Source organism: Lygodium microphyllum, chromosome 30 (assembly GCF_053477565.2).
Source record: "Lygodium microphyllum isolate KBCC chromosome 30, Lygodium_microphyllum_v1.1.10, whole genome shotgun sequence".
NCBI lineage: Eukaryota > Viridiplantae > Streptophyta > Polypodiopsida > Schizaeales > Lygodiaceae > Lygodium > Lygodium microphyllum.
In genome coordinates this window covers 37,105,150-37,177,238 of record NC_141164.1, presented here as the reverse complement: position 1 = coordinate 37,177,238, position 72,089 = coordinate 37,105,150, and the positions used below count along the sequence as shown (strand labels likewise).

The following is a 72,089-nucleotide window of genomic DNA, read 5'->3' as shown; positions in this document are numbered from 1 at the left end:
GACAAGCAGCTCATTTGTGAGAGTGGCAATGTCGAGCTGTGATGACTAAATGTGGGGGAGGGTCATTGATCAATTCATTGTGGCTAAGATGGTGGCCTTATTAACCGAATGGGTAACGTGGTGGCCTTATTAACCAATTGTCCATCAGGTGGCGACCAAATGTAGGATAGCATGTGAGTGTACTCAAGCATCCAACTCTATGATGGTGGCCAAATCCGTAGGCCACGCATGTGGCATGGTTTGGATCATTCGATTGGCCCCACAAAGGGTATGTTCACAATCTTTTGTGGGATATCATGTTAGTAGTGTTCTTGCTAGTAGCCTACGTCCTTAAGCAATGCTGCCAAAGTCAATAGCAGTTGGCAATAGCCCCCCAGACAACCACCTGATAGGTGAGAGAACTACAACCAACGTCCTAATGGAGGGTGATATGGTATGAATTCGCACGAGGCCTTATGGCCTTCAAAAGGCTATTTTAAGCAATCCACTTATCATTATTTTTCTTTTCTTTTTTTAATACTCATGGTCTACTAACCAAGGGCCACCAAAGTCATTCAACTATGTAATAGGTCAATATGCTCTCAGCCCCCATCGAGGGAATATGACTCTTAGCCTAGTAAGAGGGACTTTGAGGCCTTAGGGAATGGAGAGGACAATGTTCAAGGGCTGAAGGCATGAAGGGATGAAGGGATGAAGGCCTTATGATCATGTGTAGCCATGAGCCACAACGAAGGAGCATCAAGGCTTATGGATCAAGGTGGATAAGGACAAGGCTTTATACAACTATGGTTGAGGCCTTATGGCCTTGCAATGAGGTTGAGGCCTATGGCCTAAATAAGAGGCCAATTGCCTAAAAATAGTGGTCAAGAGGGTTGAGAGGGATGTCCAAGAGGTGGCTAAGAATAATTGGAGTTGGCCCAGAGTGGGGGCCTAGATGGTGTAAGATTGAGACTTAGTCAAGGTCAAGAAGTGTGGCCTAGGAGAGTGGCAAGAGGGGCAACAAGCCAAGGATGTGCCACCATGGAGTCTCGATCTCACTTTCACTTGAGCTGGTGGACCACACTACCTTCTCCTATGGGAGTGTTCTCTCTTCAAGATCACTCCTTCTAGCCATGCTTCTTCTAGAGTGCACTAAAAAGGAAAAGCTCACACAAAAGAAAACAAAGCCATAGATTATCATAAATCTACAGTAAAGTCAACTAATGCTCCTTCTTCCCAACTAAGGCCCTTGCTTGCTTCTACACTCCCATAGGATATTCAACAAAGACCTATCCATCCATCCTAACCTATCTCACACCCATTCTAAAGCCACTCCTAATCCATTTCAAATAACACGCTCCTATTCCATTTTGGAGTTGCGCTTCTATTCTGATGTATGATAAACAAAATGCATGCCATCATGGATGATTCCTTTAGGTCCTAACACAATGGAACCAAAATTTCAAAGCTTTCACAAGCTCAACCACAAGACTTGATGGATTTCTTATTATTTTCAAGTGCTTCATCTGATTTGGCAACGACTACCTCTCACATAGCCTATAGATCCTCCAAAGTCATCAATCTATCCACTCTTCTCCCAAACACCATAAAAGCAAGATTTAAAGAATCGATGAGGGTGTAGTGAACTCCTCACCTTACCTTCTCCTCAATGCTACAATACAAAGGCTCAATGGTGGCTCCGAGATCCATGCAGTAGCACTCAATCTATTGCCTCTACTCCACGGCTCCTAATCTAATTTGCTAGTGCCCGATCCAGGAGAGGAAATGTGAAGAAGAAGAGAGTCCACCCAATCCCTCCTCCAATTTGTATTGTTAACCCTCAGATGAACAAGGTGAAAAATCTAGAAAATCTAAAAGCAGAATACAAGGCCAAGGCAAAAGTGAAACGAAAGACAGCATGCTAAGAAAAATATGGAAACACAAGAAGTGCAAAAAAGTCATAAATCAAGGAGAAAGGCGCACAAGAAAAGCACCAGTCAATACTTTTGTAAAAGAGCACAAGGCGCACCATGATTATTTTAAGAGTGCCCTCTCACCCGTGCAAATTGTAAAGGTAGATGGGTGGTAGGAATGAAGCTAGAAAGATAGAAGGACAATGGGAAAAAGGGCCTATAGGCCATGGTCGGCCATGTAAAAAAGGGGATAAGGGGATGACCACCCAAAAGGGATTTAGGGGTTTGTATATAAAGTTGAAAAGTGAATGAGAAGCTCATTCTTGTGTGTGGTCAAAAGTAGCTTTCTTCTTCTTCTTCTTCTTCTTCTTCTTGCTTGCTTGCTTGAGCTTGTGCTTGAGAGAGGGAGTGTGAGAGTGTGAGGGAGTGAGTGTGTGAGGGTGAGGGACTGTGGTGGAGAAGCTCTCCATCTTCTCCTCTCTTCTACTCTTCTCTTCTATTCTCTTCTCTTGCTCGTGACAATGGAGCTTGGAGCATGGATCTTGAGAATCGAGCTTGCTTAAAGCTTGCACTTGGATCATAGAGCTACCAGAGTACTCGGGAGAGAAGGCAAGTCAATCGGGCATGGAGGTAAGCTCACTACACTCATAAAGAGATAGTGCGTCAACTATGTGAGAGGTAGCCACTAGTGCTCGGCTTGAAACGCTTGAAAAATTAGTGGTCCGTGGATCTTGGTAGTTAAGTGTGCACTCCAAACATTTTGATTCCGTTGCCGAGACCAATAAAGTCAATCTTTGAGTGCTTGCGTGCTTCAGATCAAGCATAGAAGTAGGGTTTTCCCTGAACCAGTGCTTGAGCTAGATAGGTAGGAAATGCGAGAGTTTGAAGAGGTATTCGATCTCCTTAGCAAGTAATTTTTTGGTTTTTTGGATTTGGAAAGGTAGATTGGAGTAGTGTATGTGTTTGCTTTGTGATTTGGATGCATTAGGGTAGGAAAAAACAAAGAAAAAAAAAGGAAAATAAACATTAGGATTTCTACTATCATAATAGGGCAAGAGGATTTGATTTGTTTGTTGATTTGTATTTTGGAGTTTAGTTGCTATTCCAGGTATACATAATCCTTCATTAGGGTCTATTCTTACATTCTAGAAGTTTTTGTGACCCCTCATAACAAAAATCGTTAAAATCGAGTCGATTTTCGTCATCCCTGGAAACTCGTCCATAGGAATCAGACATTGTTACCAGAGTTCGATTCCCAAAATCAGACTCGAATGGCTAGAATCGAACAGTCCGATTTTTAGACTCAGACCAACCCATCCTGTCTGATCGAACATACCTTGTCCGATTTCAAAAATCGAACATCCCATAATTGGACATGAATATCGAACCATCCAGAATCGGACACTCCAAAATCAAAGATCCCATATTTTAACACGAAAATCGGGCCATCCAGAATCGCACACTCCAAAATCGGACATTTGTCAAATTGAACGTCCAAAATTGGACACTTGTCAAATCAAACGTCCGATTCCCAGAATCACACACGTGAAAATCAAACCAACCCATAATTGGACCACGTGAATCGAACCAACCAAAATCGGGGACCACTCAGAGCCAAACCGTCCGATCAGAGCAACCCAAAGTCAGACATCCAATTCTGATAATTGGACTTCTGAGAATCGAACCTCTGAGAATCGAACAGAAAACTATCAAAATCAGGCAGGTGAATAGAATACAAATTTGACACATCTAACCCCTGAAACTAACCTAGAGCTGAAAACACATCATAGATATATCACTAGGCTAAAATCTAGAGCAAGTAGTTCAAAACTTGGCTACGAATGGTCCTTCAAGTCACGCATGGTATTTAGTGTAACGGCCCTGTGGGCTAGGGGAAACTATCCCCCCCCCCCCCCCAAAACCTTCGCAGAGGGGGCTCTACCTCCTCCGCACCTCCCCCAAGTAGGCTGGAGGAAAAATGTGCACCATGACAGGTCCTCCAAATTAGATCCTAGTGTAGTAATGGCTCTATACAAGCATAGATTCTCACCTGTAGAACAACAACCGAGAGCCAGTACCCAAACAAAGACAACCAGAGACCCTAGAACCTCAATGGGCCAATCTAGCCAACAAGGGAAAAAAGGCCACAACACAAAAACATGTATATGTTGCATTCGAACTACATCTAGTCAAAGTGCAATAATGCGACAACATTAAGCTACAACTGCTAGGATGACTAGGCATGACAATCCTGACAATAGATGCATCTTGAACAGCACTGCATAGATGACCCAAGACATCAGTGGAGAATCCACATCTGGTTGTGTAGTTGGGCACTCAAAGGCATGTATCAGAAGGCTTGAATTTATAAGCCAAGACCTGGATGATGAAGACATAGTACCGCTTGTTTATCTTAGGGTCAAACTCACCACAAAAAGAGAGCATAGTGTCAATGCTCTCATAAGGTGCAGATTTATAGCTTGACCTATGAAGCATGGACCCTACTAGGCCAACCAAAGCTTGCACCAACTAATGCAACTCTTAATCCTAATGGGGGACACCCACAAGCACTCATAGGGAAGTGCATGATCCTTATAACTATTGAAACTAAAAGCTGGCCTATCCTATTCATGTTTCTCCAAATAGTGCTAATTGTGGAAAGGAAACCCTCCTAGGAAGACCCTTCAAAAGGGCGACAAAGTGTGAGGTTGATTATATAGCATAGAGGATACACTTGACACTATCAAGTATGAGGATAATCACAACCTTTAGTAAGAATGACCCCATCAAACCTCGAGGGAAAGACAAGGAGCATTCTGACATACCAAGCAAGCCTAGTAACGAGAGCAAGGACTTGTTGAAAGAGTTGATACAAGCGCATGTTGAATAGAGAGAACTACTGACTTACAGTTTCAGATATTAAGCAACTCAGAGAAATGAATAATTAGAGCAATTTAGACATAGCAATCCACTTTATAGCTTATTGATGAGGGTCCCGGGCAACACTCCCTCTAATCGACAGCTTTTCATTGGTTCCTTATCATTGCATCATTCACAATCTTAAGCTTTCGATTTCATCAGCACGAGTGCTACTCGTTTTGTCTTCGTCGTCTCTTCTTCTGTCATCCTCTATAGTAGCGATTGCACTTCTGAGCTCTTTAGTGTCAGCAGCATCGATTCTTTACTACCTTCGTCCCAAGCTCATCGAAGTCCACCATCATCGCAAGTTTCATCAGCACTTCAGCTTTACGTTGACTCATGTCGTCTATCATGATGATCCTCGTCCTGTCACAGCCGATAGTCGCGTTGTCCCTCTCTCTTGTCTAAACACAATCATCTTCTATTGTCGTCCTCCCTTCCTTGTTGAGGAGTAACCAGGTGTCTCTTTCTTTGAAGACTTTGCCGACGATTCAACGCACTAAGTTGGCTTCTTTTTCTCTCAAATACGTTGTTCGAGGACCACCTTCAAGCTTTCTTCCCTTTAGCTTTGTCACAATCTTCTGGCTTCTCTTCATCTTAGCAGTGTCTTTGCTTCTTGGCATAGGTGGTTGTCGTTCCATCACCTCCATCGTTCATCTTTAGCCAACATGATCCGATCTCCCCGTACTCTGGTCATTTTATACTAGTATTTCCGTGCCTAAAAACACATAGTATTAAAAAAAACTCTTAGCTTTTTCCTTAGTGAAAAGCTTAAGGAAAGCTTTTAGCATTTTTATCATGCTTCGCTGCTCTGACATCATTGAATATGTTAGAACTACCTCTCCAATTTGACTAGCAACGTCAATGAGTTTAAGCTTTCTACTTTTTCAACCTCTTCTTACTTGTTCCAACCAAGCTATTAACTTGTTTTTGAGATAAACTATCATTCAAGATTGTCATACTAAAGGTTGATAGTTTTTTGCAAGACACTTTCATAGGTCAATCAACCAGAAAATTTAACACCTTCCCATTGCAAAAAGTGTTCTTCATTTTGCAATTATCACCAAAAGAGACCTTTGTCCAAACCCAATAGGTTTTGTAAAAAAAACTGAGTATATCTTTTTCAATGCGACAAGTAGTTCTCGTGTTACCAATGCTCATATTGTCACTTAGGGAAATACCAATCTCCTTTCAAGATTTCTTATATCTATAAACAGAATATGTAACAGTGTTCACAACATAACAAGTCTCCACCATTTTCACAAAGATTAAGAGTATAGAATGTAGCGAATCTCCACTTGAATGTCCTCAATATGAATGGATAACTTTAAGCTTCCATAGTCTGCTAAATGTTGATCCAATTTTGCTTATAAAGAGACATTTCATTTGCACTGTCTTCATTTGAATTTCATCAAGTCCTCGAGTCTTCTTCATGAATTGTGCCCTATCAAGATTATGCTTTAGAAAAGATCTTCATGCCCAGTCATTCATACAATTTGCAAATCTGAGACCATACTTTGCAATCAATCAAGTGATGCTCCACAAAAAAATATGAATGCATTAAGGAATTTGTGCCTAGCCTAACTACATGTGCTTGTGCGTCATGCAAACACAAAAGAAACACACACAAAAAATAGACTCATAAAGATGCTAACTTAAGAGTTCAAAATCTTGGCAGAAAGCTCCGCCCTTAAGTTTGTAGTGGTAGGCGTGCAGCGTCACGACAACATGTGTTTGTATTAATTTGTAGTCCAATGATTTTGCCAACCCAACTCCAACAAAGGGAGTATCCGAACATATAGGTGATCAACACCTCAATTCACATACACAAAGAGATCCCCCCAGTAGCAAAGTGCTATGACTCTTATGGCTCTCCTACACCTCGAGATGCATCGTCTCCAACATAAAACATAAGTATAACAGAGTCCTCTCATAATATGAACCTAACGATCTAGGAGACTATATATATTCCTCACTTAATCCATTTTCCAAGATATCACACTATCCTACAGCAAAGGGGAATCTTACACTCTCAATGTTGGTCATCACCTAGACATACAATTGCAATGCATCTAGGAATTTATCTTTTGATACCATATTTAGATTGCATATGCAATGTGTACGACACTCTGTGCTCAAACAACTTAACTAAAAACTAGCCCAAGGTGATGTGCAAAAACAAATCTTTTCATGATTTCTTTCATTAACGCCGTGCTATGTTGTTAAGGAGCAACATCGAGCTAACCTGTGCTACTGAAACCCTTAAAACTTATATAAAGCATGGAGTATATGCTAAGATATGCCAAATATCTTTCCATTTCAGTCCCACATCCCCTATTATTTACATTTTACTTACTTGCACAGATGTACAGAGATTTCATGACAATTTTCCATAGAAATAGGCTCTAAACATGCACTTTAACATACAAATGGAGATAAACTAAGGCAAACCCTTATGCTTTACCTTGATTACACAATCACAAACATTCTCCTAATTCTTTATACTTTTTAACACACAAAATTTATTTTTTCTTAATTTTTTATCTTTATTTGATCATTTTTCATGAATTTTTTCATTTATCTCAACATAAATTATTAATTTTTCCAAAGGTTTATTATGATTTGTATGACTTATGCACAGTGTGATCCATCAGCATATTCATTTTCATACCATGTGAACATCATTTATTCCCCAAAACCCAAGACCAACTCATTTTCCATTAAATCTTGTATTTTGGATTTTGCGATTTTATTATTTTTAATATGTGTAAATAAAAATGAATGAATTTCTAAAATTGTAGGATCAAAAAATATATTTAAACCATTTTCAATCATATGCACTAAATAATAATCATAAAAATTAGATAAAAGTCACTTACTCTAAAATCGACATACGTACACCTCATATTTTGAAAAATGGAGCCACTAACGCTATTTTCTAGCTCTACTGATGCATCCAAATCACCCGAACTATGTGCCATTATGCTTCCAAACCATTATCCATCCTTGATTCATCGAATTAGCTCTCTCTCTCTCTCTCTCTCTCTCTCTCTCTCTCTCTCTCTCTCTCTCTCTCTCTCTCTCTCTCTCTCTCATACACAACCATATGAACAAGGAACAAAGAGGAGAGAGAAATACTGAAATTGGATCTTCTCATTTACTACATTTTTTGCATGGTCTGAAGCACCAAAGAGCAAAGAAATTTGAGAACTCATGTCTCGGGGGGATGAAGAAGGATTGCTGTAGCCATAAAAAATCATATTTTAATGATAAGGAAGGGGTGTCAAAAAAAGCATGCCCCCCTTTAGTTTGATTTTTGAGAGCTTTGAGCTCTTTTAACCATGATTAAGCACTAAATACCAAACTATCTAGTTCAAATTTCCATGTTCACACTTATCCACAAGTGGTTCCTTCCTGGACAGAGGGCAAGTGGCCTTAGAATTGTGATCCGACTAGACGTGTAGCTTCCTGGCATCAAAATCTATTACTTTGGTCTCTATCATGTGCTTTCTAGCTTCCAGATCTAGTAGTTGCTTCATATACCACCAAACCTTGTAGCCATTAAATGAACAAACTCCGATTAATGAACAGACACTTAAGTTGGATTCCTGGCATCGAAATGCATCTAGGAAAACTCCAAGTCCTCAATCCATGATCATTGCATTTCTCCCCAATATCACCTCTTTTATGGATCTCAGGCCACTTTTACACTTTGAAGTTTGGCTTTAAACTTAGCTCTCATTGGCAACCACAGGATAGGGCGACTCAGCCCATCAAACCCACGAATCGATCTACACAAGCAGAAGCCATAAAGGGCAGCAAGCTACGACCAATAAGATACACACATAGCACAAACACAGCTCTTACCTTACAAGCATGAAGTCCATGATGAATAGGCCAAGCATAGTCTAACAAAGATTCGGAGCTCATTAGTAGCCAATGCTCACAGATTGGGTAAAAAGAACTATCGAAGGAGTCATCTAAGTGGTGGTCTAACCTGGCTATCTGACCTAGGATAACTGGACCAAGAACTCCGACTCCTATAGCCTGGTCTTCACATGTTTTTCTCTAATATTTTATAGTCAAGTAGGTAAAAAGGAGGGAGTTGAGTGTATTGTGGCCCAAGGAGAACATGGCATTGGCCTCAAGTCCTGTCTCGGTACCCGAGAACCTACCAAGCTCTCACAAGGCGACACTAAATTCTTTTCTTTTTTTGCTCACTTTTATTTTCGCTCCAACATCCTTATTTATTTTTTAGCTAAATGTTGCCCTCCAGAAGATAAAACCACCCCCAGGTGACTCGTCCTCAAGAACCTACTAGGCCTTCACAGGGCAATGATCATCTACTCTTGGAATTTTTCATTCTTTATTCTCTTATTTTAGGGGTTAGGAGCCCTTTTTATACACCTTTGTATTTTATATGTTTCAAATATATCCATTGATTCTTCTCTCTTTTATTTGGCAGGCTTCCCTATTTGCCTCACAGCTAATAGGGATTCCTAGAAACAACTGCCTAGCAAGCTAGTAGAACATGGTCATCATGACTACCCTCAAAAATAGCTCTTAAAGTGCTTAACAATGTCTTTATAGGAGACGGACAACTACTCAAACCTCCCCAAACACACCTAACCAAATCCTGGGATTTCGTGCCTTCAATGTTGTTCCCCAACAAAAGAAAAATACCCCGCATACATATACACATAAAGCATAAAGAGAAAGAACTCATAAAGAAAGGACATCACCTAGACCTGGCCATAAGAAGCTTCTACACAGCAAGAGGCTCCCTCCAGGTGCTCCATCAAATTTGTTTAGTGTACCACTAAAAAAAACCTATTAACCACACCCGCACCAAACAACAAATGGCGCTCTTAGCCTAACGAAATCAAACATTAAATCTAACAAGAACGGCCCTCTTGGCCTAACAAAATATAGCATTTGGATCTATCAAGTGCATGGTCTGTTTAGCATATATATTGCATGTTATCAGACTAACCAAGATAGACCAACAATGACATAGGATGTGAGGGCTAGCCTCATGGCCCTCCTAATCATTGGAGTTTAAACTTGGGCTTTTGTATATCCACAAGTCCAAGCCTTCCCATTGATATAACATCAATATGGGCTATCTCTTCTTGGGTAATATTAACTAAATGAATGATCTCATTGGGCTCATGTGTCCCATCTTGATTGTCTTTCAAATAGATTGATTGACTGAGCTTCCTCGAGACCCCTTCGATAGAGAGAATCATCGATTTATGACCCTTCAAACCGTCCCTATTTGGATTATTGCATATATCAGTGTTATAACCCAAACTAGGTAGGGTTTCAATCCTAGGCCCATCACATAGATGCATTCTAGATTGGTGCAAAGTGTTAGATATATCCTTATGGCCTCTAGTCTCATCCACTTGGGGATTGACCATGGTATGTCCATGTGGAATTATTGGCCTTTCATCCAATACACTAGGCACAATTTTAGAGATTTTGGGCCTCCAAACCCATCTCGTAGTCCTCTTTATATCCTTACACTACCTCAATTTGCCATATTGGTCTAATGGACTAAATGTGGACTTATTGCTATGATCGAATAGTCTCACACACTTATGACTTACATCCAACATAGGTGGACCTTTGGCATTCTAGATCTTCTTCATACGGGATGCCTTTACTTGCCTTTTTCCACACTGTGGCTTCTCACTCATAGGCATCATGCTCCTGCTAAGAGGACCAACATCTACCCAAAAGCATGATTCACTTATAGATGGCAAAGGTCTCTCAAGAGCCTTTCCAAAAGCAAAATGGGAACCACTCATAGGACGCTACACTTGTGGTCCCAATGGTCCTATCAATTTTGCCTTCACAACCACCTCTCATGGAAGTGTTGTAAGCCCTATTGGGACTTGCTTGGCTTAGACTCTTTCCACCAGGGGGCATGCTATCACTACACTTAGATTTCACATTTCCTACTTGGATATTTTGACTTCTAAGGTCCCCCACAAAGGTTGTCTTGGTATTAGCAAATGAATTATCTCCTTACAAAAAAGGTCGGATGCTTGGATGCACTTACAATGAGTGGGGAAAACTCCAAAAGTTTTTCCAACATCTCTGAATATACTACTCATAGTCAAATACTTGCATCTGAGCCTCATTTAATGACTTAGAATCTCACATCCTCACTTGGGTTTGTGTATTAATCACTAAGCCACTCATAAAGAGCTCACACAACATATCATTTGGCAACATAGTGGATCTTCTTGGCCAAAGCCTAAGAATGTCATCAAAGGCTCTAGAATATTCTTTAACGAAGGTATATGACTCTTGTCGAATCTGCATAAGTTGCCCTAAGACTTGAGTCATGAGAACCTTCTTTTCATACTCATTTAGGAATTTATTACATAGCTCCTCAAAGATTCTAATTGACCCTCTTGGGTGGCTGCAATACCATTTCCTAGTCTCCCCCTTTAGAGTACTCAAAAACACAAGCATCCAATGTATATTATCAAAACTACTCATAAGGCAAGTTAGGCCATAATCTTTTAACATTGGATCCTTATCTAACATCTTATAAAACACTAGGAGATCCCTATAAGGAGGAGGGCATTTAGTCTTCTTCAGGATCAACACTGAGTCCTCTAGATCTTTGTACTCACCTTGACCTAATCCCAATGTCTTAGGGTCTTTAATCACTTTTGTTTCCACCTTTACTAGTGTAAGATTATCAATATTTCCACTAACATCCCTCTCTCCAACTCATAGAGTGGTCTAGGGAGTCCTATGCTATGCAACATGGAATCTACCCCATCCCCTAAAGATGGTGCTTTAGCAAGTCTATTATCATTTACCATCGTTTTCCTAGATCCAAAGACATGTCCCAATAAAAACTTCCTCTCTAACAATTATTTTCCACATACATAGATATCATCCAACACTTTATGGATCTTAAAATGTGCACTTTGGTACCCAACTGCATCAAGCACTAGCATTGGATGTATCTTTCGATCATAATCATGTATTACTTCAACCACTGGTATCATAGTCTTTTCCTTTAAAAAGTTATCATTATCAAGGTTCGTAGATGATTGTGCCATCCTAGCATCACTTTTGGTTCCTAATCTTTCCTCTAAATCCCATGGATTATTGCTTACGAAGGTCACTCCATGGGTACTTCCCCATAGTGGCTCAAACTCGAGCATGGTGTCACTTTGAGGCAAAGGATAAAATAGTCAGCCACATGACAAACCAAAGATCCCATTAAACCATTTAGGATGGACAAAGTATCTTTCAGGTTATGGGGATTCCTTGGATTAATCGTCATGCTAATGACCAAGGTTTTAATTTGCCTAATTTAACATCCACCAAAGTTTTAATTAGCCTAGTTTAATTATCATGCTAAAAACAAAGGCTTTAATTAGCCTAATTTAACATCCACCAAGGTTTTAATTAGCCTAATTTAATCATCATGCTAATGACCAAGGTTTTAATTAGCCTAATTTAACATCCACCACTTCAAGGTGGCACTCAATTAGAAACTAGAAATTATAGGTCCCTTATAGCCAAGGTAAGAAAACCACCACTTATTTTAGCAACTCCCGACAAATGCACCGCTTGTTGGGGCCTAAAATGGGCCTGACACTGGCTCTAGGGCTCTAGCCACACCTCCTATGCTCACTAAACCACCGTCACGGCCTCGCGGCCAGGAGCATCTGGAGGCTGTACATTACTCTAAATAAATTGTGTATTTGTATCGATTTGTAGTCCAATGATTTTGTGCATCCCAACCCCAATAGAGGGAGTATCCGAACATATAAATAATCAACACCTCGATTCACATACAGAAAGAGCTCCCTCCGGGGCAAAGTGTTGTGGCTCCTACAACTCTCTTACACCCCGAGGATTGGCCCCAGAATGCACCATCTCCAAATAAAACACAAGCATAATAGAGTCTTCTCATAATATGAACCTAACAATCCATGAGATGGTATATATTCCTCACTTAATCCGTTTCCCAAGATATTGCACTATCCTACAACAAAGGAGAATCTTACACTCTCAATGTTGGTCATCACTTAAACATACAATTGCAATGCATCTAGGAATTTATCTTTTGATACCATATTTAGATTACATATACAAAGTGTATGACACTCTACACTCAAACAACTTACCTAAAAACCAATCAATGTGAAGTGCAAAAACCAATCTATTCGTGATTTCTTTCACTAGCGTCATGCTACGTTGCTAAGGAACAACATCAGGCTAACCCATGCTACTAAACCCCTTAAAACTTATATAAACCACGGCCTATATGCTAAGATACGCAAAGAAATCAGAAACTTAATCAAATATCTTTCCATTCCAGTCCCACATCCCCTATTGTTTACATTTTACTTGCTTACACATATGTAGAGAGATTTCACAATAATTTTTCATAGAAATAAGCTCTAAATATGCACTTTAACATACAAATGGAGGTAAACTGAGGCAAATCCTCATGCTTTACCTTCATTACACAATCACAAACATTCTCCTAATTCTTTGTAATTTGTAATGCACAAACCCATTTTTTCTTAATTTTTTCATTCGTTTGACCATTTTTCATAAAACTTTCCTTTCTTTTAACACAAATTATTTATTTTCCGGGGATTTTTGATTTGTATAACTTATGTGTAGTGTGATCCATTAGCATACTCGTTTTCATACCCTAGAAATATAATTTGTTCCCCCAAACCCAAGAACAACACCATTTTCTATTAAATCTCATGTTTCGGGTTTTGTAATTTTATTGTTTTTAATATGGGTGAAGGAAAACAAATGAATTTCTAAAATTGCAAACACCAACAAACATATTTCAACCATTTCCAATCATCTTTCCATCACATGCGCAAAAGATTCATGATAAAATTTAAATAAAAGTCACTTACTTTAAAATCCGCATATGTACGCCTCATATTTCAAAAAAGTGGAGCCACTAATGCTATTTTCCAACTGCTGATGCATCCAAATCACTTAAATATGTGCCATTATACTTTCAAACCATCATGCATCCCTAATTCATCAATTCATCCCTCCCTCTCTCTCTCTCTCTCATACGTAACTATATGAACAAGGAAGAAAGAGGAGAGAGAAAGAGACGAGAGAAAGACTGAAATTTGATATTTTCATTTACTATATCATTTCTCACATAGTCTGAAGCATTGGATAGCGAAGAAATTCGAGAACTCATGCCCCCAAAGATGGAGGAGGATTGCAACAGCCACAAAAAATCATTTTTTAATGAGAAGGAAGGGGCACCGAAAAAAACACCCCCCCCCCCCCCCCCCCCTCATGTGATTTTTGAGAGCTTTGAGCTCTTTTAACCATGATTCTACCAAGCCATTAGATTGAGTTTCAACTTAATCCTCTTACATCTTATATATTCATGTTAGTGTGGCTAGATTATTTTCCAATTATTTTTCTAAAATAGCTGTGTCTTTTCTACTTATTTATAAACAAATAAGGCAATTAAGGCATGAGCCTCTACATCTCTGCCATCCTAACGAGTCTATTTAGGAGTAAAAGTCCTTATTTCTACAACAAGTAATAGCTTCCAAGACACCACTAGGAAGTACTTCAATTCTATGAACAATGTTCTAAAGCCCTTTTACAACTAACATATGACATATATCTTATAAGCCTAGAGTGGATACTTAGTTCCATCTAAAGTGTCCTTTCAACAACCAATATATGAAATATATAATTATTTCCATCCATGGGGCCATTAATTGCAGCTAATGCAAAAGTTTCTTGTATAGAGGAAATTATGCCCAAAACTAACCTCTATATGTAGTATAGTGCAAACTTAACTATAAGGGATCCTATGTGCACAATTGACTATTGTAAAAAATGTTGCATAAGATGATAAAATAGCCTATGTAATACTTGCACTAATTCAAATACAAGTTGAAATAAGCCCGAATAAAAAATCTAATAGTGTTAAGTCCAACATGCTTTCCCATAGTATTTGTTGACCTATAAATGCTTAGAAATCTTTGACCTGCTCAAAGGAAATCAAGTAGAAATGTTGACAATTTTGCCAAAGTTAGGAAGTGCATCACTCTTCTTCCCACTTTAATTCAAGTTTTGAGATGTTTCAAAATATATTCTAGGTTGGAAGGTCTCTTAAAGGTTCAAGACTTTTCTTAAGTATAGCCAAAATAATATGTCCTAGATTCAATCCATTCTTCTTCATTGATTGGTGGCATTCATCTATTGCACTAACAAAAGGTACATGGATAATTTATGGTAGGGAAGCTTCCTTTTCGAAAAGAATAGAGAAAATGGAGGCAAGGAATTTAATAAACACAATTAAGGAAGCCAATGTGGGCTTGGCCCTATGTGTTAAGGGGTTTATGCCTCCCACATAGAAGCAAGGTATTCGTTGGTCCTTTAACACACGAGCAAACACCCCCCTCCCTATGTATAACCACCATTTGATAAATTTGTGTTACTTTCATGTTATGCGATCTAGTATAATCATACTTCAAGTGTGGAATTTGAAAGGAGATACCTAGAAAAGCATAGAGAACCTATATATTCTTGACAATAATAATGAATAGTACACTAAACATGCATACAATTTTGGAACCTCTTAAAATCCTACCAAATTAAAGAACAATAGAAAGCATGCCTAAGTATTACATAAAAAGTAGTGGTGAAAAAGTGTGTTTCCCTATTGAGCCTTACAACCTTTTTTTGGATAAAACTAAAAACTACATTGTAGCATTCGAAGAAAATGACAAAAGTAAGATTTGGTTCTTCTACACACAAATCAACTTTGCACGTGGAATCACAAAGGAATTTGAGAGAAACGAAAACACGCAATTTCAAATATTTAGCAAAACATCTTACATTTGTTTTGAATGTGTTTTGCATACTCACCTCATGTCATTGATTGAAGCACAATAAGATTTTTAATGGCAACAACTACCTTAAATATGTGTCAATCAAGGGTGCAAGGGTACCGAACATAGAGGAGGCTACACCAAAGAGAGATGAGGGAGATCCACCAGTGTCATGAGCAATATCTAACAGAGCTAAGGGATCAATCCAAATGCTACCCTTGCACTATCTCATTAGGGATGACCCTTGCACTATCCCATGAGGGATGTACAACATATTATACCCCTCAATCCTAATCATGTGGAGCTAGTCATCAATTTATCATTATTTTGCGAGATTAGTAGCTATGTATTGCCCCATACCCATACATCCACCCCATCCTCTTCTTGTTATATCCCAATATAGGCAACTCTGTGTGCGTGTGCGTGTGCGTGTGCGTGTGCGTGTGCGTGTGCGTGTGCGTGTGCGTGTGCGTGTGCGTGTGCGTGTGCGTGTGCGTGTGCGTGTGCGTGTGCGTGTGTGTGTGTGTGTGTGTGTGTGTGTGTGTGTGTGTGTGTGTGTGTGTGTGTGTGGAACTTCTTTTAAGTCTCATGTCTAGATGTGGAACTAGGCTTACATTTTTCCCACGTTTAGAAGTGTGCCAATTCTAGCATTGCACATTCATATAACTTAATCAAGTTAGGGCAAACCCATGTGATTTTAATAACCTTGTTTAAGTGCATTGACAAGTTCAAGCTTCTTCCCTCAATGGACATCCCTCATGTATAACATGGAGTGAACGTGAGTGATCTTTCTAAAGAGCAAGGAGAAATATTTAAATCCACCTTGCCCTTAAGCATATAAAGTTTAGTTATGTTGTGCACACCCACTAAAAATGGCCTAAATAACACAACTACTTAGTAAACTTGGTAAGACATTCTAAGTTAAACCACTATACTACTATCTTGCAAACTTCTTATCTCCATAGCTTTTGATGTGCAAGTGGTTTTTTTTTTCTTGGAGAAGACTTGAACTTTTAAAGATGCCTCAAGGATGAATCAAAGGTTTGAAATCACACACCCATGTACACACCCACATGCTCAACTATTAGGGTCCACAAACCTATTGGCACAAGCTAATTTTTCGGATAAGGATTTGATATCCTTGCAATAGATTAAGTGTGATTAGCCAACACCCAATGTATTAACTTTGAAAATAACCACTTTTGGTTGTTAGAAACGATCTCAATATACATAAGCATACTATTAAACAAGGGTTGTTCATCAACCTTTTTCATGCCCTTTGTTTTCTTTTTCTTGTAAATGGTGCCAACAGATTGTGTTATGGAAGGATTGTGTTTATTCTTACCCCTTGAAAACTAAGTGCTACCATACTCTTACCCCTTGAAAAGATCCACAATAAACTAAGTGCTACCATCCAACTCATGATGTTTTATGATTGAAAGTTGTCACACTTTCACTCAGCGACCTCACTAAGCACAAGCATACTAGGCTAGATTGTTCCAAGTATTTTCATATCCTTTGTTCTCTTCTTGTAAAGACTTTTACACTATCAACACATTCTGTTATGGAAAGTAGAACTCTAGCATTGTTCATTAGCTAGAATATGAAGTTTGCAATCCATTGTATTGTTACTTTCATCTTTTCAACTGTAGCAAAAGCATTGATTGGCCAAACGAGTCATGAAAGCTTTCATTCGAAAGGCCCATTTGTATCCATCATAGCAACACACTTAGACCTACATTAATTCTTATTTCTTATGCTTGTAGATTCCATATATCTAAACATGATTTATGTTGTATCTTTTTTTGTCTATGCAAAATGTCATATCAAAGCATCTCCTTCAACTATATATGCTAATGGAATGCTTAAATGTGAGCAAAAGGCACATGATATGACATTAGACATGTTTTTTATGCACAACATAGTGGTTTGAGTGCTAGTGCGCTTCCATTTTTCTTGGATTTTGATTATACCTATTGTAAAGAGAAACACATCCTTAATTAACAAATTAAAGATATTCAACCTAAGCCCCTGTTTAGTGGAAATTAAACAATTTTTTTAAAAGCTTGATTAAATACATTTCTTGTTGTCCAAATCCAAATTTATCATTGAAACAAGATGCCTCTACTTGTTCTTTCTTGTTGATAAGGAAGCATAATATTCGATTGTGAGCTAGCATGTATACATGATAATTGCATAGTAACAATGCTATTGTTGTTATATAAATAATAATCTAAGACCCTTATAATATGATGGGACTTTATATGTAGTAAAGTCTAGTTTTATGGATTGTTTTCTAATTAACATATACATTAAAATGTGGTGTCCATTTGTTTTGAATTCATCCAGACTCTCACTCTATCCCATTGTTGCACAACTCCTTTTTGTAATGCAGTTGTATATTGAATAATTAGAATATGTACATCAAAAGAGATAGATGGGCCTTGCCCTACACTTATTTGCAACTCTTTTTTGAAAGTTTTGAGTTAGGAAATACCAATCTTTAAAGTAGCTTACAAGTGTCATGCAACTCTTTAACTAACTTATAAGAGCCTTCAATAAGGATCTTTAGAGTGTTTAACTTGAAGGGCTTGGAAATGTAAATGGACAAAAGGAATCTCTTTTTTGTAGATATTGAGTTATGTCTCTTTGGATGGTACATAACTATATAAACAGAGACAAATGTGTCTCCTTTCACATTTACATCTCTTTCTATCACTCTATGGCTAAAAAATATATCACCTTAGGTAGGCCTATTGTAGAATTGAGCAATGGATAATAAATTGGCAAGTATGCACCATCTAGAGTGGAGAAACATTGGCTAAGGATGACTTGTGCAAACTCTAGCTTGATCATTTTGTCTTTAATGATAAGCGTAAGGAAGGTTGATAATATAAGATGTCAAAGATCCCTAGCTTTTTCATATTGACTCCATTGATAAGCCTTCAAAAGTTCATTGTATAAAATGTCAAAGATTGGTAAGAGCACCCCCCCTTGAAAAAAAAAAAGAAATCCCGAGTTATGAAGCACAAATGAAGGGTTGATACATGGACTGACATGATTTATCATACTAGTCTAATGTTTAAACTTGGAATCTCATTGTCATAGCATTTCAATAGGCATGTGTGTTAAATTACAATAGCTAGACTTTTTTCTAGCAAAATGTCAATTTAGGAGAGGAAGAATCTACACACGTTATCTATTATATTTGGAAATTCATGATGCATTTATGATAATATTGAGTTTTGCAATACTTTCTTAGAAGATCACGGAAGCTTCAAGCATTTATGAAACCATATAAACCTGTGCCTCTCTAAAGTAAGAAGAACCTCAATTTACACGAAAGCATCAAAAGGGAAAATATTTAGTATCTTCTTGGTCCCACACGATTCTTCCTTATTCTCCTCTTTTTGGATTTATTTTCTCTTCCATAGATAATATCCTCTAAAGTCATCAATTGTGTAAGCAAGATATCTATGCTCTATAGCATCGTAGAGCAGGTGATACATGCTCATTTCCCACATTAACATGTTTTTTGACATGATATATTGAACATAAGTTATCAAAGGATGAAGGTATCTTAGCATACAAACTAATAAGGCAATGTAAAGGTGGTCAATTAGCTAAAATTTAGCTAGAATCCTACTTTAGAAGGTGAGAATAAATGATGTGTGAAACCCCCACCTTTCCCACTTAGTGCATCATACTTGATTAAGTATGGATGTGTTTGAAGCAAATAACATTATCTATGTTTGAAGTTAAATGTAACAACATTAATGACCTACATCAAATCACTCCAACAATTAGTTGAAGGTCTAGGTTGACTTAGTGGTAGCTCATAAAATACATAAGCTCTTTTATTTACCTTAGTAAATTACATTCTACATGCATGCCAATGTGCTTCTATGGAATACATGCATATGTCAGAGACTTTATACATTAACTATGTCAAATAAATTCAAGTACTAAACTCAATTAATGCTTGAGCAAGTACTAGTGCCCATCATTTGCACTTTTGAAAAAGCACTTATCAAGATTTATGACTTGCTTGGTCACACATGGATTTGAGTGTCCACTCATAGGACTAAAAGCTTTTGTGGGTAGAATTAGTGCAAATCTAATTGGTTTTGATGGGATGGATCCACCTTATGGTAAACTATCCAATATATAGACACAATCATACATACACATATTTATACATATAAATACATGCTTTGTCATTGCAAATACTCACAAAGATATGAACACACACGGCCACACACACACACACACACACACACTCTCTCTCTCTCTCTCTCTCTCTCTCTCTCTCTCTCTCTCTCTCTCTCTCTCTCTCTCTCTCTCTCTCTCTCTCTCTCTCTCTCTCTCTCTCTCTCTCTCTCTAACACATCCATTTATGTCTTGCTTTAGGTCCTAATTAGCAATATCATTCTAATGTTTTTAACATTGTTTGTGATGTTGTATTCATCCTTGAGCTTAAGCAAACTTAACCTTACTTAAACCAACCAACAAACACCGACACTAGTTCTTATGGAGTCCTTTATTGAACCTATTACTCTTTAATAATTTCAGACATGCATTGCTCTAAAATCTATTACTCTATTACTCTTTCGTACTTTCACATCCTCATTGGTCTAAAAGCCATTACTCTTTGTTACATTCATACTACATTGCTTAGAAATCTATTGTCCTTATTCTCTTATTCAATGTTATTAGCTCATTTGAAGCCCCACGCATCATAAGATTTGGAGCTTATGAGCCTTTGGTCTTTGGCTGTGCTATACCCTTTAAGTGCAAAAGAAGTTCTTAAACTCAATCCTACCCTTGTCTATTTGGGGTCTTACCTTTCAAAAAGGACCTTATATTGAGTCTCCCAAGCATTTGCTTGTCCTTTGTTGATACCATGGATTTTAACAAAGTGAGCTCATTTGATGAGGTGTATGGTAACCAATATGTGCTCTAGACACTTGTAACACAAGCTTGTTTCTTGCAGTTCTAACCAATATGTGCTCTAGACACTTATAATGCAAGCTCGTTTCCTATAGTTCTTATGAATAAGTAGTTTGGTCAATTTGTAGGTAACAGGTGCACGTTGTTAAACTTTCATTTTGGAAATTGTAATGACAAACCATCTTTTACTTACCCAATTGCTCAACTTTGTTATGCCTTAAAGAGCACACTTCTTTTGTATATCTAAATTATAAATGTCATTAAATAGAGCCATAATTTCCTCCTTACAACTATTACAATGGGCTAATTGGTGTGCTTTAATATTTAATGCTTTGTGTGGGACATACACTCTCTCTCATGCACATTGAAATGGAGATTAGAGCCCTAGTAGGGAGTAGTTAGGCTTAAATGTGAAGTAATGCTTATTGCTAAGTAGGACCTTTATTGGCATTTGTGTGACATTAGCTTTGTGGTCCATAGGAAAATACAAGTTTTAATGTAGGTATATAACTCCCTTGAAGCAAACTTAATTAAATTCCAATTTAAGTACTGAATCTAGATGAAAAGTAATTTTAACTTTTAAGCAAAATTCTCATTTTGATATTTTTAGCCCCAAGAATATCACCCCTCTTTGTGTAGGTGCAATATGTGTGGTCATTCTTCACAAAAAATCAATGAGTTTTGATCGTTGCCCCCTCTTTTATAGAGTGCATATCTACAGTCATGATGTATGAAGCCTATAGATCTCAAGTAGGAAAATTGGCCTAATTGGTGCTAGTCTAGGGACTCCATGACTAGTCTTAGGGGGGGTGTTTCCTTTGAATGGTTTGGTGTATCTAGCTCAGCCTATATATGTAGACCATGTATCTACAAATGTAGTGCTCCTTAATCTCCACCTCCTCCTAACATAATTTATTGATTTTCTCATCTTTGAGGATGCAAGCCACTCTCCTTGTCTCAATCTTGACCTCATGATGCCAAGGGCTACTTAGACCTCATGTGGCATGTATATGTTTAGGTATCCAAGTCTCTCGATGAAATCATTTGCCATAGTCCTCATAAAGTGGTCCCTATAGTATGACATCTTTAGGGGGAGGTGCTATTGGATTGAGATCCCTGTATTGCCTATGTGTAGCTAGTAGAGATCCTGTCCATGATCAAGTTCCTCTCAAGGTAAGAAAGGTGTATGAAGGGGGAGACATGGTCATACTACAAGGGCGAGAGGTGGTCCATGTTGATCCCATATATTGGGAGACACTACTTGACCTATGCATAGCATGAGTTCTCATGTCCTACCCACGCTAGATGCATGGAAGCTTCAAGAATCTCTCCTATACAATCAGTTTTGTGTGTGTGTCATGAACTTTATGTATGAGGTTGATGGTCTAAAAGAGGGCCTCCAACATCATGGGGGTGCATCAAAATCTACTCCAATTATATCATGTCATGTGGTTGTGATGGTTTGTTGTGGATCATCCATGAGAGCATGATGATCTAAATCTCTCAACCTATGTCCATAGATATGTAGACATGCCAAAGAGGCCAAATAGGTGCTCCATACATCATGACTGGTGTACAAGGGCCCATTTTGTATTAAAATATTTGATTAGCTACCTATCTAAGCACTATCCTTATCGTACCCCATGCATCAATACTTAAGATAGGACTTCTTTGCCATAACCATTAGCAAAAGACTCTCCCTCAAGTGCTAAGTTGTGATCCATGGATGTAGTGGCAACAAATCTTGGTAGCATGCTCTATCCATTGCTCCCTAAATTTGCTTATAACATCCAAAAGAAGGTGATGATGATCATACTTTTGCTACTATGCACCTGAGTATAGCTATCCCTTTTCTCTTCCTACCATTCTCAAAGTAGAAATGCTATTATTAGAGTTCATCACCACCAATCTTCTCCTTCCAAGTCTCCTCTTCTATTTCATGGTTTCCCTCCTTTTTTCTCTATCTAACCATTGATTCCTAGAGTGTTGCATAAGCTTTTCTCTTTGTTCTTACTATGGCTGCCACTTAGATTTGAGTAGCCAAGTAGTCAACCACTACATATTGGAAATGTCCAACTTGTCTCATGCAAGTCATATGAACTACGACAACCTTCTACAACTATGTAAGGGATATATCTCTTCTAATTTATGCAAGCATCTCTCTTCGATGCACTCATAAATAGAAACCAAAACCCTTGCAACTAGAAGTTAAAACCTCATTCTAGACAATACATTTGTATTGACTAATAAACTCAAAACTTGCATAGAAAGCACGACTATGTCGAAAGGCTGATCCATTGATGGCAACAGATTTACTTGATGCATCAATGATACTTACATGTCAAGCTAAATATTATTGCATGAACACATGCATGTGCACATGTGCGCACATACATGCATGCGTGCGTGTGCATGCGTGAATGCATGCACATGCACATATGTGCATGCACGAATGCATGCACATGCACACGCGCGCGCGCACGCACACACACACACACACACAGAGAGAGAGAGAGAGAGAGAGAGAGAGAGAGAGAGAGAGAGAGAGAGAGAGAGAGAGAGAGAGAGAGAGAGAGAGAGAGAGAGAGAGAGAGAGAGAGAGAGAGAGAGAGAGAGAGAGAGAGAGAGAGAGAGAGAGAGAGAGAGAGAGAGAGAGAGAGAGTGTGTGTGTGTGTGTGTGTGTTAAGGGCATCCTACAGAGAAATACTTTGGGAATCAAATGATTTTTTGGAAGGTTAAGGAGCACCCTTTAGTTGACATGTATAGATTATGGACATGGATTAAATCTTGTAGATTAAGAAAGGATAGATTGAGGAGCTTCCATGCGGGATAAGTTGACTTCTCCTTGCTTTGAAGAAGCTTGAACTCCATGAGTGACTTGAGTAACTCTTTAAAGCTTGAATAGGCAAGCAAACTCTTTTAACTTGAGGGCAATGTTAATAACTACAATGGTACTATAGGTTATAATGAGATTAGGTGGTAGATCAAGAAGTTGTCGTGTAGGATAGGCTGACTTCTCCTTGCTTTGGAGATTTGCTTAGGCTTGGTCTCAGCTTTAAGCGCATTTTGGGCATCCATCTCCTCTCAGAATATCTCATTTGCTATCCATGTTCACACTAAACAAAGGATTGTACAATGCAACAATTAACTTTGTATCTTTATGTATAGGGGGAGATAAATTGTTCGACTAGCTTATTAAGAAAAGTGGTATTTGGTTTTTACTGAGCCATTGCCAATGCATGGATATGTAAACCATACTGACATTCTATAATGTAATTTAAGGTGTTTTCAAATACTAAAATTGATCTATTGACTCAGCAATTTTGAAGCTTTAACAAACAAGGGGAACTTTTACTTAAGCACCTGAGGGTCATCTACTCGAGGGCTCTATGGAAGTCTAGAAATGATCTTCTTTTTGGAAGAGATGGAGTTGGTTATGGTCTACCAACGAAGGGGTTTGATGCTTACTTGAAGGATGCTAGAGCTTTGTTAGAAAGGGGTGCACTTGTTCAAGGTGGTAGTAGACCTGCTTAGTCATAAGTTTCTTTGCTTGTCTCGCTGAAAAAAGGAAGAGGTTGAAATGTGATTGGTTATTTGGCGGGAAAAATATGGCACTAGCCAAATTTATGAACAAAAAACATATAAAAAAAAGCAAGTTTTCATTAGGTTAAACTTGAATTTCAATTGAATTTTTTGAAAATCTAGCTAGGAAAATTAGATGAAAGGGAGCTGTATATTTTTTTCTAAGAAGTAGCTTTTACCTAAGCATGCCCTTGGTCCACATTGGGGATTGATGAGGGTGCGGATAGATTGCACAGATATTATTAAGTGAAAAACAATGTGCAGAAAAAGGCGCTCCCGGGCAAGGGCCTGCCAGGGCTGTCGAGAGGAGGGGCTGAAGAGCCCGGACGCGTGAATCTCTCAGCTCTGGATCAGGAAAGCTCATTTGTCGTCTTCCCCTCTCTTTCTTTTCTTGTCTGCCTGCCTTTCTTGTGCGCGACGTCCTCCCGAGTCCCTTCTCCCATACTCGCCTGCGCGATCACGCCATTTCATTCCACCTTATCCTCCCGTCTCCATCTCCATCTCCTCGCCCCTCCCTCCATGTCACGGAGTATTAGCGCCTCGCACAAACCGAAACGGACTTCCATCCTTCCGTTCCATCCCCGCCTCCGCTCCCCTACCTTTCTTGTCCCATCGTCCTCACGTTTCTGCCATGGTGAGATTCCATCTCGTTTCTGACCTCTGATCTTGTTTTTCGTCTCGGTTTTTTGCCCCCTCTCCACAGGATCTTTCATCTGTTTTCAGTCGCCCTCAAAAGCGTTGCGGTAGAAGAAATTGAGAAGAGAGAGTGCCTGGTTTCTGATGTGGTTGTGGCTTCCGGATCTCAGGATAATGAAAAGAAAAAGAAGAGGAAGAAGATGGTGATAGCGTGCAGCAGCGGAAGCAGCTGTGCGCGGTGACCATGGCCTGGCAAGCTGTTTTGATTGGGCCGTTAAGTCTCGCACTTTCGGAGAAAATATGTATTGTGGCATGTACGTTTGGCATTCAATGGTAGCATTTGTTATAGCTGCAGAAGTAACTGATTTATTTGTTCGTGGAACCACACACCAGTAATCTATGAGGAGGGCAGTGGAATGGAAGCAGAAATCAGCCAACAGATAGCATCTCACCCCTAGGCTAGTTGCTGAGATCAGCTTCCCTTCTTCCACGGGTGTCGTCAATTTCCATACATTGTGTCCTGCTAAAATATACTTAGCAAAGGCGGAGCATATTTACATACTAGGTAACTAAATTTCGCCCTTAAAGAGTTTATCTGACTCTGTGGTGCGGACTTCAAAGAGCGAGTGCTTTAAATATTTTTTGTTCATTGTGAAGCTTCGATCTCCATGATGTCTAGTTTGGAATTTGGATCATTGTACGATCTAGGCAAAGGATGGTTAAATGCCATCTATCTTGTTTGAAATTTCTTTTAAGAATATTCAACGTTGCAGAGCTGATCTTCATCCTAAGACATTTTGAAACTGCTTCTTGAAATTGCTAATTGAAGTTAAAGACATTTTGGAAAAATAGCGTGTATGTTTCTTGATATTGCTAATTTAAGTTATCGGAGACAATCACAAACAGCATGTTACATTTATACGGGGCCCATAGCCACTATCTTCAGAAGTGAGGCAGCAGCACCTGGAAATGCTACCCCACTCATGGACGGCAGGAGCATTTGAGAGTATCAATTATCAAATGTATATATGCGCATCTAGAGTGTACTCTGCTGTTTTATAGCCATAATCTGATGCTTAAGTTCTGCAAACAAGAAGTGTTTCAGCCATTGTGCAAACAAGTGAATTTTTTATTTTTGCCTTGCTGTCAATGGATTAGATGAAGCTTCTGACTCTTGACTCTTATAGAAAATGATTAAGGATGACCTCCTTTTCAGGAGATTACTTCAAGATTTCATACCAAAGAAATACACATGAAGTCTTATGTGCTAGTTATGAGCATTTTGGGCATGCCTTAGCTTTGAATGACAAGATGATGTCAAATTGAGAAGTTCATGTGCAATTGGAGAAGAACAGTTGTTGCAATGGAGCTAACATGGTATTATGCTTGGATGAAGGATTGTAGTAGTGCGAAACATAGATGCTATGCTCCAAGTGTGAAAATGTCTGCAAGGCATTACCACATATCTAAAGCAGACAAGCTATTTAGCAGTTCCATGACTAGCTCAGTAAAGGTTTAGGCTCCAGTTGTAAGTGATTTTGACTGCATGAGATAAAAAGTACCCAGTGAACTCCTTGTGGATGTGCTTTCAGCTCTCTTTCAAATGCCTTCAAAGGATGCTATATCTCCTACAAGATGAGACAGGCCATGTGTGCAGTGGGCATTCTTTTATTTTCTATATGCGCTACAAGACAGGATCAGCCATGCATGAGAAAACATTTCTTGTTTGAACAGCATGAAGTCAATGGGGAAGACCACTGCAACTGAGCACATCAGTGTACATAGGTGTCTTGTATATGATTTAGAGCGATCCAAGCATGCAGTGTTAGAATTAGATGCAACAATAGGGTAACTGAAGAAGTGGAGAAGCCTTGCAAAGTATAGATATATGATTGATGACATGTAGTAAATATGCAGGGAAGCAATAGGAGAGATTACAGGAGGGAATGCAGTCAGTCTTGTCTATGTTTGGCCATTACTGACCGGAGGGGAGTTGCATTTCAATCTTCCCATCCACCTGGACTGATTTAGCACCCTAGACAAATAAGGCTGCCTGCCAGGATACTCTGGTGTTTCAAGGATTGGATGCTGGTGGCCATATTTACTATGCCGGATGGATGGATGTGTGCTTGGATTGCTTGTAGATAGGTTCGACTGCCAGTTTGGCACCTATGATGATGTGCAGTTAGTCGAAAGTTACACTGGCTATCCATTTATCTTTTGTGTTGCTCATCTTCGTCTTTGAATTTTCTACATCCATGAAGGTACAGCTTGGAGCTGGACATTGTTGTGACTACTTCATTGAAAATTAGTCTCTGATGGTCTTTATACATACACTTACCTTTACACATGATCAGGGCCTCATAGTTATGCATAGGCTAATTTCTAATTGCTTTAGGTTGAGCTGTTGACATGTTTAGAGTGTTAGTTGTTCGTGATTGATCATGATGAACCTTTAGAGTGCCAGTTGTTAGAGCTAGTTTATGCTGAGGACCATTGGCTGGTGTGTGAACCAATGTGCCCACTGCTAGTTGCATATACTTGTCAGAAGTGGGTGCAGGGATAGAAGTGTGAGAATCTACTGCAATAGACTGCACCAACACAAGAAAGAAGAGAAACACTATGAAGAAAGAACACTGCAAACGAATTCAGAGAAGAGATGCTCGAGAAATGGAATCCATACACCAAGATGAGACATTACAGAACCAACTGAAAACATTACGTTGCAGTATGGCAGTGAGTCTTTCTGCCATGTTCTTTTGAGTAGGTGCAAAAGTAGGAGGGTTTGTTTCATGTAGCCTTGGAATGCTTAAGATACTTCTGTCATTGAAGCAATTCAAGCCAAGTTTGTCGCTGACAAGATCTTGGAAACTGGCTCATTGTGGAGTTCAGAACTGTACTCGAGGGGTGTTTGCATGTGAGAGTGAAAAAGAGGCACATTCTGCAAAAGCAAAAACTGCAGCTAACCAAAAGCAGGTTATGCAGTAGTGAGATTTTAGGGTGCAGCTCCATATCAGTCTTTGAGAAGTCTTTGTGTGGACATGTATTGGACCCCAGTTTTGGCCATTTTCTCTGATCTGGTCTGACCAGCTTTACGGTCGGCTAGATAACAGGTCTTTTAGGTTTTTCTCTGATACTGATTTATGACGGCGCACTTTGTATATGCTTGAGTTCTCAGTTTTACAGTGTGGAGCCTTCACTGTCTTTGTCTTTCTTTCAGTCTGTCCACTCCTTTTCCATTGTTGCTTCCATCGTGGTATCTAAATACAAAGCTTACCCTTGGACCACTGCACTGAAGCTTACTTAGAAGGTGGGGAATTGCTGTTCATGGGAGTGTTGCAGTCAAAATGCATGCCTGATTGTGTTTTCTGGTATTCAACATTCTTGAGCCTTCAGCGTGTGTTTATGGCATTAAAGTGCTGCGTTTTTGCAGTTTCCAGCTTGCCCTGTGCATTGGTGTCCATGTTGTTCAAGGTGCATGCAGAGCACTCCAGCCTGTTTGAGATCAGTCACCTGCAGTTCAAGGCAGAGGACTGGTGCAATGCTGTAGCAACAAGCAAGTGATTCCATCACAGGCTGCATTTTGCAGTTCTCTTTTTCTAGTGTACCATTTTCTTTCTCTGCTACCCCTCTGTGTGCCAGCTTATGCACCCTGTTGAGGACTTCCTCCAACTCTCTCCCTGATTTGGAGGTTCTTGCAGCCCTACCAAATCTGCATTTTTGCTGCAACAGTTGCCTTTGATGTAGCATATTTGCAGTTCAACTGCTTGCAAATTTCCTGGCATATATGGCATCCTGGTTCATCCCCAACATCAAATTGACTACAATAACCATGAGTTTTTGAAGAAATCCATCACCAACATTGGGAGATGTTCAAAGGTGCACTCCCAATTCTGAAGAGTGAAGATAATGTGAGTGGGCAGCAGAAAAGAATCACAAATATTGGGTGGGATGAGAAGATGAAGACACTCCCAATTCTGAAGAGTAAAGATAATGTGACAGTGTGCAGCAGAAAATAAACAAAGGAACAAATTTGACTGAACAGAGAGCACACAAGGCTGCAACTGTCAGCCACTTCACACAGCTTGTCCGTGTCAAGTGAGGGTGCTAGATGGAGGCAAGAGATATAGATGATGATGATGAGGGAGGATGGTGCGAAATGATATGATGCACGGTGCAGTGGGGGCTGGCAATAAGTAGCCACACCCCTAGAAGTTGGCTAACCTGCATGTAATGCAAGGTCAAATGCTGCAGCTAGGCCAATATTAGGCCGCCCAGTTTTGCCTGCTTGTATAGATAATGCTTGTCTTGCCTTCATGAATCAAATGTCTGCCCAGCTGACCGAAAAGTGGTTGCCTAGGGGTGCTGCTCATTGTGGGCATACACATGGGTTGAGAGAGTGCCACTAGCAAGAAGAGTCCCCACCTAAAATGCCTAGGATGTTAGCAAATTAGTCAATTCATGGTTGAGTCTATCCTTTGGTACAGCAGGCTGGGCTCAGAGATTTTTTAGGCATTTTATTTGCCATCATTTATTGTGTTTTGGCATTATTTGCAGTCAGTCGGTCAGCATTTAATGCTGGCCGACCAGTCATATTTTTTGCATTTTTTTGCCCTATATATTGTCAAGCTTCCTCCTCCTCATTCATTCATCACTTGACAGTTCTTGGAGAGAGGGAGTATGTGCCAATGCCTCCATAGCCGGTGACTCACATTGCTACTGTACTGTCTCATGTCTTGGTATATGGATTCCATTTCCCGAGTATACATCTGAGTTCTCATTTGTATTGTGTTCTTTCTTTTCCTTTCTCTTTTGTCTTGTGTTTCAGCAGTTTATTACAGCTTATGTTTACGCTTCCATTACTGCACCACTTCTAACATGGTATCAGATTTTAGGATTTGTATTTCTGCTATGTTTTCTTGCTGATTTCAAGACTGTTTTCACCCTTGTTGATCAGGCGGCTGTTGGTCCTACTAGGCGACCTAATTTGCCTGCGTTTTTTGCTGATGTCAGCATTTGTACAGCCTGCGCATCCATTTCAGCTTGTGCTTTGATGCTTTAGCAGCTCCTCTTGGCTGGGCGCTTGCAATATTAGGCCGCTTTTGTTGTTTATGGCAGTTTTTGACTGATTTCTTGACTTTTTACAGCAGCTTTTGTCTTATTTTGATAAGATTTTTGGTTATATTGTATGTGAATTCTTGTTTTTTGTAGTCTGTGCTCATGTTTTGGCTGTGTTCCCTCTTCAAATACCTTCTTTTCTCTATTTCTCTTCTCAATCCTCCGCAAATGGCTACTCCATGTCCATCCAGTGATGATACGCTACATGGAGATTCTCGTGAGGCTTTTGCAGCTTCAAAGAGGGGGGTTCGAAGACGAAGAAGTTGATGGCCCAATGTTACCACTGTGGCAAGAAAGGTCATTTACGGAAGGATTGCAAAGAGTTAGCGGCTTCCAAGAAGAAAAAGGAGCAAAAGACGAAGCGGGATGTGGACTCCTTCGATGAGTCATCATCTGCCTCGGATTCCGATTCTGATCCTTCTCTGGCCATGGCGAAGTCCAAGCCTAGAGAGGGAGTGTGAGAGGGTTTGTGAGATGGGGCAGCCATGCCTCATCTATATTTTTATACAAATGCATAGGATCCAGAGAGGGACGTATCGACCGAAGTTTGGCAAGTACAAATCGTGGAGCTGGGATTAACATCTAGGTTCATGATGGGTTGGTTACTTGACAGCGAGCGGGTGGCTTTCGTTTGGAGCTCACATGAGGGGACACTTTGGCAGTCTAGCCAAAGAAGGGGACTTCATGGTCATTTATGCACTGCGCCATTGGTGACAGGATGGCCACGTATGCTACATTAGAGGCATTGTTGATAGACATTGAGAGCTGCTATGATTTTCTCTATCTTCAGGAGCTGGTATGATTGACATCGACATTAGGTTCTCCTCGAGGCACCTTGGTGGTGGCTTGCGGACCCACTACTTGGATATCCATGGTTCTACTCTGGTAGACATTGTTGTATGTACTATGATGCGACATTATCATTGTATATTGTATTGTATCAGAGCACCCATGATCTGAGAGAGGGTGTTAGTAGATTAGTCAGTTCGTGGTTGAGTTTGTATTCGTGGTACAGTAGGCTGGGCTTAGAGATTATTTAGGCATTTTATTTGCCATAATTTATTGTGGTTTGGCATTATTTGTAGCTAGTCGGCCAGCATTTAATAGTGGCCGATTGTCATATTTTTGGCATTTTTTTGCCCTATATATTGTCAGACTCTCTCCTTATTCATTCATCACTTGACAACTCTTGGAGAGAGGGAGCATGTGCCAGTGCCTCCACAGCCGGTGATTCGCATTGCTACTGTACTGTCTCATGTCTTGGTATATGGATTCCATTTCCCGAGTATACATTTGAGTTCTCATCTGTATTGTGTTCTTTATTTCCCTTTCTCTTTTGTCTTGTGTTTCAGCAGTTTATCACAGCTTATATTTACGCTTCCATTGCTGCACCACTTTTGACATAGGAGAGATGAACATGCAAACAAAGATTGTGTTAGAGCTCCTAATGTCCTCGTCTGGCTTAGACTTAGGCTCACAGGTAGGAGATGAGCATACAAGGAGAAGACATATACACATGTTTGTTAACACCCCCTGTTTGATCTTGGATGTAGTAAAAGGCCAAAGGTGAAGAAATGGATCTAGGGGTGGTAAGATGAGTGTGACAATGGGTGAAGTCCATCGATGAAGAAAACTAGCCAAGGTGTATGACTCCTTGTTTGGATGGGAGCTTGATACAATCGGAGGTCACTATAGGTCAATGGGAGTGGAGAGGCTTGAACGAACCACTCTAGTGAGGTCAAGTCGAGAATGGGTGAGTCAAGCCTTTGATCCAATCAAGAGACGATAGCAAGGAGCTATAGAAGGTGCCGAAAACCCCCCCGTCCCCCCCCCCCCCCCTTTGTAAGGGTATGGGCTTTGTAGCTATACCATGGTGTTATCACCGAATGCACCTATATAGGGATCAGTTGTGACTCTAGGCTCTGCTTGGTTTCCATGCTACGTGTGATTCCCTATGCTCAGTGGTGAACCCTCATATGTGTGGCGTCCGAGGGTGTAGTCTTGAGATGTGCCTCAATGTAGTCCCTTTTTGATATCATGAATACAAAGATTTCTTATTGGTATATCTTGTGTGCCATTCCGTTGTGCCTTTTGTGCCTCATAACAGATTTTTCCATGAAGTCCCGTGAAGGTGCATAACACTTGGTATTAGAGCAACTCTAGCGTGGAGCATACTAGCTCGAAAGGGGAGCAGGCTCACGGACGCGGAGGAGATCCTACCATAACACGTGGTGTAATGCGATGCGACACGGCTCCGACATGACGCGATACGACCCCGACTCGACACGACCCCAACACGACGCGACACGGCACGGTGTGATGCCCCACGTCGCGACGCCCTCCTAGGTGAGTTTTCTGCAGAATGTTGGAAGGTAGCTTGAGGTGCCAACAAAGTTAAGAGGGAGCCGAGGCGTGATAGGAGCGCGCGCATACTATTCAAAATGTCTTGGAAAGAGCTGAAGCTATGGGAAGACACTTTCTTTGAAGAGGAAGATGAGCTATGTCACTGGCTCAAAATCACATACAGGAAAAAGGAGCTGTGGCTCAAAATGATCAAGCAAACAAGGAGAACCATCGACATGTTGAAGAAGACCCATCAAGGAGCCGATGTGCTCGATGATCTTGAAGAGAAAGCTGAAAAGCTGGATGAAGACCTCCAAGAGGTTGACTACGAGTTGATCATGGTGCGAGAGAGAGCCAGATTGTGGCAAGTGAAGACGGCCCAAGACCTTGACACGGAGCTACAGGAGAAAATCATGCTAAGGTGGAACTGGGAGACTGCCTCTGGATCTGAAGAAGCCAAAGAGTGGGCCAAGCCATACTTGAAGCAGATGCGGGCTGAACGAGTCCAAGAGTTGAAGAATGGAGCGAAGCCAACCAAAGAAGAACCAAAGAGGCAAGAGAGCTAGAAACAGGTGAAAGAAGAAGAAGAAACATGGTTGGATGAAGATAAAGAAGAAGACAAGGGGGAGGATGAGCTCGATACTGATCTTGGAACACCTCGCCCCCAAGAAGAAGCTAAGGATTTCTACCCCAACTACTACCCACAAGACTACTACCTTGAAGATCAATACTTGGACAACGAATACCCTCCTGGAGGAGATGGATACGGCTACCCTGAAGATGTCCCCATCGACTACCACCCGGAAGGAGAATACCTCTACACCGACTACCCCTATCCCGAAGAATACCAAACCGAAGAAGCCCCAGAAGAGGAAGAAATGATGGAATATTATGTGAAGGGGAAGGATGGAAAATAGATGTGAGTTCGAAAGTAGAAAACATCATGATGGAGTTAGGATACACAAAGGAAGAGGAAACAAGGTGGTAATGTCAAAAGGATGAGCCACTGTATCCATAAGAAGCCCGGTTGGTTGAAGAACCAGTGTTAGAAGAAGAGAAGGGGGAGGATGAGCTCATTACAGATCTTGGAACACCTCTACCCGTTGAGACTGAGGGTGAGGCCAGGTTGGCGCCCTCTTGCGAGGCACAGGATGCCTCTGATGAAGAAGAAGATGAAGAAGTAGATGAAGAGAGAGAGTTGGAAGATGAGAATGGAAGGGCAAAGCCACATGGGGTAGGGCATCCGCTACTTGGAACCAACACTTCTACTTTAGATGATGATATAGGTGAAGAAAAAGAAAAGAGAGAGGAGTTAGAAGAGAAAACAGAAGCAGAGGGGGAGGATGAGCTCAGCCCAGATCTTGGAACACCTCTACCCCGACAACCCCAACCACAAGGAACAACCAAAATCTCACAGTTCAATGATGATAGGCTAGGAAAGGAGTTTAAGGAGAGAATCATGAGAATATGGGATGAGATAGAAGAAGATGATAGGAAAGAAGAAGAAAAAGAGTTGTTAGATGGAGCCATAGAGAAAATCAAAGAAAAGATGAGGCAAGAAAATAGAAGAACAAGTAGAGTCAGCTAGGAAGAAGCAAGAAGAAAAAGAGAAACCAAACCATGATAGAAGAGAACAAGTAGAAGAAAACAAGAAGAAGCAAGTTAGGAAAAAGATTGAGCAAGAAGAAAAAGATAAGGAAAGTAAGTTGAAAGAGCAAGTCTGGAGAGCTAGGAAGCCAAAGGAAGAAGATAGGCTAGAACAAAAAGAGCAAGAAAAGATAGATCGAGGCAGGAAGGCCAAAGAAGAAAGAATAGAAAACAAGCAAGAAGAAGTAGCGCAAAAGATAGAAAAGTAAGAGGACGAGAATGAGATAAAGAAGAAGGTGAAACCAAACGCCAAGAAACGGAGGCAGGCCAAGAGAGCCAGGATGAGAGATGAGAATGAAGATGCCTCCAAAAACCCCCCCACTCAAATCGTGGCTAAGGACGAAGCAACCCCAGCTTTTACTCCAAGGCCACACCCCATCCCAGCCAACTCGGATCAAAGTAAGAACCAATTACACTTCAGCAATGGAGTCATTGGCTACGCCTTTGAGCCCGAAGAGGCAAACCCTTATGAGCTTGAAAAGGAGGAGTCAGAGGACAAAGCCTCAAGAAAGGGAGAGCATGATGGAGTGCTCGCAATATGGTCCGATCAAGGTGACTTGGTGCCATGGAAGGGAACCTTGCTAGTTGAACCTTGGAGAACCCTCCAACTCACTCTTAAGGTGAATGTCTTTGGTCTATGGAACCCATTGGGACCATACTCAATGCTAACAAAGATTGAGATCTCGGCATTCAGGCCGCAAGCAGTGCAAGGAGTGGTCATTCTGATCGTATGGATCCGTGACCCACCAAGCACCACACAGATGGGCGTCACCCCAAGAGCTTCAAGGATACCTCTACTTCCGCAACCCAAAATCCGGGCTAAGTGTGACGACTTAGTCCATTCCCCGCCAAGAACCTCAACTCCGAATGAGGCTAAGAAGAGCCAAAGAGGTGCCATGCACCAAGACCGCACCTTCCGTGCGAAAAGGTAGGCTGAACCAACCAGCTTGTCTAAGTACAAAGCAAACAATGAAGATCCGGCAAAGAGGGCAAAGAAAATAGCCCAAGTACTTGACTTGGCGATGCGGGCAAAGCGTCTTGGCAAACGAACCAAGAGACCCAAGTCCCCAAGGTCCAAGGCGACGGCACGAAGAAAGGGAGGCCCGGCGCAAGGAGCAACTCATTGGACTGGTCCGATCAAGGTGACTTGGTGCCATGGAAGGGAACCTTGCTAGTTGAACCTTGGAGAACCCTCCAACTCACTCTTAAGGTGAATGTCTTTGGTCTATGGAACCCATTGGGACCATACTCAATGCTAACAAAGATTGAGATCTCGGCATTCAGGCCGCAAGCAGTGCAAGGAGTGGTCATTCTGATCGTATGGATCCGTGACCCACCAAGCACCACACAGATGGGCGTCACCCCAAGAGCTTCAAGGATACCTCTACTTCCGCAACCCAAGATCCGGGCTAAGTGTGACGACTTAATCCATTCCCCGCCAAGAACCTCAACTCCGAATGAGGCTAAGAAGAGCCAAAGAGGTGCCATGCACCAAGACCGCACCTTCCGTGCGAAAAGGTAGGCTGAACCAACCAGCTTGTCTAAGTACAAAGCAAACAATGAAGATCCGGCAAAGAGGGCAAAGAAAATAGCCCAAGTACTTGACTTGGCGATGCGGGCAAAGCGTCTTGGCAAACGAACCAAGAGACCCAAGTCCCCAAGGTCCAAGGCGACGGCACGAAGAAAGGGAGGCCCGGCGCAAGGAGCAACTCATTGGACTGGTTCGATCAAGGTGACTTGGTGCCATGGAAGGGAACCTTGCTAGTTGAACCTTGGAGAACCCTCCAACTCACTCTTAAGGTGAATGTCTTTGGTCTATGGAACCCATTGGGACCATACTCAATGCTAACAAAGATTGAGATCTCGGCATTCAGGCCGCAAGCAGTGCAAGGAGTGGTCATTCTGATCGTATGGATCCGTGACCCACCAAGCACCACACAGATGGGCGTCACCCCAAGAGCTTCAAGGATACCTCTACTTCCGCAACCCAAAATCCGGGCTAAGTGTGACGACTTAGTCCATTCCCCGCCAAGAACCTCAACTCCGAATGAGGCTAAGAAGAGCCAAAGAGGTGCCATGCACCAAGACCGCACCTTCCGTGCGAAAAGGTAGGCTGAACCAACCAGCTTGTCTAAGTACAAAGCAAACAATGAAGATCCGGCAAAGAGGGCAAAGAAAATAGCCCAAGTACTTGACTTGGCGATGCGGGCAAAGCGTCTTGGCAAACGAACCAAGAGACCCAAGTCCCCAAGGTCCAAGGCGACGGCACGAAGAAAGGGAGGCCCGGCGCAAGGAGCAACTCATTGGACTGGTCCGATCAAGGTGACTTGGTGCCATGGAAGGGAACCTTGCTAGTTGAACCTTGGAGAACCCTCCAACTCACTCTTAAGGTGAATGTCTTTGGTCTATGGAACCCATTGGGACCATACTCAATGCTAACAAAGATTGAGATCTCGGCATTCAGGCCGCAAGCAGTGCAAGGAGTGGTCATTCTGATCGTATGGATCCGTGACCCACCAAGCACCACACAGATGGGCGTCACCCCAAGAGCTTCAAGGATACCTCTACTTCCGCAACCCAAGATCCGGGCTAAGTGTGACGACTTAATCCATTCCCCGCCAAGAACCTCAACTCCGAATGAGGCTAAGAAGAGCCAAAGAGGTGCCATGCACCAAGACCGCACCTTCCGTGCGAAAAGGTAGGCTGAACCAACCAGCTTGTCTAAGTACAAAGCAAACAATGAAGATCCGGCAAAGAGGGCAAAGAAAATAGCCCAAGTACTTGACTTGGCGATGCGGGCAAAGCGTCTTGGCAAACGAACCAAGAGACCCAAGTCCCCAAGGTCCAAGGCGACGGCACGAAGAAAGGGAGGCCCGGCGCAAGGAGCAACTCATTGGACTGGTTCGATCAAGGTGACTTGGTGCCATGGAAGGGAACCTTGCTAGTTGAACCTTGGAGAACCCTCCAACTCACTCTTAAGGTGAATGTCTTTGGTCTATGGAACCCATTGGGACCATACTCAATGCTAACAAAGATTGAGATCTCGGCATTCAGGCCGCAAGCAGTGCAAGGAGTGGTCATTCTGATCGTATGGATCCGTGACCCACCAAGCACCACACAGATGGGCGTCACCCCAAGAGCTTCAAGGATACCTCTACTTCCGCAACCCAAAATCCGGGCTAAGTGTGACGACTTAGTCCATTCCCCGCCAAGAACCTCAACTCCGAATGAGGCTAAGAAGAGCCAAAGAGGTGCCATGCACCAAGACCGCACCTTCCGTGCGAAAAGGTAGGCTGAACCAACCAGCTTGTCTAAGTACAAAGCAAACAATGAAGATCCGGCAAAGAGGGCAAAGAAAATAGCCCAAGTACTTGACTTGGCGATGCGGGCAAAGCGTCTTGGCAAACGAACCAAGAGACCCAAGTCCCCAAGGTCCAAGGCGACGGCACGAAGAAAGGGAGGCCCGGCGCAAGGAGCAACTCATTGGACTGCCTCCCTTAAGGCGTGGCACAACATTGCATCAACCGAGCCACCACGCCTACACTCCAACAATGCGACAACTTGGGATCGCGCCTACAAAGCTTGGCATGCAAAGCCATAAGCACCAAGCCACCTCAAGTTAGGACTATGAAGCCCCCACTCCTCAAATGTAATTGAGTCGAGAGTGGACTGGAAGGAAAAACAATAAAAAGCACTAAGTCTAGATGGGCAGACCCTGGCCAGCTTGATAGCATAAGTTGTGTTAAGACCCCCAAGTTGTAGTGCGGCAGACACTGACCAGCTTGATAGAAAAGGTTGTGTTAAGACCTTGCTAAGGAGTCAGTCCTAGACCGGCAGACACTGACCAACTTGATAGTCTAAGTTGCGTTAAGACCTCGGAATGAGTCAAGAAACCACCCTTAATTGCTGAGGACAGCAATTCATTAAGCGGGGGTGAGTGTAAGGGTATGGGCTTTGTAGCTATACCATGGTGTTATCAATGAATGCACCTATATAGGGAGTAGTTGTGACTCTAGGCTCTGCTTGGTTTTCATGCTACGTGTGATTCCCTATGCTGAGTGGTGAACCCTCATATGTGTGGCGTCACAAGGGTGTAGTCTTGAGATGTGCCTCAATGTAGTCCCTTTTTGATATCATGAATACAAAGATTCCTTATTGATATATCTTGTGTGCCATTCCGTTGTGCCTTTTGTGCCTCATAACAGGTTTTACCATGAAGTCCCGTGAAGGTGCATAACCCCCCCACCCAGAAAAAAAAAAAAACCATGAGGATAATGAATAAGGAAAGAGGTTGTTACAGGAAGAAAGGCCCAAGGAAGACTCCTTGAAAGATCTCCTCATGATCTTGGGAATCTTTCTTTGAAACAAGGAGGGCTAGGGAATCCACAACCACATCTCCCAAATCATCTCTCCAAAAGGGATGGGGGTATAAGAGAATGACCAAAGGAGATAGTGGAGGATTGGTATGAAACTTGTGGGATGGGGGGTACACTATGGGGGATGTGGAGCAATGAAGACATGCCTAGGAGGGTCCTTCACAATGGAAGGGAATAAGGCAAATACAACCTGTAACCGGCCTGTTCATTGGGAAGGGCGGTAGTGTACAACCAAAATATATAAATGCTTTCACCCAATTTATAGTCGTCCATTTTACCTGAACTTAAAGACACAGAATCAAGAAGAAAAACAGGAAACTAGAATGCTCCTGTTGCAACACAGACACCCTGTTGGCCCCTAAGTTAGGCGCCCCTTGCGGTATTTCTTTATTTTTAGAAAGAGAGAAATTACAATGGGCTGTCTTTCACCTATTCTGGGTGAAATTTGACAGCATAACAGTACAATTACTGATCCAAATCAAGCTGTCGAGGAGGGGAAACTCTGCCCAAGTCTGAATCTTCTGGTTGGAGTGCAGAATTGACCATTTCAGCCTGCTGTATTTACTGGTTCAGACCTGTTCTGAAACCTGTTTACACCTCTTACTGTTCCTTGTACTGTTCAGCCCACTGTAATTACTGGTTCGGACCTGTTTTGACACCCATTTTCAGTTCATACTGCTCCCTGCATTGTCCTGCATCATCTGGGCCAAGTGCCCCTTGACTTTGACATCAATTGGGCTCTGAATTAACCTCTGAATCAGAAGAAAAGCCCTTGATTCTGCAGCATAACCATACTGTCAAGGAGAGAGAGAGAGAGAGTAGGAAGCAAGCTCAAGCCTCTGTGCATCATAGACAAGGTAGACCAACTCTCAAGAGCTCTCCATTTGCAGCAATCCATCTCCATTTCAAAAAAATGAGCCCCCCATGCATTGAAACTCGTTTTTGTGCTGCCCTCTCTCTCTCTTTTGGGAATTTATGCCCAAATTGTGACATATGGCATACATGTAACAATACCTTTCGGTCTAAAATTCTCCATCCTTGGTTCAAAATTTGACCTCGGCACCGGAGGATTAATCCTCGTACAGAAACTAAGATAATGACGCGAACAGATTCTGAGGTCCAAAAATAGTAACTCCCTAAATTTTAGGAGTTGCTTCCATTGCATCCCTACTAGTCTTCTGACCATCTTTGCTGACTATGGCTACATCTAAATCTGTAATGTAGCTCAATTGAAAGTGAATTTCCACTGATGACCCCACATGGACTAATCTCTTAAAGATTTGTCCATCTTCACTTTGAACTAGTCTCTTCCAGGCTAGTTCTTCAACACACTTGTCCATATACACTTTCACAAGTCTCTTCCAGACTTGTCAATCTACAGTGCCATCAGTCTCTTCCAGACTTATACTGGACCTTAACTGTCCAGTCTTGACTCACTAGACATTCCTGTCCATTTCACAAAGTGGCCATGCAACTCAGGCGTTTAGATTTCAAGAGGGACCCTTCCAAAAAGAAAAACCAAATAAAGTATGTAATAAAGAAATCAACAAAAAGGTACTAGTTGTCACAGTCTTGTGACACAACCCTCACTTTTGCCAAGCTATTGCAAGAACAACTTTTGAGTTAGAGTTCTTAACAAGGACATCACGGTCCATGAAGGCAACTTTGGTATTGAGTTAGGTAAGGCCATAAGTAGAGAGGAGATGGAATCCCAAAGTCTAGAACATGGAGGTGTTTTGCAATCGTGATCCACTTAATCCTACCAATTGTACTAGTTTGCCATTGACGTCTTTCAAAAAACTTGTCATATAAACCAAAAGGGGTGGCTGCTAATGATATCCTATTGGTGTGGATGATGTAAGTGTGCAAGGATGGCGCTTGGCTGTAGAGAACAACTTGAATGTTGATGATGTCACCAAAAATGTAGGTTGTGGGGAGTGGCCCAAAATGCAAGGAGGGACATGATAAGTCGCAAATGTAGACGCAAACAATTATTGATAATCAAACGCAGCATTGGAGACATGTTTGTTGAAAATGAAACTCTATAGTCTTAGGATGATGGTGCAACAACAATATCAAAGCAAAAGGGATGCTCCACTTCAGTCATGCCGACTCTCAACTCAATGAATGATACCATGTGAGTGTAGTTGAACATGGATTGAGAAGAGAAAATGGAGACAAAATGAACATGAAGGGACACATTTGATTGAAGATAGAATACTTGATTGGGTATGACTAAGTAGAGGGTGTTCACCAATGATGGTGTGTGCGTAGAAAACATCTTGGATCCTATTGTGAAAAGCCAAGCAAATCTGACATATACATTGTTTTCTAGCACTAGGTATGACTCTATAAGGATTAGGATTTAGGTGGGAATGTTGGAGAGTGTAGCACTAGGAATTATGGATAAAAGGAACTTCAATGCCTACATTAGGAAAACCATCCATGCCATAGCCAAAACATTGAGCATAGGAATATATGACCTTGAAGAATTCGGATCCACACTTGGGTGAGCAAGGGAGTAGAAAGGAAAAGAGCAACAACCCAAGCTACGTAGGTAGGGTTTAGGGGCATCCTAATTGCAATCATAGAGGAGGCCATCAAAGAATTGCAAGTGAAAAAGGTGTCAGTGTTCCCAAAGCCTTGTGGTGTATTAGTAGAGGAAGTGTTTGGGATGGCTGTAGCTTTGTTGTAGATAAAGAGATGATGGAATACCTACATTGTGACCTTGAGTTCTTCATCAATGATAGCTTTCAACAAGACTCCTTCACTAGTTATCACTAAATCATCCCATCCTTCTGCAACTTGGGGTGTTTTTTGTGTCCTATTATACTTCCTTATTCTAGCCTGCATCCCTAGTGTTTCCTCCACCAACTTTAGATTGAGTTTAAAGTTTGCTACTCTCTCTACCCTTTGGAGTGAGCCAATTTCTGTAGGGGTTAAACATTTTCGATAAGTTTTTGACATCAACTTTACAATGGACAAGAAGAAAAGAGGCAAGCTTGATGCGAAGCTAAAAAAGTTCATTTTCCTCAGTTATAGTACGCTACGAACGGTTAGAAGTTTTATAACTTGACGAAGAGAAAGATAGAGGTGAGTTGGCATGTGATCTATGGTAAGGTTGCAGCTTTTGATACTCCCATTGATGGTAATGCTTCTATAGGTGGTTCTTTGTCATCAATCGATTTCTCCTCTAAACCTTCCTTCCACCATCAACCTTCTCCCCTATCTTCCTTACCTTTTAAGTTTTGGTGCCACTTTTTCATCCGCGATTCTTGCCCCTCCTCATCCTCCTCTTGCACCCCTTTTACCCTTCTGGACAACTCCTTTTGCATCGAGTATTTCCACTCCTTCCTCTCCCCTTAGGCCTCCCCTTAGGTTTCTTCAGGGGGTATTGAGATGTTAAGCGGGGGAGCCCTTTTCTTCTAGTAAGGGGGATGTACCTTTACCAAGTGAGGGAGATGTGTATTACAAGTACTAGAGGTCTCTTTGTCTCCATCATAGAAAGATCAACCCATAATCGTCCCATTGTGGTTTCGGAAGCTTTTATAGGATTAGGGAGTGACTCATGTTCTCGAGACACTAGCTTCCCATGTAGATCAGCTAGGATGTAGGCTAGGCAAGGTAGTTCACTGTGTGAACTATGTTCTTATGTCACAGATTTCACAGCATTATGAGTCTACCGCTGTCAATGAGGCTCTTACATAGGATATATGGCGTGCTATGTAGGAGGAGCTCGATTCTATTGAGCATAATTAGATTGGGAGTTGATTTTACTTCGAGGGAAGTGGAAGGTGATTGGTGTGTAGTGGATCTATAAGACCAAATACTTGGATGATGGCACCTTGGACAAGCATAAGGCTAGACTTGTTGCCAAGGGTTTTGCACAGAGTGTAGGCTTGGGCTATTCAGTGAGGGCTATCTTGGCTCTTGTAGCTCATCATGGATGGCTGGTTTACGAGATGGATTCAAAGTTAGCCTTCTTGAATGACATTTTAGAGGAGGAGATTTATGTTGATCAGTGATTCAATTGCCTAGCTTTTGTGTGTAGAGGAAGGAGGATCATGTCTGCAGTTTGCGGAAGGCTCTCCATGGCTTGAAGCAAGCTCCTAGGGCTTGGAACTGGCAAATCAATCGGTTCTTTCTATAGAGTGGCTTCCACCGATTAAATCATGAGCGCAATTTTCACTATTAAGGTTGAGGGTGACAAATGTGTTTTAGCCATCTTGTACGTGGACGACTTCCTTGTTACAAGGAGTGACTTGGTAGCGGTGGATTGGACTCTAGAGATTTTGTGATAGGAGTTTGACATCACGAATGTTAGTATCCTCCATTTCTTTCTTAGTCTTGAGATCTATTAGTTGACACAAGGCATTTTTATCTCCCAACATAGGTACATTTCTGAGCTTCTCTCAAAGTTTGATACGGTCGAGTGTCGACCTATTTCTCGCCCCATGGATCTAGAGGCCCAGTTGGTCATTGGAGATCCCCTTCTAGATGCCATGCAGTATAAGTGCCTTGTCAGCCCCTTGACATGGCATATCTATACTCGGCCAAACATTTTCTTGTGGTGGCATTGTTGTCTTCTTCCATGAAGACTCCTGCACAAGCTCACAGGAGAGCCACTTTGCACTTGCGCTATTTACAGTGGACTAGATCCTATGGCATCATACGTGGAGAGGGAGCCACTCTCATTGGATGGAGTGACTCAAATTGGGTGGGGGACGTGGAGTACTATGGGCTTTGCTTTCTTTCTCAGCTAGGGAGCTATCTCATGTAGTAAGAAGAAACCTATTGTGGCATTATCTTCTACAGAGGTAGAGTGCTGCGTTCTTTGTTCACCAGCCTGATCTGGTGCCCTCATTGACACCTTGGGTTGCATGCAGGTACTGATCAGTCCACTCTTTGTATTCAGCTTTCTTTCAGATTCAGCTTCATTTTCTTCTATCTTTTCAGTCATTCTCTTTCTCTTTCTCTTCTCTCTCCTTGTTCATACTCCTCTTCCGTTGCACACTCTCATAGATAGTGATAGATTTGTTGGGTCCCTCCTTTACCGAGCCAACACCAGGCTGAACATTTTCTTCTTAGTTGGTATTTTGATTCAGTTTTCCACCTCTCCTTACGTGACTCATTGGTAGGCCAGCATGAAAGTGCTTTGCTCTATTAGAGGTATCATCCCTTGGCATTTGATATCATGGAGATATTGGCAACTTGTTCACCCTCGCTAAGGACTCATTTGTTGGTCCAAATAGAATATTATTGGGTTGGTCACAAGGCTGCCTTGGAACTGAGTCTTCAATTCAAGGATCAAGCACATTTGGGCGCATCACTATCTGAGACAATGTTGCAGAAAATTTCTCTGGACTCTCAAACAGCCTTGGAGTGGAACCACCATAACTTTCCTTGCTTCATTGAAGAGGAGCTGTCCTTTTACCCCTCATTCCATTTGTACATATGTTTGTAGCTCTCCAGCTCAATATAGGTGTTGAGATTTTAGGCTCCAGCTCCATATTAGAGAGTATTTTAGGTTTTGGCTCCAGCTCCATATCAGGGAGTATTTAGGTCTTTTCTGACCATGCATTGGTCCCAGTTTTCTCTTCTGGATTGCTGTATCTTTTGGTCTAGGGAGTATTTAGGTCTCTGACCGTGCATTGGTCCCAGTTTACTCTTCTGGATTGCTGTATCTTATTATGACAAATCTTATTATGAGATGAACTGGTTGGCAGGCCCAGTCTGTGAGCCGCAGTTTTGAAATATTCTTTTCAAAGACCCCTTCCATTAGAGTATTAGAGTATTTCTGAAGGCAGATACTACTAAAGTAAGCAGAGGATTAATAATAATCCTCTGCTTAATTTTTGATGTTCAGAGTGCATCCCTTCAGACGGAAAATCTTTTTCTCTGCAGCTTCTTGTGTGCTTTTCTTGATGGTTTCATCAATTCCTGATGGTAACGAAGCCTTTACTTTGGTTCCTTTGCAGAACCTTCACCATGGGCAGGTGGTTTGTTTTTTCAGATAACGTTTCTTCTCAGCTATAACCACATATTTATTCTATTTTAGGGTGAATACTGATGTTCTTTTTCTGCTTCATGGGAGGTCTAGCTACATGTTTTCAGTTAGTGAATCAAATTGTTGGTTTTTTTGTAATTCATTTCCCTGAAGTGAAATTGCTTGGCCCCATTGTGTGCGAGGAAAAGTAGATGGGCGATTATGATTCAGGACTTGTCTGGCTATCTCAATATTTTCTTCTGGTTATTTCAATCTTTTGCTACTAGATTTATGAACTCCCTATGTTCTGATTCTGTTTATGGCTGTCTTTCACAGAGTCCAAGGACAGACCTGTTTCATGGCTGAAAAGGGGACAGCTTTTAGGTTTCCCAGAGTAGTGGCCAACAATCGCTTTATCAGTCAAGAAGTAGGTAAAGGTAGTCTTGGTCTGTCTAGACTTCATGAGATGCATCCCTCAAAGATCATCTCAAATTTGGAGACTACTGATAGAATTGGAACAGAAGAAGAGTTTTCAATGTTTTCTAATGAGCAATGGGGAGTAGGAAAGGCTGATTTGCCTTGGCAGTTTGGTCCAAGTACTCCTCTTGACTTTTGTTCGGAGTACATAACTTTGGAGGAGACGCCTTCAATGCAGTTGCAGGAGTTTTTGAGAGAGCCAAAGAAGCCAGATTGTGGCGTATCTCCAAGTTCACAATTTGATTGGCAATGCTTAATGGCACACGGACCAGCCAAATATGGGTCTTGTCTTTCTATGCGATCAAAAGACAGTAAAGAGAATCCTGATTTTCATTTGAATCTTCAACGAAAGGTTGCTGAGGAAGCAGTGATTCCATTGGAAGAAGATTCATCAAGTTTGAGTTCTGAGCTTGTTTCAAACACTGACAGTCTATCTGTTCTAGATTCCAGTAAATCTTCAAAGAGGACCGGGAATCTCTCTACCGAACTAAGCACATCAAAGCTTACATCTAAAGACAGTACCACTTGGCGTACAGCTGATAGCAGTGAACTAGCAACTTTGGTTTCTCAAAAAAGACACGAACATTTAGAAAATTGTGATCTTCCACCTTCTCTTGGTTCGTACTCAAGGAAAGGTCCTCTAGCGAGCCTTGATTCTATGTCCAAGTCTGACGCATCTTCATCTATGGCATCATCTGTGTGTGGATCTGATGAAAAGAAATATTTGTCTACACACTCTCAGAAAATGGGCATGTCTGATCCAACCCCTTTGAAAAAGCACCAACCAAGTTTATCTGGACCACGTGCCATTCCTTCCTCTATGTCGCAACCTTCAAGAGCACAAAGGCACAGGTAAAACTTCTCTCTTTCGAGGATCCTGTGACTCACTTTAGCTGTGTATACTGATTTGCAGTTGTCTGATTTATCTATCTTCTTTCACAGCTTGCAAGATCAGAATACAAGTTGGAGTGGAAGACGTGCCAGTGTTTCTGGCCGGGGTTCCGTGGAGGTGCTTGGTGAGGCCCTGTGTCACTCACAGACAAGAGCAAGAGAGGCAGAAAAGGCAGTGGCGCAAGCATTGCAGGAGAAGGAAAAGCTTTCACAGCTGTTGTTCAGAGAAGTATGGACCTCTCAGACATACAGGCAATGGATTCAGATTCTGGAACTTGAGAACTTGTGGCTGAAGTTGCATAAAAAAGATGCGCCAGATGTTTGGGAAGAGCAGGAGCTTGTGAACTCTCTTTTCACATTTGAGCATGCATCACATGCTCATGCAAAATATCTTCGGAAGCATCCACCTTGGAGCAAGTTGCATCATCGTCCCCCTGCAGGGAAAAATCAGAAGCATGGATGGGCTTTGAGAGGAAACTTCTTAGTGCGATGTACGCTTGGTTTTGCTTTTGCCCTTGGCTTGAGTTTTGCGAGTGCTGGGTTTGTGATTGGCTGGAGCATGGGATGGATTTTACTTGCCTATTGAGCAAATTCAGGCATGATGGCTTTGTTGCGACTGTGTTAAAGAGTTGACTGTAAAGATGTATGCGATACAGGAAAAAAGTGCAACAGCACAGTGAGTGAAAAAGAAGCGGTGAGACATGCAGTTTGTATATTCATGTAGAAGCTAAACCTGTACATATTTATACAGTCTTATCAAAGTTGTAATTCTGCAGGATCTGTTTCTCTGTAAGTTGTCTTCTATAGAATTGGAAATTGGCCTTTTTATTGTAGACAAGCAATCAATCTCATTTCTCATTTACCTTCAATTGCGAGTGGGGCAAGGGCAAAAAATTCTTTGAAAGAAGCTACTCTTCACTTCAGAAGTGGTTTCCTGAGTCCTTATTTAATCACCTCTGTACGAAGAGTCTTCCGCAGGCCAAGGCCTTCGTGATTGTGTTACATGGATGTTTTTCCCTCTACTTTTATGAAAAGACAGAATACAAATTACTGAATTATAACGTTGTGAACCTGATGCCATATTCAAACTCAGTGTTTTTCAACATGACATAACAATAGCAAGGTGATGAGGCCTGCTAGAATAAAAGTCAGATGCAATGCTTGCCTTTCAGGACACACTTCATGGGCATCTAAATATCACAGGATATAGAAATTTGCAAGTATTGTATGCTGAGATTTGGATAGAAAGCAATTTGCAGAGTTCTCAGGGATGATTGCTGTTATTTTAGGCTACAATTTTGCAATCATTATACATACTGAATGTTGCGCACAACATATTCAGGAACCTTTCACACAACCTGTTCACAAACGTTGGCTTGCAAGTTCTTTAAAATACAAGGCACTTTCTTTTTCTAATGTTGCTGAATTAAAGAATAGTTAGGTATATGAGAAGCCTGGTGATTACGTTAAAATACAAGGAGTCCTTTCTTTAAGGTTGCTGAGTTAAAATAAATAATTAGCTGTACAAGTGGCTTTTCGCACAATAGGAAAACCAAAAAGGGCTACAGCTACTAGTAGGAAAGTGAAACCTGTTGAAGCCCGTGAAAACTAACTTCTTTAAATGTCATGCATGAACAGTGATTGTTTGATTAATCTTTAACCGTGGAGCAGCCCTCATAATCAATAACAACCCTTCTTGATGTTATAGAAGCCACTTGTCAGCATTAAAAGGCCCTAATGCAACTATGAAGCAAAGCTGAAGATAAAGGCATTATTAGTGTGCCATGTGTGTTCAAAGTGCAATCTTTGCAAAGCAAGACATGAAAATGAGAATGCTAGGGTTCCTGTGCCAACTTGGGTTAGTGTTCCCAAACCTTGTGCTTGATTAGTTCTTAGCAATGCTATAGAAGCTAGCAGTTAAGACTTGAATGTTAAAATGTAGATAAATAGGACAAGCAACCTCCATAATACAAACAATTATGTAATGGATTCAAAGGTGAAGGTCGCTTTACAAAAAGAGCTTGAGTTAGTTGTTACTCTTTCCAAGAAAGGATAAATGATAGCATAAGAAGCAAAGCCCTCTAACTACAAAGGCTTTACGATTTGAACTTCTAGTTTAGTGCTAAAGAACCATAGTGTATAGCAATCCAATGAAGGATTGATAGAAGATAGCCACATGAAATCTTCCACAATCTTTAGACCTAACCTTGCCATTCTCTTCAACTTCTTTCTAAACAAGGAGTTATTTGGGCAATGCATTTAGCATGTATGCATTTTGCTGAGGCTCCAATTGGAATAGACAAGTAAAAGAATATTAAGTCTTGCCAAGAAAAAATCAAGTGTGATAATAGGCCAAACTTAGAATAGGCCTCGAAGAGGCATGAGAAATGCTCACCTACTCTTTAATGAACCTTGCACTATTTGCGCAAGTGACATGTAATGTAAGAACTAATTGGAGAGCCCCCATATGTTTCTTGACATTCAAAAGAGTAGCCCACCTAAATGCATTGGATTAGTGACATGCTCTAAAGACACCCAAGCTTTACAAAAAAATTCATTGTTTCTTCCATAGCCAAAGTCAAATAGGATTGCATCAACTCATAAAAAAATTTCAAAGTACTAATATGCTAATAGCATTGTTCCACTTTTGAGACGAGACACAATAATCACCTTGAGATTTTCAATATACAAATTTATTCATTATACCAGACTAAATATCCAATCCAACAGATTGAGGGGGTGCAACATTCCCTTCGAAGCCCAAAGGAGATGAATAATGATCCACACATACAAAAATTGTTTGTGGTTGACAACAATCAAACCCAAAGAATATCGCAAGTGCTCAATACTCTCGTGCATAATTCTTGATATAATCTGAAACCATGTAACTAACATACATTATCTATTAAAGCATCCATCTAGAACAACTTCTTACATTTTTCATGTCATTCTTGCATAGAGGCCACTTGGCTAGCCATTGCAAACAAACTTTCAAATCTAAATAAGAGGGAGGCACTACCTTGCACTAGTGCTTGTGATACTACCAATGAACTTTGTAAGTACTACAAATGAGCTCTATTCATTGAGGCATATTGCACCCCATGCTATTGGGCAAGCTTTCAAGCATTTTCCAAAATATTAGTCACCCCTTTAAATGTAGACTACTACTAAATTGAAAAATAGTATGATGCATAAAATAAAGAACTACTACTAGAGAAAACTTTTATTAATATACACCTTGAAAAAGCTTTAAAAGCCTCCACAATGGATGATGCAACATTTCCAACATTACTAGGTAATGATAAGAGAGAATATGTTGTCTCTGTAGGCACATTGATTACTTTTGGTAAGAAAAAGTCATTCTGATATAGATAAATTTTATCAAAATGAGTGTAAGTGTCAATATGGTGTTAAGTGTGATAAGTATACCTAGAATTTGAAGCATGCGACTTAAAACCCATGTCTTGTTTTAAACATAAAGCTTCCAATACATCCCATGCTTGATGCTTTATGCCATCCATCATAGAATGAGATGAAATAGCATGAGTTGAGTGTTACACATATATAAGTCTCCCAAGACCAAATTCAGATGAGCAATAGAAAGATTTTTGAGATTAATCCATATACTTGAAAATGCTCTCTTGAAGAATTTAGAGCATAAACACCCATTTACCATAATAACTCATTCTCAAACATGATCTCCACAATGAGAATCTAACATTGACATCATGTCTCATTAAATAATGATGTAGTAATGGTCAAATGGCAAACATAACCTCTAATTGGTAGGAGACATTACTAGTCTAAAAATAACATAATCCTTATGAACATGTGTTGCCATTTTAACTATAATGTCTTTGCTCAAAATACAAGTAGCCTCCCAATTGCCATGAAAGATAGTTCACCACATTACGTATTGTATAATTTGGGAAGAAATTCCCTTAATATTCCATAGTGCAATCTCCGTACTCATAAATGTTTTGGGTCCCATTCATGAAACTCTCTCTTGCCACATGAACTCTTAGAGTAAATGCTTAAAAGCCTTATTAGCTAAGGTTCAATTAAAAAAAAAGATCTATTTATGAAAATTTTCATGTGTGCCAATATGTATTGGGAAATTATGAGCATCTAGGCATTAGAGGAAAGAGCCTTAGAATTTGTGTAGTCAGGCAATAAATCCCTAGGTTCTTTGGGAGTAGGTATATTTTGGGAAGGAGTAGTTTGATTTGTAATGCTTCCAATGACTTCCCTAGGTGACTCAACACAGAGTGGCATAATATGTAAGTGGGTATAGTCAATTTTAAAGTGCTTCAAGTATGGGATAGCGGGGCAACCCAACCACTCAGAATGTGTATCGAAACTTGATAGTTACGAATTGTTCCAAGGTTAAATCTACGAGTATGTTGAAAGGCTGGCCAATCAAGGTTGCACATGTGCAATATTCAATCTTTTTGTCATGAAAGGAGTTGACTACAACTTGCTTCTAGGTAGACTAATCAAGGTTGCATATGTGCAATATTCAACGTTTTTGTCATGAAAGGAGTTGACTACGACTTTCTTCTTGTTGAGATATCGAGCTCCACTCGTGATACGCCAGGGTGACCGTTGTGTATTTATGTCACCGACTTGTCAGTTGCAGATGCGGTTGGTACACCGCCCCTGAATAATAGCTACATGATAGCTATCCTTATCTACTCTAGTTCGTGGCTCAGTTAGTATGCCACCTTAGTTAGTTGAGTTTGGTTTGAGACCCATATCTAGGGTTCTTCTATTTCTTTGTACTTGAGTTCTTTTGGCTTTCACAACTAAGAAGAGAAAAAACTGTTTTCAGCCTCCACCCTTGTGTGTATTCCCCCATTGTGCAAGCAAGAAAGCTACAAGTGAGACTCCTTCCTTCTCTCCCACAATCTTGACATGGTATCAGAGCCTTGTTCGTGGTAAGGAGCTCAAGAAAGCAAGCCAAGCTCGCGGTGTTCTGGTAAGAGGAGCAGTGTTGCTTTCATTTTCTGTTTTGGGAGCAGATCTCTGCATGTAGCACAGCCGGAAAGTGCAGGAGTGCATTGTCTCAAGTTGAGACGCCCTTCGCGGTGAAGCAAGAGGGCAGTATATGCTGCGGGAAAGGGCTTTAGCCCTTGGCGACCTTGTTTTTTTGATTTGAGGCCATTTCGGGGCCTGTTTTGGAGGCGGAAGTTTTCTGCACGCACTCAGGAAAAGGCCCAGTTTTATGCTGTGCAGCCACTGTTCTATAGGTCGGTGAATAGTTACTGTAAAAATTGCATTGTATGCTTGTGCGCAGAGACATTGGGAGTTACAGAATCATCCCTGTTGCTTGTTGATGCAAAATCGTCACTAGGAAGTGACTGTGTGGTCAAATACCACTTTCGCCAGTTTTGCAGATTTTCCCTTGTGAGGGTGAAGCTGTGGTTTTTGCAGTGATAGAATTTTTTGCAGTCTTCTGTAATGGCATCTGATTCTCTTTCACAGATTGTCATTGAAAAGCTTGACAAGAACAACTTCCAAGCATGGAAGTTTAGAATGACGAATTTCCTTATGGGAAAAGGATATTGGGAATTTGTTGCAGGAAATGAAGAAGAACCAGTTCTTCCTGATGTTCCCAATCAACAGCAAATGCAGGCATTTAAAGCATGGCATGAGAGAGCCAGGAAAGTTATGTATTGACTGTCTATCAGCATTTCAGACTCTATGATTGTGCATATTCAGGATGCAAGTACGCCAAAGGAGGCATGGGATACTTTGTCAAAAATGTATAGCACAAATACGCAAGCCAGGAAAATGCAGCTCAAGCAAGAGTTGCACAATGTGCAAAGAGAAAATATGAGCATCAACGACTACCACATGAAGGTGAAGAAGATTGCAGATGCACTTGCTTCCATTGGGTCACCAGTGGAAGATGATGATTTAGTTTCTGTGACCTTGAATGGTCTAGGAAAGGATTATGCATAGTTTCGGACATCCATTTCAATTCGTGAAAGATTTCCTGATTTTGAGGAGTTGATTGCTCTTCTAATTTCTGAGGAACAGAGAAATGGTGGTGCATCTTCTTCAGGAGGAACTTCAAAAGAAGCTGTCTTCTACTCAAATGCTGGAAGAGGTAGAGGCAGAAGTAGAGGAGGCCGATTTGGAGGCCGTGGTAGAAATCAGAATATGCAGCAAACTCAAGAAAACCAGTCCTATGGAGGAGGACGTGGTAACTCTAGAGGCAGGGGGAGCCAAAGAGGTCGTGGTGGATAGCAAAGAGGTCAAAATGCAAACAGTAATGTTGAATGCTACTACTGTGGTAAAATGGGTCATATGGCTAAAGACTGCTATAAAAAGCAGAATGACATCATGAATGGAAAACTGCAACAAGGGAATTATGCATCTTCTAGCAGACGGGGTGATGACAGAAATGAGCATTTGTTCATGGTGCAGCACATGAACAATTTTGTGACAAGTGCAGAAGAAAGCAATGATATATGGTATGTTGACTCAGGTGCATCAAACCACATGACAGGTCATGCAGAATGGATGGAGGATGCAAGGAAAATGGAAAAACCAGGATTTGTGGAGACTGGTGATGATATTGCACATCCTATTGTGCAGATTGGAAAAATTCCCTTGTCTATGCAGGATGGGAAAAAGAAATACTTGTCCGATGTATTTCATGTCCCGAATATCACCAAGAATTTGGTTTCTGTCGGTCAAATGGTTGAGCAGGGCTTGCAGGTCAGATTTAATCCTCATGGATGCTTTGTTGAGGATATGAAAAATAAAGGTCACTTGATAGCAAAAGGAAAGAAGAAGGGCAGAATGTTTACGTTGGATGCAGACATGTCTGAATTGAGTGCAGCAATGTTTGCACATGGGACCGATGTAGTTGCAGATATTGATATCTGGCATAAACGCATTGGTCATGTTAATGCACAGCGATTTAAATCAATGCAGGCCCAAAATATTATTGCAGGATTGCCAAAATTCAAGGTTGCAGAAATGCATAAGGTATGTGAAGCCTGTCAGTTTGGAAAACAGGCAAGGAAACCATTTCCTAGACATGTTCAAGAGAGTGAGAAGCCATTGGAATTAATCCACTCTGATGTGTGGACTACTAAAGCTGCATCTCTTGGAGGCTGTCATTATTTTGTCACTTTTATTGATGACTATAGCAGAAAAGTTTGGGTATATTTTATGAAAAAGAAAAGTGAAGTTTTTGGGCATTTCAAAACCCTTAAAGCTATGGCTGAAAAAGAAACAGGTCTGCAAATAAAATGCCTAAGGTTAGATGGAGGGGGAGAGTACCTCTCAAATGAGTTTGCAAAGTTCTTGCAGGAGCATGGCATAAAGCAGCAATATTCATGCAGTTATACCCCACAACAAAATGGAATTGCAGAAAGGAAAAACATGCATATTGGAGAGGTATCTCGTGCCATGCTCAATGAAAAAGACTTGCTAGATTTTTATTGGGCTGAAGCAGTTGCTACAGCTGTCTACATAATGAACAGGACTTCCACTGCAGCAATACATGGAATGACTCCAGAGGAGAGGTATACTGGTAGGAAACCAGATATTTCTCATTTGAGAATTTTTGGTTGCATTGCCTATGTACATGTGCCAGATGAGCTGAGATCCAAGTTGGATCCAAAAGCTGAGAAGTGCATCTTTATTGGTTACTCTCTGCAGCAAAAAGGGTATAGATGCTATAACCCTTCTACTCGTAAGTTTACAGTGAGCAGAGATGTTGTTTTTGATGAGATGAGTAGCTGGTATAAACCAGTAAATGTGATTGATGATGTAGATGCACAAAATGGTAATGCTGTACAGAATTCACAGCAGCAGTCACAAAATATTAGTGGACCTGGAGCGTCCTCTAGTAGTGGTTCACATTCTTCGCCATGGACAGGCAGATTGAGATCAAGAGAATCTTCTCAAAGCAATAAAGATAGTGGTATGCAGGTATCACGAAAAGGAAAAGAGAAGGTTGATCAGCCCATGTTTGATGTGAATGCAGGTCACTCTTATGTGGATGGTGAATCCAGTGGCTCAGAACAGAGCATTGATGATGAGTTGGGTATTCCTTCTATTGTTACACCTGGAGTAAGGAAGACCAGGGATGTTTTGAGAGCACCTGGGAGTGAACCTACTTTGCGCAGGTCTAGGAGAGCTAGGTATCCTGTGGATAGGCTGAAATATGATGGATTTACAGCCATTCACTATGCATATATGGTCAAAGTGATACAGGAACCAGAACCCACTTCTTTTGAGCAAGCCATGGGAAAAGAAAAATGGGAGAAAGCCATGGATGAAGAAATGGATGCCTTGGAAGCAAATGCTACATGGGAATTGGTACCTTTGCCTAAAGGTAAAAATGCAATTGGCTGTAAGTGGGTTTATAAGGTGAAGCACAATGCAGATGGTTCTGTGAACAGATACAATGCAAGATTAGTAGTCAAGGGGTATGCACAAACATATGGCATTGACTATGAAGAAACATTCAGTCCGGTTGCAAGGATGGCAACCGTAAGAGCAGTCATTGCTATGGCTGCATCAAAGGGATGGTCTTTACATCAGATGGATGTAAAGAATGCCTTCTTGCATGGTGATTTGCAAGAAGAGGTCTATATGGAGCAGCCACCAGGTTATGTGCATGCTGTTCATCCTGAGTTTGTTTGCAGGTTGAAGAAAGCCTTGTATGGCTTGAAGCAAGCACCTAGAGCATGGTCTGACAAGATAGGACAGTATATTGTCACTATTGGCTTTTAGATTTCCAAGGCATATTTCTCACTTTATGTGAGAAAAACAGAGAAATGTATTATGCTACTTGTCATTTATGTTGATGATTTGATTATGACAGGTGACAGTGATGAAGATATCCTTCATGTGAAAATGCTATTGAAGCAGAAGTTTGAGATGAAGGATTTGGGAGAGCTGCATTATTTCTTGGGCATTGAGGTGATTAGATCACCAAGTGGGATACAGCTCTTGCAGAGGCAATATGGATTGGACATGCTGTCCAAATATGGGATGACAGGCTGTAAGCCTATTTCAGTTCCTTTGGAGCAGAATGTGAAGCTGAGCGCATATGCAGGTGAGCTTCTGGAAGACCCTACTATGTACAGACGCATAGTAGGAAGTTTGATTTATATGACTATTACCAGGCCAGATTTGAGCTATGCTGTTGGATTGGTAAGTCAGTTTATGCAGGCTCCAAGGAAACCACATTTGGATGCGGCTAGACGCATACTCAGGTATGTGAAGTCCACATTGCAGTATGGACTATTTTATGAGACTGGGGTTCAGATACAGTTGCATGGATACACTGATGCTGATTGGGCTGGTAGTATTTCTGATAGACGATCTACCAGTGGATATGTGTTCTCTTTTGGGAGTGCTGCAGTCACTTGGAGCAGCAAGAAACAGCCTACAGTTGTCTTGTCGAGCACAGAGGCTGAGTACAGGGGTGCAACAATGGCTGCATGCGAGGTAGCTTGGTTGCATAAGCTACTTTATGATATGCATCAGTCTACAGATGGGCCAGTTGTCATTTATTGTGACAACATAAGTAGTATACACTTGGCAAATAATCCAGTCTATCATGCTAGAACAAAGCACATTGAGGTGCATTATCACTATGTGCGAGAGAGGGTTTTACTAGGTCTTATTGATCTAGTTTATGTCAGCACAGAGGATCAGGTAGCTGACATATTCACGAAGGCATTGGGCGTAGAGAAGCTGCGCAAGTTCAGAGACCTGCTTGGTGTGCAGGAATTGGGATTGAGCTCGAGGGGGAGTGTTGAGATATCGAGCTCCACTCGTGATACGCCAGGGTGACCGTTGTGTATTTATGTCACCGACTTGTCAGTTGCAGATGCGGTTGGTACACCGCCCCTGAATAATAGCTACATGATAGCTATCCTTATCTACTCTAGTTCGTGGCTCAGTTAGTATGCCACCTTAGTTAGTTGAGTTTGGTTTGAGACCCATATCTAGGGTTCTTCTATTTCTTTGTACTTGAGTTCTTTTGGCTTCCACAACTAAGAAGAGAAAAAACTGTTTTCAGCCTCCACCCTTGTGTGTATTCCCCCATTGTGCAAGCAAGAAAGCTACAAGTGAGACTCCTTCCTTCTCTTCCACAATCTTGACACTTCTAGGTAGACCATGGATGGAGAATGCCAAACTAGTAAATGATTGAAGAGATTGTTCTCTATCTAATTCTCCTTAGTGCTATATCTAGTCATGCCTATTTTTAGGGATTTAGATATGCATTTTCTTGCTTAAGTTGTAGATATATTTGAACATGGAAAGGATTTCTACTTTGGTCCCAATATTTGTTTCCTCACCTTTGCTAATGTGATGTACATGTAGACTAATCAAGGTTGCATATGTGCAATATTCAACGTTTTTGTCATGAAAGGAGTTGACTACGACTTTCTTCTAGGTAGATCATGGATGGAGAATGCCAAACTAGTAAATGATTGAAGAGATTGTTCTCTATCTAATTCTCCTTAGTGCTATATCTAGTCATGCCTATTTTTAGGGATTTAGATAGGCATTTTCTTGCTTAAGTTGTAGATATATTTGAACATGGAAAGGATTTCTACTTTGGTCCCAATATTTGTTTCCTCACCTTTGCTAATGTGATGTACACATACTCTTTATTGCTTCTCCATAGGGTTTTCGTTGGTTAGCATACAACTGACTAGTTTGAAATCCTCTTCATCTATCAACAAGTCTAGGGTTGCAAGGATCTGTATCCAACCTTGCTTGTCTTTTGATGAAGATATGTATATGCAAATAGAATTTGAGGTTGGGTGTGGTTCTCTTTTCCAACAAGAACCTTAGAAATGTCATCTAGATCTATGAGAGAGGTCTTCCACGTTTCCATTTAGACCCTTACTACATTTGTCATGTTTCTAAAGAAATAAATGCCAACTTGAGATTAGTACCAAAAATTGACACATGAGTGGATTTAAGAACAAGTGATATTGTTTGCATAGTTTAAAGGTAGCTCAAAGTTTCTCTAGGTGTTCATCCCATGAGGAATTGATGCACTCGACGTCAACAAACACTTCAAGTTACTTACGAAGCATGTCTTTAAAAATGGTGCAGGCATGATAAGTTTTTCAGTGCATTGGTCAAGACAAAGGGCCCGACAATATACATGAACACCCCCCATTAGTGGAAAATGTAATTTTATGCTTGTCATCAAGGTGTACTTGCACTTGATTATAGCCTAAAAATCCATCAAGGAAGCCACAAACATACTTGCATGCTACACATTCAATAATGTGTTGGGTGTATGGTAGTGGGTAATGGTCATTTTTAGTGGCTACATTTAGCTTTTTTTAGTTGACAATCTAGACTCATTCAAGGAGGCATGATACAATTTTTAGGTAGTGAAATTTCCTTAGAAGATGAGTCTTCTACCAATTCATTTAAATCAAAACCTAATAATAATAGTGAAAATGATGGTGAAATACCTTGACCTAGAGGGATAAAGAAGTTAAAAGAGACTTACTTGTCCACTTGCGATGAGTTAATTATAGAGTGCAAGAAAGATGAGAAAAGCTTTCCTATCAAACCAAACCCATACCCCATGAACTCAAGATATGCATAAGGTGTGCAACATGAGCTTGAAAACACCAAGCACATGATTGAACAAGTAAGGCAAAGAAGCATGCAACTTCAAGAGGAGGGTTTACCTAAGTCTTCAAGGGGAAAGAGCATCGACCACATGAATACTCCATGCGAACAAAGGTGTCCCTTTCCATGATGCACACTATAGGGCTTGCACATACAACCTCTAGGTTATGAAGCACAAGCTTTACCATTAGGCCATCACTTTGGGGATAATAATACCCTTTTGCTTGAGCAATGTATTGGCAAATTTTCAATACTTAATGTGCATGACTTTTAAGTACATGATATAGGAGTTCCTTGAAGTCCTTGAAATTCACATCTCTAGTTGCGAAGAGCATTTAGAGAATCTAGAAAGAGCACTAGAGATATACAAAAATGTGAACTATGACTAATCCTTTGAAATACCAATTTTAGATGAAACATGGATACATTTTAGCAAATATTTTTTCCAAAAATTGTATTACAACTGATATAAGGACAAATGTGATTGTTCACTTGTCTCCACTAGCTAACCCCAAGGGAGTACAATGCTTTTTAGGTCACACTAGATAATATAAACACTTTCTATTGAACTATGCCGTGATTGCTAGACCTTTGTACAAGCTCCTTGTAATGTTTGTCTGGATTGTGGAATGCCAAGAAGCATATGAAAAACTAAAGAAAGGTCAAACTTATGCACCAATCTTACAATCCCCTGATTGGACCACCTTTCTCATACAAGTTGATGCATCCAAGATGGTCAATGGAGGGGTGTTGTGCAAATCCAATGAATAGCACCTTGTGCCTTGACTTTATAATGAGCTTTGCTAGCTTGCAGTAGCTCAATGATGAAGAAATGAACTATTAATAATTGAAAGAGAGATATTGGGGAATGATTTATTTGATAAAAGACTTTCAGACATTACCTTTTAGCCACTTTATTTACCTTTTTTTGTTGATGATCAAACCTTGTTATACCTACCCTGCATTATAGGAATAATTACTTGATGGTTTTTGCTTTTGGTTGAGTTTGACTTTTTTGTAGTGGTGTAGAAAGGGGAAAACCTTTATATGGTAGACCACATGCCAAGAGTGGGGAGAGTCTCCTATATGGGTTGATGACAACCTCTTGGGTGGCTACTTATTCAATCAAGTAATAAGAAGCCAAGCTATTCCAATGTAAAGTTACATCTATGGGTAGAAGATATAATCTATATTCTATTGCTTGAAAGACCCATTAATAAAGTGAGACATAAAAGTCTATTGCTCAAAGTTATATCAATTGATAGGTGGATTATTATATAGATTAGGCCAAGTTGGCCTCTTAAGTTGTGTACACAAGCACACGATTGAAAATTTCCTATAGGAAACACATAATGGGATAGTGGAAGGCCACTTCAATACCAAAACAATTGTATGTAAGGTGTTTCAACTCCAACCATGAAGACCGTTCCTATTCAAGAATGTAGCTTGTTTTGCTAAGCATTGTGATAAGATCCAATGTACAAACAACATTCATATCAGAAAGGACAAGATGGAATTAACACTCGTCGTAATCCTTTTGAGAAGTGGAGCATAAACATCATTGGACCTATCGGTTTAGCTACTTAACATTCACAATCCTCAAGATTTCCTCCACTACTCCTAGGAGCGTTAGGAGTGCCTTCACTCCTTGCAAGATCTTGAGCTCTCTCCACATGCTACACCTCGGTAGCATCCATCTATAAGCCTGGCCTAAGGAGAGAAACAGGATAGGCCTTCGATAACAAGAGGTAGAGAAGAAGGCACGCCTTTGATAGCAAGAAGAAGAGAAGAGGAGGGCAGGCGCACAACACGAGCCAGGGCCCCGAGAGAGAGAGAGAGAGAGAGAGAGAGAGAGAGAGAATGGGGGGTTAATATGCCCCTCACACTCAGGCTTTTATAGCCTTGGATATCACACTGGTGGTGGATCTGTATGCAATCATTTTCACACATGCGAAGAGACCTTGATGATGGACATGTGGCATGTACATGCACCATAAATATTCACGCATGTGGGAAAACCTTTCTTGTTGATGTGGCACCAAATAACGTCAGCACACGCAATCCCCTTATATAGTCCGAATTGGAAAGTCAAAATTTCATTTTGCACACTACACGCCTCTCAAACCTCCATAGCCAGACATTCTTGGTGCTAATATATAGCACCAATGGTGAGTCTCTCCGACTGGCGAAGCCCTGCACAATGTAAGAGGGGCATTTCTATATTTTGGACCTCCCCCCTTCCCCCTTGTGTTGTTCGGGTTCGAGGGAACCCCCCTGAGACTTGTACAATGTGAGGAGGGGGGGAGGGGGAGGTTCCAAAATCTCAAGGTCTCCACCTCATGTTATGTGGCTTTTGCTAGGGGACCACGAGATTTTGGGAGGGTTCAAAATCTCTAGGCCCTTGTGTTGTGTGGGCTTTGCTAGGGGGCGGGAGCACACAATGCAAGGGGGGAACCTCAAGATTTCGGGACCCTCCCTCCTTGCACTGTGTGGTCGCCCTCCCCCTCCCCCTCCCCCTCCCCCTATTGGAGCCACACAATGTTGTGGGGGGTTCTAAAAGTAGGAGGCCCCTCTTTTGTGTTGTTTGGTTTCCCCCTCCTTCCCCCCCTCCCCCTTGCCCCTACAGTGTTGTGCTAGTTCGGCCTCTTTTATTCCATTTTTCTAGTTTTTTGCCCTTTTCTCCATTTGGAGTTCGTATACTGTCTTTTTACATTTTCATAAACATGGATAGAGCAAAGCAGATTGCAAGGCATATATATTCCAGGGACCTCCACATTGCACAGCAAGGATCGACTGCTATTGAACCGAGCATGCAATGAGAACCTGGTACTAGCAAGAGCATGCCTACATTGCAAGCCAAAGCTCAATGGAAGCAATAATAGTAGCATACCTTCGTGTCCTTAAGGAGTTAAGGAGGATTATGAATGTCCATGAGCCTACCATTGCCAAGCTTCCATTCACCAGGGTTGTTAAAGTTTTATAAAAAAGGAGCAATCTAGACTTCCGTTAGCATTCCTTGACACTAGACTACCTACATTAAGCTGTTGAAGATTTTCTAATTGAATTCTTCCATGATGCATACATTTTGGCAGCTCATGTGCAAAGGGTCATAGTTATGCTAAGAGACTTCACATCCCTTAGGCTTTTGAGGTTCAGATGATATGATAAATTGTTGAGCCTAGATGGCATTAGTGACAGAAAAATGAAGGAAATTTCGAAGATCCCTCTCCCGAAAAAGAGAAAAAAGATGAAGGTGATTGATGTCACAAGATCCTCGTATCCCCATAATATAAGGCTAAATGCTCAAGAGGATAACCTAAGACCAAATCGATATGGGTGAGATTGAGGTGAGGGGGTTAGAGGCTGGGGAGATTAGAGAAAGGCTCATTAACATGCAGAGGAGAATTGTGAGGCTCTAGAGATGCTAGGCCCATGCTTTGATGTTATGATGCCTCTTAAAAGGCCGTACCAGTAGTAGAAGCAGCTCAATGCTTTTCACTTTAGTGAGGAGGATACTCTTGTCCTTGCATACCTTCACAAGGTGGTCAATGGTCGTGTAATGAATGTCGTCTTAAGGTATATTGTGAAATCATAAACTTTGAAAATTTTTTCTTATACACAAATGGGCTTGAAACTTACAAATTATTTGCTTTTGCAACTTAATTCTTGTATATCTTCCTTTTCATGTACAAGAGAAGGTTTTCATCATAGATTCTCTCCTCTCTGTAGTATTGATCCAGGAGAGAATATCCCTTGTGGATGTGTGCCCGTGGTACAGATATTGTAATTAAGATCTCATACATTATCTTGTGATGGCATATAGTGAGAGCTAAGGAGCTCTTTTGTGTATTTCTTCTAAGTTATACCAAATTCTCTTAATTTTATTCTCCTCGTTGCCTTGTAGATCTTGTTGGAGCTTGATAGCGTATGACATTCAGACAAGGAGATGTTTTCTTGCCAATTCGATAGACGTGTACTATGATAACGTAAAGAAGTAAGTTCGTTAAACCTATGAGAGGGAGAGGGAGAGGGAGAGAGGCACTAACCTTGTTTTTCTTTACCAAAACAGATCTATTGAGAAACTTATTAGGGGCTTTGAGGCCATTGTTCAACACCACAAAATGATGGAGAATACAAGAATAATCAATTGCAGAGTGCTAGAGTAGGGTAACGGCCACGATAGCAAGTGGAGAGTTTGCTACAATGTCAAATTGCTCCTACAACATCTACTTAGGGTAGAAACAAGTGATGTAAGTTTAGCTTTTCTTAATTTAACAGTGCATAACATCTATGAATTTATACTTAGGTTCATTTGTATGCTTTTATGAAGGGTGATCACTTAATAAATTACATAGACGATGATGACCTCCTTTTGTTTAGAGTAGAGACGATTGAAAAATTTGATCAATTGCGCATCACATCGAGACATATCCATACCACCTATCTATGTGCCTCCACCACTGTGCACCAAATACCTAGAGAAGTCAAAATGCCAAAACCAAATCAAAATACTATAGAATTAGATGATCTAGACTTGACTGATGTTACAGAGGAGACTTCAGATGCACCAAGTTTGGATACATGGAGAATGCAGAGATTGTAAATATGTCAAAAATTTTATTATACAACGCAACTTTATGATTAAATTGCCATAATTAACAATGGAATTCAAATTGTTTTTGTGATACTTTTCATCTTGTTTACAACTATTGTATCTATATTTTTATTAGATAAGTTGTGGCAATAGGAAAACTTGTTTAGTGGGATTGTCCCTATATGAAATATTTATCTCTTTTCTCTGGGTCACTTACATAAAAGGTTCACCATGATTAACATTATTAGCAAATTAAAAAGATGTATCTTAGACAATCTACCACAGTTTTGGATTAGATATTCTATTTACCTTGTAACCACTGCACCTGAACGAATAAGCAACAAGGATATTTATGTGCTTATTTGTTAGGTCCATTTGCACTTGACATAAAGATATATTTTTCCTTACATAGAGCATCTTTAAAAGCTCATCCTCTAAGCAAACCTCTAACATTATCATAAGATTCAGCGCATCATCTTGTAAGTCTTGATCAATTGCTACAATCTTTCCATCCCCATAATGCCATGTCATGTAATAGAAAGTCAAAATAAAATTTTGTGATCTACCCATATATATACCAACAATGGATTTCTATTCCACTTTGGACGTGATCCCACAAACTTCTTTTGTATCCCATCTTTGACCTAGGAAGTCCATTCATTTCCTTGATCTACATATAAACAATGAATATGTTTTTTCAACTTTCATAATAAAATAAGTCCACAAAAACATGTAATGGCATGAAGATTGTAATCTTCACTTGTTGACTTGTTACATTAGGTCACAAATATCTTTCAATATCTACATAAATCTTTAATCTACAAGATTCACATATTTCTTGTTTTAAAATTGGCCACTCTACAGTATCTAGAGTTGGGAGTGGAAGAGGCCTAAGAGATCCAAATCTTGTCATGTTTGATTGTGCATTGTAAAATTTGTCATAAAAGAAAACTATTTCCTTAGCCAATGGCCTATTTGAGGTTGCTTTGTACAATTGCTTGCCATATAGAGCCATTAAATGCATCAAAGATCCAAACTATGCTTTCGATAGGTTGCCAATCCTTGAGGTTTGATGGATATATATCTACAAACATAAACAGACTTCAACAAATAACCGAAACATAAGACCTAGTTTAAAGGCTATTGAAATTTATTGAACTTACAGTTTGCATGGCATGTCAAATGGCCAGGTTCTACAAGTGTAGTTCTATGTACATGTATGTATGTTATATAAGCACCTCCTTGATTTTTTCCCCTAATCTTTCAAGCTTGAAATCATTAACTTGCCCCTTTTAAGTGTCAAAGAATTCATTTCCACATCTTCTCCTCTTCTTTGGTTACAACATAACCCAAATACCGATAAAGATGGCAACAGGAATCCACCTATTATTGTCAAGATCAAAATTGTTACATATTGTGATTGCTTTGATAGAAGAGGAGGGACATTGAGGACATGAAGCTTCCATTACTCTGATGGAAAAGGAAGGACACGAAGGGCATGAAGCTTCCAATGACATAAAAGATGAAGCAAAAGAAGACATTGAGTAAAAATAGAGAATAGCAAATCCCATGCAAACATGTCGGGAGAACATGCACTTTGTTAAATCGTTTGAGATTTTCGTGAAAAAGAGAGGGATAGTACAATGGAGGAAAAACATTCACGTGTATTATTCAAGAATTCAAGAAAATGATTGGGAGATTGTGGGAGTGACAAGAAATGTTTCCATCTAGTGTCTTTAATTGTACCAATACCTCTTGTTTCTTATGCCTCTAAAATTTTTTCTCCAAAAATATTTCTTTTTCAATAATTTATAAAATGGAGATAAAATACTTCAAAATTGAAAACCCCATTTTACCATAACTGTAGCCCTCCCCCTATTGGTTAAGAGGCTTTCTCTCTCTAAAACTAAAAGGCCAAAACTTGAGTCCAAATCTCCCCTAATGCTTATGATTATTGGTCCATTTAAAATGCATATTGTTTAGGGTTTAATATATCACTCTTTACATCTATTTCCTAGGTCATAATGCTATAGAGATGAACAAATGTTGCCTCAATAAAAGTGTGTAATAGAAAATATGAGAAAGAAAATTGGATTAGTGATACATATCATTGTTCTTCTTGGGCACACATGCATCCAAATATGAGAGAAGCTTTCAAGGTGAAAGTATTTACAATTTGAGATATATCAAAGCACTAGAAGGGTAGAATTTTAGCTCTTAGACAAAGAATTGATTCTTACCTTATGATAAGAGGTATCGGGGCAACATGTATTAATGCAAAAACAAATACGTGTCACATGCACAATAAACATTTAATGAAACATTGTAAATAGTAAGTATTTATTATACATTGGGATGAGTAAATTAATAATTTTAATGTTACTTATTTTCTCGTATTTACAAAAGTATACCCTTTGGATGAATGTTATTGTAATTTGTGAAAGTTGTGAGCCCCAAATGTTGCATATGGAGGAATCCTTTGGCATTTTTTGTGGATGGCAACTCTAAGATGACCCAATCTTTGATATGTCAGTTGCAATTCCATTTGTGGATACTATGTGGCCTAGAATGATGCCATGTTTTACCCAAAACTTACATTTGAGTGAATTTAGAGAGAATTAATATTACCTACATCACATTAGTATTATGTGGATGAGGACACGTGGTGATACCCCCTTAAGGCTAGTATATTTCCATGTGACTATGTCTTGAAATTCCTTAAGGAGTTCGATGAGCTTCTCCTTGTCCTCGTCCAAAAGGTTGTTGGCAATGTACACTAGTTTAGGAGACTCTCCCTTCCTAACAAGATTTATTTCCTTAATCTTTGTAGGTCCCTTAATTGGTTTGATGGATTCTCCTTCTCATTTGGCTCTAAGCAGAATGACAATGTGGTTTCCCTTCTTCTTTGGGAGATCTATGATTTCTTTTGCTTGTCATCAATCAAAGTCTTGGTTCTTCCAAGTTTTCTTCTTACACCTCTACTTTAGGTGTATAGGTAGATATATCATTTTAATTGAATAGATTGTAGAATCTCTAAATTGGTACCCATGTTATTGTTTGGCTTTGAGTTCATTCATTGGGTTCCACTAGCAATGCTACTAGTTTGGCATGATAGTCAAGTAGGGATTGATACAACCTTGTCCAATTCCATTCTTATTGGTGAATCAATTCCTTAAAAGTAACTAGGTTGGCTTCAAAATTATCCTTGAGACACCATCTCCATTGAGCAAGGATTTTTAGTCAGCTCAATGACTAGAGGAAACACTAAACCCTATGACACTAAGTCAAGATGGTATCATCAAGACAAGTACCATCAATTCAATTGTGCTAGATCAATCATGTGTATTGGGAGCTCATGTGTACTTGTTTGACTCATAAATTTGTATGATCTTTTGTATTCTTCTTCTTTCATGAATGGTAAGTTAAGGGTGGTGAGGATGTGCATTGAGTCCCAAGTCATCATCTCGGTAGGGAATGTATTTGTTTAGGGAGTTGACAATGATTGTGTAGTTTGTATCTCCCTAAAACACAATGGATATGGTGTCCACATCTACAGGTGTGTTTTTCCAACTTTCCATTTCTACCCTTACTACCTTTCCCTTATTACCTAAGAATACTAGTCCATTATCTGAGCACTTAGTGAGTCAAGCATTTTGCATCCAATGTGGATTAATAATAGATCGTACCCCACACTTTTCATAACCATGGACTTTATAGAAAAGTTAAACCCACCTTGTGATTTTGATAGACCAATCCTTGAATACTCTCGACAATAAGACCCTATGGCCATTGACCATTGTAAGGTTGAAGTGCATGCTTTGAAATGGTCAAGTTTTTCCATGCTTCTACCATTGATTAATTGGCTATACTAACCCATGCAACTATATCTATAATATCTCTTCTTGGCAAGTCATTTAGAGCCTCCAAAAGAAGGACAATATGGTACTTAGCTCTCTCCATGAATGTGTTGACTTTGAGAGCTCTTAGGAAGGGGTGTATGCTTTGATACTCATGTCATTCCTTTGTACTATTTACAATGGTGGTTCTTATGGTTCTCTCTCTCCCTCCATCCATAATTTGAATGCCTTCTACGTGTTGCAACAATAACCCTAGTAGTGTTGTCATGTTGGTGGAGGCCAATGTGGCAACAACAAGGCGAGATTCTATCTCATTGCACTAGAACCAATGGTTCATATGGCTAGCATCTCATCTATCATTTGTAATGCTTTGGTTTATTCTATGTTTGGTCAAGTGTGGAGCTAGTTTCTCTATATCATGCTCATGCCCTAGTAAGACAATAGTGTTGTGATAAAAAATCATGTAGTGCTCATGTAGAGTGGTGTTTGGCATTTACTTAGTTTCTTGAGCTTCTTGCACCCATTTCTTAACTCTATTGAATATTTTTAGCTATCATTGTAAATTTTCATTTAAGGGGCCACTGTGGTTCTTTCTACACTGAATGAAACCTTATTGGTTGATATTATGACAATTTCTTTGCTTTGTAGTATTAGTTTAGTTGTAGCTTTCTTCTTCCCCTTCTTAGTGATCTTCTTTCCTATTATGGATCCATTAGTGGATGGACCTTGAATATTGGTGCTAACCTTTTTGCTTTGGAATCATGTGATGAAATTCACAAGAATTAGTATATATCCTTGTCATGGGTCATCTCTACTCTGAAGAGAATGAGAGTCATAGACAAGATTATGGCCTTGCTTGTGCTGGCCTTTTACTTGGGAGAATTAGGAGATGTATATGGGTTATGCTGCATTCAAGATATCATTGATCCACTTGACCATACTTGGGTGGTTTAGTTTTTTGTAGGCATCTTGAGGACACATATCTAGGTTATCCATAGTTCTAGCACTCCATGGGATCCTTAAAATTGCATTGGAGATATTTCTCTTCCATGCCCTAACATCATAACTACTATGGGTCAATAATGGATGAGGACAATGTTCTCACATGAAGGATGAGTGGTAATTGGGACTACGGTTCAAGATATGCTTGAAGGGTTAATTTTGGCTCTTTTCACTATTGGTTTCTATTCAACATAAGTTGGCAAGTTTAAATATGGAGGTCTATAGTAGGGTGCCCTATTCTATTATGGGCATGCATTGTTGTTATATGGGTTTGGATAGGGAAAGTGTCTATATCTCAACAATAAGCTACTTCATGCCCCATGGTATCCACAATGTGTGAAAAATCACAAGGCCAAGTATTTGCAAACTCATGAGGCCATGGATACTCAGATAGAGGGTGGTTTCCCCCATGCTACATGCATTGGATGTTTTACTTATATGGTCGTGGCTACTTCAAAGCATCATTGACTTTGTCCAGTTTAGTTTATTGCTATTTGAATGCACTAGTTGAGTAGGTCTTGCACTACGCTAAGTTGTGAATTGCTCCTCATGGATGTAGTGTTGCTTCTTGACCTATATTTCTTATCTCAAATCCTCTATCTATGAAAATTGTCAATATGCATGGTCTCAACCGAGACCTCATTAAGGTTGAATCTATTTAGCATCGACTTATTGGTCATGGTTTCATAAATGTTCTTATCTTAGATACCTTTTACAAATGCTTTGGTGATGGCTTTTGGATTGGGCCTCTTTGCAAGAGGAATTCATTTATAGAGGCTCCAAACCTTGGAGATGTAATCTCACATGCTCTCTCCCTCTTGCTACTGTAAAGACATAAGTAGTGCAATAAGGTTGTTCCCATATCCAACTTTTGTGAAATACATGATGAACAAATCATTGAGGGAAAATAGAGGCTTGTCTTTAGCATCTAAACATGTGAAGCACATTCTCCCTTTCTTGATGCCTAAGACATAAAGGGGAGATAGGAGGTGTCTTATCAATCAAAATCTCCATATTTTCACTGTACATTTATATAGGCTTCTTTAATACATATCAAATTGTTTTTTTGGGGTGGCATTGAACCTTATATAAACAATCAAAGTTCCTCTTTACTAAAGATCTTAGTTTTTAAGATCCTAATGTATTGAATGAAGATATGAATGCATATGAGATGGATGGACAAATAGCTTAGTGTATTCCTAGTTTGTTTGCCATAAAGACAATGCTCGCATGAATCAAAACATGAATAGTCAAGGGGCGGTAAGTACTGCAAACCAAAAAGCATTTTCATTCCCTTCAAAGACATCTGGTCCAAACGGGCATGCCAAAGAGATACATGTGGGATGGAATCCACTGACAAAACATGGTCAACAGAGGACCCATCAACTACAAGAGGATAGAGGCTGCCATCCTTGGCACCTCTAGCAAGCACAAGTCTGCCACGTGTGATCTTTTAAGCAAAATCCCCAAACGAAACATGAAACCCAGCATCATCAAGCTGCCCTATGGACATAAGACTGCGTGTAAGCGTAGTTACATGACATACATCCTGTAACAGAAAAGTACTGCCAGTAGAGAATTGCAGCCGTACATCCCCAATGCCAACAATAGCAAGGGACCTATCATCACCCAAGCAAACTGAACAAAAGACAATGCGGTAGGAGTGAAACCACTCACGGCATGGTGTAACATGAAATGAAGCACCAGAATCCAAAAGCCAACACTACGCATACATAGAGTGAACCTCAATCCAACGGCGTAGCATCACAAGAACTAGCTTCAACCTTAGCCTAATTAGACAAAGCCTAAGATTTTCTAATCACAAATACATGTGTGCAACCCATGCCCAATGCTTTTTTCTAGGTGTAGCCATATAGCGTGTCACAACACCAATTGCAAAGGCAATATCTAGACGAGTGGCTGTCATGGCATACATCAAACTACCCATGGTTGATGCATAAGGGAACTTGACCATATTAGCCCTTTGCTCATCCGTCTACGGACAACCGTTTGTGAACAATCGGCTTGTGAAAACTTCACATAAGAAGGTATTGGACAACTGATAGGCTTTACGTCATGCATGCAGAAACGCTAAAGGACTTTATGAATGTACTCCCTCTGTGAGAAGTAGAGTAGTCCCTAATGCCTTTCGCGCTTAATGCGCATACCAAGAATGTGAGAGGCCTGTCCCAAATTCTTCATCTCAAAGCTCTTCTTCAGCTAAGATTTAAGAGCATATAGCTCATCATGAGCTTTCCCTGCTATCAACATATCATCCACATAAAGTACCAAAATAAGCAATGAGCCATGACGATCTTTCTTCGTGTAAAGACACGGATCCATAGCACTTCTGCTGTAGCCTTGTGACTGCATAAAGGGATCAAACTTATGATACCACTCCCTAGGTGCCTGCTTCAAGCCATAAAGACTTTTCTTCAACTTGCACACTAGGTGCTCCTAGGTGCTCCTTGCCAGGTTTTGCAAAGCCCTTAGGCTGCTCCATGTATATCTCATCATGCAAATCCCCATGCAAGAATGCAATCTTGACATCCATTTGGTACAAGTCCAAGTCAAGTTGCGCAACTAAGGCCAAAACCAAGCATAGGGTGAGCATCTTGACCACAAGAGAAAAGACTTCATCAAAGTCAACTCTATGCTCCTATTTAAAACCCTTAGCGACAAGTCTTGCCTTATAAGCCGGCTTGGGGTTTCCAGGTGTACTTTTTAGCTTGTACATCCATTTGCATGGCAAAGACGTCTTGCCCTGAGGCAGTGCAACCAAATCCCAAGTCATATTCTTGTGCAGGAACTCTATCTCAGAGTGCATAGCCCTCTCCCAGGAGTGATTGTCACCCCTGTGCATAGCCTCATCATAGGTGAGAGGCTCTCCTGCATCTGTAACCAAGACATAATGCATCGAGGGCTCAAATCTATCAGGTGGACGTCTATCTCTAGTAGACCGTCACATGGCAGGCTCTGCAGCCGGTTCAACACCCTCGCCATGTGTACCAACTGCTGCTGTAGGCTGTCCAAATGGCTGCGTAGGAGCACGTGGCTCCTCCTGAAATATAAACCTATGTATCTCTACCACCATCTCAAACTGCCGATGCATTTTGTCTTCATGGAAGACTACATCATGGCTGCGGATGACTTTTCACGCTTGCAGATCCCAGAGGTGGTAACCCATCTTGCATGCATCCACATAGCTAAGGAAAATTCATTTGACACTCTTAGGGTCCAACTTAGTATGCTTGTCTTTGGGCACATGGCAGAATGCCTCACATCCAAAGACACGTAGATGTGCATAAGACGGAGGTTTCCCAGTCCATACCTCCTCTGTAACTTGGAAATCCAAACCACTAGAAGGTGATCTATTTATGACATGCATAGCTATATTGACTTCCTAAGCCCAAAAGCTCTGTGGTATGCCTGCATGGCTAAGCATACCGCATACTTGCACCTGGATGGTTCTATTCATCTGCTCAGCCAAACCATTCTAGGGTGGGATATAGGGGGGGTCAATTGACGCTTAATACCCCTCTTGTCACATAGTTGCTCAAAAGCATGTGACACATATTCTCCCCCATTGTCAGTCCTAAGGCATTTCAACCTATGCCCAGTTTGGTTTTCAACAAATGAAAGCCATCTCTGAAATATAGCCAAGACATCGAAATGGGATAAGCCCAGACTTTACGCGAAACCGTCAATGAATGTCACAAAATACTTTGCACCACCCATAGACTGACAGGGCATGGGTGCACAGACATCCGAATGTACCAATGCCAGAGGCTCACTCATGCGTGTCCTACCAGACTTCTTATGTGTATTCCTAGTCTGTCTGCCATAAAGACAATTCTCACATGAATCAAAACATGTGTACTCAAGGGGCGGTAAGTACTACAAACCAGAAAGCATTTTCATTCCCTTCAAGGATATATGGCCCAAACAGGCATGCCGAAGAGATACATGTGGGATGGAACCCAGCTTTGGCACCTCTAGCAAGCATACGTCGGCCATGGGTGATCTTCCAGGCAGAATCCCCAAATGAAACATTAAACCCAGCATCATCAAGCTAGCCTACAGACATAAGACTACGTGTAAGCACATGTACATGACATACATCCTATAATAGAAAAGTACTGCCAATAGAGAACTGCAGTCGTACATCCCCAATGCTAACAATAGCAAGTGACATGTCATCACCCAAGCAAACTGAACCAGAGATAGTGTGGTAGGAGTGGAACCACTTACAGCATGGTGTAACATGAAATGAAGCACTAGAATCCAAAAGCCAGCACTGCGCATACATAGAGTGAACATCGGTCAATGATGTAGCATCACAAGAACTAGCTGCAAGTATGTACTTCTCATCAGAGTCATCAGCCTGCATGACATTTATCTCCTTGATTTTCACATTGGATTTCGTAGGTATAATGCTGCAATCAGAGGAATTTTCTTGTACTTTGTCATTCCCCTTCTCTTTGCACTTCTCATTGCACAACTCACGACACTGTGGATGTATATGACCCTTTTTATTGCAATGATTACATGTCACATTAGTATTTCTGCCACAAGACTTGCTGCGCGACTTACCATGCGACTTAGACCTAGAATTCTGCGAGTCTCTACCACGGCGCCATTCCCACGGTCATTCTTGTCATTACCATCTCTACCTCTAACAGTCAAAGCATGCGACACACGAGTGGCATCCAAGTTTTTACGGTTGATCTCTTCCTGCAGAGGAGCCCTCTCTACATCAGGCAAGTTCAAAATAGTAGTAGGAGCACATAAGGCAATGCGGAATACATCCCATGACTCACTTAGAGTCCCAAAAAAAACCAATGGAGTAACCTCATCATTAAAGGTAATACCCTGCGAAGTCAAGTTTTTAAGAATAGCATGAAACTGGCTCAAATGAGCAGACATTATCATATTTTCCTTCATGCCCAGGTCCATAAGCTGCTTCGGCTAATACATCTAACTTGCTGGAATTTTCTTGTCATAGAGGTTCTTAATTTTTATCCCAAAGTTTCCAAGCACTCTGTGCTTTCTCAACCACATTGTAATGCACCTGTTCAGTGAGAGATAAGATGAGGGTGGACTTGCGTAACTCATCAAGCTCATCCCATTCGTCCATTAGTCATAGTTTCAGGCTGCTCGCCATGCATCCTTAGTGGCTTTATCTGCGATTTTTGCACCAATAACTGTCAAACTTGACTCTTCCAATAGGCATAATTCGTACAATCAAGGTTAGTGATGTTGAAGATAGCATTATCAGTGGAAGAAAAGCCCATAATGCAGT

The 72,089-nt window shown here is 40.6% G+C and overlaps 1 protein-coding gene across 6 annotated transcripts; it reads left to right on the top strand.

The window, feature by feature from the left end:
• The first annotated feature begins 24,507 nt into the window (after nt 1-24,507).
• LOC148009739 (uncharacterized) lies at nt 24,508-46,566 on the top strand. 6 transcript variants are annotated; one of them, XM_087673201.1, is made up of 5 exons: nt 24,509-24,857; nt 25,030-25,132; nt 25,253-25,424; nt 44,666-45,658; nt 45,749-46,566. In XM_087673201.1, the coding sequence occupies exons 4-5, from the start codon at nt 44,688-44,690 to the stop codon at nt 46,281-46,283; spliced, it is 1,506 nt and encodes a 501-aa protein (XP_087529327.1). In that variant the 5' UTR covers nt 24,509-24,857; nt 25,030-25,132; nt 25,253-25,424; nt 44,666-44,687; the 3' UTR covers nt 46,284-46,566. The 6 variants fall into 6 exon arrangements, with proteins under 6 accessions (XP_087529322.1, XP_087529323.1, XP_087529327.1 ...); XM_087673200.1 differs by having other exon boundaries at nt 25,030-25,161; XM_087673199.1 differs by having other exon boundaries at nt 25,030-25,173.
• The last annotated feature ends 25,523 nt before the right edge of the window (nt 46,567-72,089 follow it).

Excerpts from the sequence above, each read along its gene's own strand:
- LOC148009739 (XM_087673196.1), top strand. Across the intron at positions 45,659-45,748 it reads TCAAGAGCACAAAGGCACAG|CTTGCAAGATCAGAATACAA; the intron begins GTAAAACTTCTC and ends CTTCTTTCACAG.